This window comes from Lipophrys pholis (genome assembly GCF_963383615.2).
Source record: "Lipophrys pholis genome assembly, chromosome: 14".
Classification (NCBI taxonomy): Eukaryota; Metazoa; Chordata; class Actinopteri; order Blenniiformes; family Blenniidae; genus Lipophrys; species Lipophrys pholis.
In genome coordinates this window covers 29,514,917-29,587,005 of record NC_137633.1, presented here as the reverse complement: position 1 = coordinate 29,587,005, position 72,089 = coordinate 29,514,917, and the positions used below count along the sequence as shown (strand labels likewise).

Here is a 72,089-nt window from a genome sequence, read left to right as displayed (position 1 = left end):
TCAAAATGGATTCACCATGTTCAAGCAGTTTCAACTTGTTTATTCATTGGATTTACAGTAATATTGTCATTTTCATCATTTGTGGCCAGAAATGTGCTCCAGACGAGATGCTGAGTACAATTTTGGAAAAATGTTTATAATCACGAAAACACACTGGTACTTTCACTTTTCAACCACATACAATGTTGATTCACCATGTTCAAGCAGTTTCAACTTGTTTATTCATTGGATTTACAGTAATATTGTCATTTTCATCATTTGTGACCAAAAACGTGCTCCAGACGAGATACTGAGTTTGATTTTGGAAAAATGTTTATATTTCCCAAGACAAACTCGTACTTTCACTGAGGAACCACATTCAAAATGGATTCACCATGTTCAAGCAGTTTCAACTTGTTTATTCATTGGATTTACAGTAATATTGTCATTTTCATCATTTGTGGCCAGAAATGTGCTCCAGACGAGATGCTGAGTACAATTTTGGAAAAATGTTTATAATCACGAAAACACACTGGTACTTTCACTTTTCAACCACATATACAATGTTGATTCACCATATTCAAGCAGTTTCAACCTTTTTTATTCATTGGATTTACAATAATAGTGTCATTTTTATCATTTTGGCCAAAAACGTGCTCCAGACGAGAAACCGAGCTTGATTTTGGAAAAATGTTTATATTTCCCAAGAACAAACTCGTACTTTGACTGATCAACCACATAAAATAATTATTCAGCATATTCAAGCAGTTTCAACTTGGATTTACAGTAATATTGTCATTTTCATTATTTCGGCCAGAAACGTGCTTCAGACGAGAAACCGAGCTTGATTTTGGAAAAAAGTTTATATTTCCCAAGAACTAACTCGTACTTTCACTGATCAACCACATACATTATGCAGTAGCATTTTCAAGCAGTTTCAAACTGCTTATTCATTGGATTTACTCGGCAATTGTCATTTTCATCATTTATGGCCAAAAACGTGCTCCAGACGAGATACTGAGGGTGATTTTGGAAAAATTTTCATATTTCACAAGACAAACTCGAACTTTCACTAATCAACCAAATACAACATGCAAGCAATTTCAACTTGTTTATTCATTGGATTTACAGTAATATTGTCATTTTCATCATTTATGGCCAAAAACGTGCTACAGACGAGATGCTGAGTTTGATTTTGGAAAAATGTTTATATTTCCCAAGAACTAACTCGTACTTTCACTGAGGAACCACATGCAAAATGGATTCACCATGTCCAAGCAGTTTCAACTTGTTTATTCATTGGATTTACTGTAATATTGTCATTTTTATCATTTTGGCCAAAAACGTGCTCCAGACGAGAAACCAAGCTTGATTTTGGAACAATGTTTATATTTCCCAAGAACAAACTCGTTCTTTCACTGATCAACCACATACAATATGCAGTAGCATGTTCAAGGAGTTTCAAACTGCTTATTCATTGGATTTACTCGGCAATTGTCATTTTCATCATTTTGGCCAAAAACGTGCTCCACACGAGATACTGAGCGTGATTTTAAAAAAATGTTTACAATCACGAAAACACACTGGTACTTTCACTTTTCAACCACATACAATGTTGATTCACCATATTCAAGCAGTTTCAACTTGTTTATTCATTGGATTTACAGTAATATTGTCATTTTCATCATTTGTGGCCAGAAATGTTCTCCACACGAGATGCTGAGTTTGATTTTAAAACAATGTTTATAATCACGAAAACACACTGGTACTTTGACTGATCAACCACATAAAATAATTATTCAGCATATTCAAGCAGTTTCAACTTGGATTTAAAGTAATATATTCATCTTCATCATTTTGGTTAAAAACGTGGTCCAGACGAGATGCTGAGTTTGATTTTGGAAAAAAGTTTATATTTCCCAAGAACTAACTCGTACTTTCACTGATCAAACCACATACAATATTGATTCAGCATATTCAAGCAGTTTCAACTTGGATTTACAGAAATATTGTCATTTTCATCATTTGTGACCAAAAACGTGCTCCAGACGAGATACTGAGTTTGATTTTGGAAAAATGTTTATAATCACGAAAACACACTGGTACTTTCACTTTTCAACAACATACAATGTTGATTCACCATATTCAAGCAGTTTCAACCTTTTTTATTCATTGGATTTACAGTAATATTGTCATATTCATCAATTGTGGCCAGAAATGTGCTCCAGACCCGACACTGAGCTTGATTTTGGAAAAATGTTTATATCTCCCAAGAACAAACTCGTACTTTCACTGATCAACCACATACAATAATGATTCAGCATATTCAAGCAGTTTCAACTTGTTTATTCATTGGATTTACAGTAATATTGTCATTTTCATCATTTTGGCCAGAAATGTGCTCCAGACCAGACACTGAGCTTGATTTTGGAAAAATGTTTATATCTCCCAAGAACAAACTCGTACTTTCACTGATCAACCACATACAATAATGATTCAGCATATTCAAGCAGTTTCAACTTGTTTATTCATTGGATTTACAGTAATATTGTCATTTTCATCATTTTGGCCAGAAATGTGCTCCAGACCAGACACTGAGCTTGATTTTGGAAAAATGTTTATATCTCCCAAGAACAAACTCGTACTTTCACTGATCAACCACATACAATAATGATTCAGCATATTCAAGCAGTTTCAACTTGATTATTCATTGGATTTACAGTAATATTGTCATTTTCATCATTTTGGCCAAAAACGTGTTTCAGACGAGAAACCGAGCTTGATTTTGGAAAAATGTTTATATTTCACAAGACAAACTCGTACTTTCACTGATCAACCACAAACAATGTTGATTCAGCATATTCAAGCAGTTTCAAATTGTTTATTCATTGGATTTACAGTAATATTGTCATATTCATCAATTGTGGCCAGAAATGTGCTCCAGACCAGACACTGAGCTTGATTTTGGAAAAATGTTTATATCTCCCAAGAACAAACTCGTACTTTCACTGATCAACCACATACATTAATGATTCAGCATATTCAAGCAGTTTCAACTTGTTTATTCATTGGATTTACAGTAATATTGTCATTTTCATCATTTTGGCCAAAAACGTGTTTCAGACGAGAAACCAAGCTTGATTTTGGAAAAATGTTTATATTTCACAAGACAAACTCGTACTTTCACTGAGGAACCACATTCAAAATGGATTCACCATGTTCAAGCAGTTTCAACTTGTTTATTCATTGGATTTACAGTAATATTGTCATATTCATCAATTGTGGCCAGAAATGTGCTCCAGACCAGACACTGAGCTTGATTTTGGAAAAATGTTTATATCTCCCAAGAACAAACTCGTACTTTCACTGATCAACCACATACATTAATGATTCAGCATATTCAAGCAGTTTCAACTTGTTTATTCATTGGATTTACAGTAATATTGTCATTTTCATCATTTTGGCCAAAAACGTGTTTCAGACGAGAAACCGAGCTTGATTTTGGAAAAATGTTTATATTTCACAAGACAAACTCGTACTTTCACTGAGGAACCACATTCAAAATGGATTCACCATGTTCAAGCAGTTTCAACTTGTTTATTCATTGGATTTACAGTAATATTGTCATATTCATCAATTGTGGCCAGAAATGTGCTCCAGACCAGACAATGAGCTTGATTTTGGAAAAATGTTTATATCTCCCAAGAACAAACTCGTACTTTCACTGATCAACCACATACAATATGCAGTAGCATGTTCAAGCAGTTTCAAACTGCTTTATTCATTGGATTTACTCGGCAATTGTCATTTTCATCATTTTGGCCAAAAACGTGCTCCACACGAGATACTGAGCGTGATTTTAAAAAAATGTTTACAATCACGAAGACACACTGGTACTTTCACTTTTCAACCACATACAATGTTGATTCACCATATTCAAGCAGTTTCAACTTGTTTATTCATTGGATTTACAGTAATATTGTCATTTTCATCATTTGGGACCAAAAACGTGCTCCAGACGAGATACTGAGCGTGATTTTGGAAAAATGTTTATAATCACGAAAACACACTAGTACTTTCACTGAGGAACCACATTCAAAATGGATTCACCATGTTCAAGCAGTTTCAACTTGTTTATTCATTGGATTTACAGTAATATTGTCATATTCATCAATTGTGGCCAGAAATGTGCTCCAGACCAGACACTGAGCTTGATTTTGGAAAAATGTTTATATCTCCCAAGAACAAACTCGTACTTTCACTGATCAACCACATACATTAATGATTCAGCATATTAAAGCAGTTTCAACTTGTTTATTTATTGGATTTACAGTAATATTGTCATTTTTATCATTTTGGCCAAAAACGTGCTCCAGACGAGAAACCGAGCTTGATTTTGGAAGCATTTTTATAATCACGAAAACACACTGGTACTTTCACTTTTCAACCACAAACAATGTTGATTCAGCATATTCAAGCAGTTTCAAATTGTTTATTCATTGGATTTACAGTAATATTGTCATATTCATCATTTTGGCCAAAAACGTGTTTCAGACGAGAAACCGAGCTTGATTTTGGAAAAATGTTTATATTTCACAAGACAAACTCGTACTTTCACTGAGGAACCACATTCAAAATGGATTCACCATGTTCAAGCACTTTCAACTTGTTTATTCATTGGATTTACAGTAATATTGTCATATTCATCAATTGTGGCCAGAAATGTGCTCCAGACTGAGCTTGATTTTGGAAAAATGTTTATATCTCCCAAGAACAAACTTTCATTTTGGCCAAAAACGTGTTTCAGACGAGAAACCGAGCTTGATTTTGGAAAAATGTTTATATTTCACAAGAATTAACTCGTACTTTCACTGATCAACCACATACAATATTGATTCAGCGTATTAGAGCAGTTTCAACTTGTTTATTCATTGGATTTAGAGTAATATTGTCATTTTCATCATTTGTGGCCAAAAATGTGCTCCAGACGAGAAACCGACCTCAATTTTGGAAGAAAGTTTATTTTTCACAAGAACTAACTCGTACTTTCACTGATCAACCACATACAATATTTATTCAGCATATTAGAGCAGTTTCAACTTGTTTATTCATTGGATTTAGAGTAATATTATCATTTTCATCATTTGTGGCCAAAAACGTGCTCAAGACGAGAAACTGAGTTTAATTTTGGAAAAAAGTTTATATTTCACAAGAACTAACTCGTACTTTCACTGATCAACCACATACAATATTGATTCAGCATATTAGAGCAGTTTCAACTTTTTTATTCATTGGATTTAGAGTAATATTGTCATTTTCATCATTTGTGACCAAAAACGTGCTCCAGACGAGAAACCGACCTAAATTTTGGAAGAATGTTTATATTTCACAAGAACTAACTCGTACTTTCACTGATCAACCACATACAATATTGATTCAGCATATTCAAGCAGTTTCAACTTGATTATTCATTGGATTTACAGTAATATTGTCATTTTCATCATTTTGGCCATAAACGTCCTCCAGACGAGAAACCGAGCTAGATTTTGGAAAAAAAAGTTTATATTTCACAAAAACGAACTCGTATTTTCACTGATCAACCACATACAATATGTAGTAGCATGTTAAACGAGTTTCAAACTGCTAATTCATTGGATTTACAGTAATATTGTCATTTTCATCATTTCGTCTATAAACGTGCTCCAGACGAGAAACAGAGCTTGAGTTTGGAAAAAAGTATATTTTTCACAAGAACTAACTCGTACTTTCACTGATCAACCACATACAATATTGATTCAGCATATTCAAGCATTTTCAACTTGATTATTCATTGGATTTACAGTAATATTGTCATTTTCATCATTTGTGGCCAAAAACGTGCTCCAGATGAGAAACCGACCTCAATTTTGGAAGAAAGTTTATTTTTCACAAGAACTAACTCGTACTTTCACTGATCAACCACATACAATATTGATTCAGCATATTAGAGCAGTTTCAACTTGTTTATTCATTGGATTTAGAGTAATATTGTCATTTTCATCATTTGTGGCCAAAAACGTGCTCCAGACGAGAAACTGAGTTTAATTTTGGAAAAAAGTTTATATTTCACAAGAACTAACTCGTACTTTCACTGATCAACCACATACAATATTGATTCAGCATATTCAAGGAGTTTCAACTTGATTATTCATTGGATTTACAGTAATATTGTCATTTTCATCATTTTGGCCATAAACGTGCTCCAGACGAGAAACCGAGCTTGATTTTGGAAAAATGTTTATAATTCACAAGAACAAACTCGTACTTTAAATGATCAAACCACATACAACATTGATTTAGCATATTCAAGCAGTTTCAACTTGGATTTACAGTAATATTGTCATATTCATCATTTGGGACCAAAAACGTGCTCCAGACGAGATACTGAGCGTGATTTTGGAAAAATGTTTATAATCACGAAAACACACTGGTACTTTCACTTTTCAACCACATACAATGTTGATTCACCATATTCAAGCAGTTTCAACTTGTTTATTCATTGGATTTACAGTAATATTGTCATATTCATCAATTGTGGCCAGAAATGTGCTCCAGACCAGACACTGAGCTTGATTTTGGAAAAATGTTTATATCTCCCAAGAACAAACTCGTACTTTCACTGATCAACCACATACATTAATGATTCAGCATATTCAAGCAGTTTCAACTTGTTTATTCATTGGATTTACAGTAATATTGTCATTTTCATCATTTTGGCCAAAAACGTGTTTCAGACGAGAAACCGAGCTTGATTTTGGAAAAATGTTTATATTTCACAAGACAAACTCGTACTTTCACTGAGGAACCACATTCAAAATGGATTCACCATGTTCAAGCAGTTTCAACTTGTTTATTCATTGGATTTACAGTAATATTGTCATATTCATCAATTGTGGCCAGAAATGTGCTCCAGACCAGACAATGAGCTTGATTTTGGAAAAATGTTTATATCTCCCAAGAACAAACTCGTACTTTCACTGATCAACCACATACAATATGCAGTAGCATGTTCAAGCAGTTTCAAACTGCTTTATTCATTGGATTTACTCGGCAATTGTCATTTTCATCATTTTGGCCAAAAACGTGCTCCACACGAGATACTGAGCGTGATTTTAAAAAAATGTTTACAATCACGAAGACACACTGGTACTTTCACTTTTCAACCACATACAATGTTGATTCACCATATTCAAGCAGTTTCAACTTGTTTATTCATTGGATTTACAGTAATATTGTCATTTTCATCATTTGGGACCAAAAACGTGCTCCAGACGAGATACTGAGCGTGATTTTGGAAAAATGTTTATAATCACGAAAACACACTAGTACTTTCACTGAGGAACCACATTCAAAATGGATTCACCATGTTCAAGCAGTTTCAACTTGTTTATTCATTGGATTTACAGTAATATTGTCATATTCATCATTTTTGGCCAGAAATGTGCTCCAGACGAGAAACCGAGCTTGATTTTGGAAAAATGTTTATATTTCACAAGACAAACTCGTACTTTCACTGAGGAACCACATTCAAAATGGATTCACCATGTTCAAGCAGTTTCAACTTGTTTATTAATTGGATTTACAGAAATATTGTCATTTTCATCATTTGTTACCAAAAACGTGCTCCAGACGAGATACTGAGTTTGATTTTGGAAAAATGTTTATATTTCCCAAGAACAAACTCGTACTTTGACTGATCAACCACATAAAATAATTATTCAGCATATTCAAGCAGTTTCAACTTGGATTTACAGTAATATTGTCATTTTCATTATTTCGGCCAAAAACGTGCTCCAGACGAGAAACCGAGCTTGATTTTGGAAAAATGTTTATATTTCACAAGAACTAACTCGTACTTTCACTGATCAACCACTTACAAAATGGATTCCCCATGTTCAAGCAGTTTCAAACTGCTTATTCATTGGATTTACTCGGCAATTGTCATTTTCATCATTTGTGGCCAGAAACGCGCTCCAGAAGAGATGCTGAGTATGATTTTGGAAAAATGTTTATATTTCACAAGACAAACTCGTACTTTCACTGAGGAACCACATTCAAAATGGATTCACCATGTTCAAGCAGTTTCAACTTGTTTATTCATTGGATTTACAGTAATATTGTCATTTTCATCATTTGTGGCCAGAAATGTGCTCCAGACGAGATGCTGAGTACAATTTTGGAAAAATGTTTATAATCACGAAAACACACTGGTACTTTCACTTTTCAACCACATACAATGTTGATTCACCATGTTCAAGCAGTTTCAACTTGTTTATTCATTGGATTTACAGTAATATTGTCATTTTCATCATTTGTGACCAAAAACGTGCTCCAGACGAGATACTGAGTTTGATTTTGGAAAAATGTTTATATTTCCCAAGACAAACTCGTACTTTCACTGAGGAACCACATTCAAAATGGATTCACCATGTTCAAGCAGTTTCAACTTGTTTATTCATTGGATTTACAGTAATATTGTCATTTTCATCATTTGTGGCCAGAAATGTGCTCCAGACGAGATGCTGAGTACAATTTTGGAAAAATGTTTATAATCACGAAAACACACTGGTACTTTCACTTTTCAACCACATACAATGTTGATTCACCATGTTCAAGCAGTTTCAACTTGTTTATTCATTGGATTTACAGTAATATTGTCATTTTCATCATTTGTGACCAAAAACGTGCTCCAGACGAGATACAGAGTTTGATTTTGGAAAAATGTTTATAATCACGAAAACACACTGGTACTTTCACTTTTCAACCACATACAATGTTGATTCACCATATTCAAGCAGTTTCAACCTTTTTTATTCATTGGATTTACAATAATAGTGTCATTTTTATCATTTTGGCCAAAAACGTGCTCCAGACGAGAAACCGAGCTTGATTTTGGAAAAATGTTTATATTTCCCAAGAACAAACTCGTACTTTGACTGATCAACCACATAAAATAATTATTCAGCATATTCAAGCAGTTTCAACTTGGATTTACAGTAATATTGTCATTTTCATTATTTCGGCCAAAAACGTGCTTCAGACGAGAAACCGAGCTTGATTTTGGAAAAATGTTTATATTTCACAAGAACTAACTCGTACTTTCACTGATCAACCACTTACAAAATGGATTCACCATGTTCAAGCAGTTTCAAACTGCTTATTCATTGGATTTACTCGGCAATTGTCATTTTCATCATTTATGGCCAAAAACGTGCTCCAGACGAGATACTGAGGGTGATTTTGGAAAAATTTTCATATTTCACAAGAAAAACTCGAACTTTCACTAATCAAACAAATACAACATGCAAGCAATTTCAACTTGTTTATTCATTGGATTTACAGTAATATTGTCATCTTCATCATTTATGGCCAAAAACGTGCTACAGACGAGATGCTGAGTTTGATTTTGGAAAAATGTTTATATGTCCCAAGAACAAACTCGTACTTTCACTGAGGAACCACATGCAAAATGGATTCACCATGTCCAAGCAGTTTCAACTTGTTTATTCATTGGATTTACTGTAATATTGTCATTTTTATCATTTTGGCCAAAAACGTGCTCCAGACGAGAAACCAAGCTTGATTTTGGAACAATGTTTATATTTCCCAAGAACAAACTCGTTCTTTCACTGATCAACCACATACAATATGCAGTAGCATGTTCAAGGAGTTTCAAACTGCTTATTCATTGGATTTACTCGGCAATTGTCATTTTCATCATTTTGGCCAAAAACGTGCTCCACACGAGATACTGAGCGTGATTTTAAAAAAATGTTTACAATCACGAAGACACACTGGTACTTTCACTTTTCAACCACATACAATGTTGATTCACCATATTCAAGCAGTTTCAACTTGTTTATTCATTGGATTTACAGTAATATTGTCATTTTCATCATTTGTGGCCAGAAATGTTCTCCACACGAGATGCTGAGTTTGATTTTAAAACAATGTTTATAATCACGAAAACACACTGGTACTTTGACTGATCAACCACATAAAATAATTATTCAGCATATTCAAGCAGTTTCAACTTGGATTTAAAGTAATATATTCATCTTCATCATTTTGGTTAAAAACGTGGTCCAGACGAGATGCTGAGTTTGATTTTGGAAAAAAGTTTATATTTCCCAAGAACTAACTCGTACTTTCACTGATCAAACCACATACAATATTGATTCAGCATATTCAAGCAGTTTCAACTTGGATTTACAGAAATATTGTCATTTTCATCATTTGTGACCAAAAACGTGCTCCAGACGAGATACTGAGCTTGATTTTGGAAAAATGTTTATATCTCCCAAGAACAAACTCGTACTTTCACTGATCAACCACATACAATAATGATTCAGCATATTCAAGCAGTTTCAACTTGATTATTCATTGGATTTACAGTAATATTGTCATTTTCATCATTTTGGCCAAAAACGTGTTTCAGACGAGAAACCGAGCTTGATTTTGGAAAAATGTTTATATTTCACAAGACAAACTCGTACTTTCACTGATCAACCACAAACAATGTGTATTCAGCATATTCAAGCAGTTTCAAATTGTTTATTCATTGGATTTACAGTAATATTGTCATATTCATCAATTGTGGCCAGAAATGTGCTCCAGACCAGACACTGAGCTTGATTTTGGAAAAATGTTTATATCTCCCAAGAACAAACTCGTACTTTCACTGATCAACCACATACATTAATGATTCAGCATATTCAAGCAGTTTCAACTTGTTTACTCATTGGATTTACAGTAATATTGTCATTTTCATCATTTTGGCCAAAAACGTGTTTCAGACGAGAAACCAAGCTTGATTTTGGAAAAATGTTTATATTTCACAAGACAAACTCGTACTTTCACTGAGGAACCACATTCAAAATGGATTCACCATGTTCAAGCAGTTTCAACTTGTTTATTCATTGGATTTACAGTAATATTGTCATATTCATCAATTGTGGCCAGAAATGTGCTCCAGACCAGACACTGAGCTTGATTTTGGAAAAATGTTTATATCTCCCAAGAACAAACTCGTACTTTCACTGATCAACCACATACATTAATGATTCAGCATATTCAAGCAGTTTCAACTTGTTTATTCATTGGATTTACAGTAATATTGTCATTTTCATCATTTTGGCCAAAAACGTGTTTCAGACGAGAAACCGAGCTTGATTTTGGAAAAATGTTTATATTTCACAAGACAAACTCGTACTTTCACTGAGGAACCACATTCAAAATGGATTCACCATGTTCAAGCAGTTTCAACTTGTTTATTCATTGGATTTACAGTAATATTGTCATATTCATCAATTGTGGCCAGAAATGTGCTCCAGACCAGACACTGAGCTTGATTTTGGAAAAATGTTTATATCTCCCAAGAACAAACTCGTACTTTCACTGATCAACCACATACAATATGCAGTAGCATGTTCAAGCAGTTTCAAACTGCTTTATTCATTGGATTTACTCGGCAATTGTCATTTTCATCATTTTGGCCAAAAACGTGCTCCACACGAGATACTGAGCGTGATTTTAAAAAAATGTTTACAATCACGAAGACACACTGGTACTTTCACTTTTCAACCACATACAATGTTGATTCACCATATTCAAGCAGTTTCAACTTGTTTATTCATTGGATTTACAGTAATATTGTCATTTTCATCATTTGGGACCAAAAACGTGCTCCAGACGAGATACTGAGCGTGATTTTGGAAAAATGTTTATAATCACGAAAACACACTAGTACTTTCACTGAGGAACCACATTCAAAATGGATTCACCATGTTCAAGCAGTTTCAACTTGTTTATTCATTGGATTTACAGTAATATTGTCATATTCATCAATTGTGGCCAGAAATGTGCTCCAGACCAGACACTGAGCTTGATTTTGGAAAAATGTTTATATCTCCCAAGAACAAACTCGTACTTTCACTGATCAACCACATACATTAATGATTCAGCATATTAAAGCAGTTTCAACTTGTTTATTTATTGGATTTACAGTAATATTGTCATTTTTATCATTTTGGCCAAAAACGTGCTCCAGACGAGAAACCGAGCATGATTTTGGAAGCATTTTTATAATCACGAAAACACACTGGTACTTTCACTTTTCAACCACAAACAATGTTGATTCAGCATATTCAAGCAGTTTCAAATTGTTTATTCATTGGATTTACAGTAATATTGTTATATTCATCATTTGTGGCCAGAAACGCGCTCCAGAAGAGATACTGAGTTTGATTTTGGAAAAATGTTTATATTTCCCAAGAACAAACTCGTACTTTAACTGATCAAACCACATACATTAATGATTCAGCATATTAAAGCAGTTTCAACTTGTTTATTCATTGGATTTACAGTAATATTGTCATTTTCATCATTTTGGCCAAAAACGTGTTTCAGACGAGAAACCGAGCTTGATTTTGGAAAAATGTTTATATTTCACAAGACAAACTCGTACTTTCACTGAGGAACCACATTCAAAATGGATTCACCATGTTCAAGCACTTTCAACTTGTTTATTCATTGGATTTACAGTAATATTGTCATATTCATCAATTGTGGCCAGAAATGTGCTCCAGACTGAGCTTGATTTTGGAAAAATGTTTATATCTCCCAAGAACAAACTTTCATTTTGGCCAAAAACGTGTTTCAGACGAGAAACCGAGCTTGATTTTGGAAAAATGTTTATATTTCACAAGAATTAACTCGTACTTTCACTGATCAACCACATACAATATTGATTCAGCGTATTAGAGCAGTTTCAACTTGTTTATTCATTGGATTTAGAGTAATATTGTCATTTTCATCATTTGTGGCCAAAAATGTGCTCCAGACGAGAAACCGACCTCAATTTTGGAAGAAAGTTTATTTTTCACAAGAACTAACTCGTACTTTCACTGATCAACCACATACAATATTTATTCAGCATATTAGAGCAGTTTCAACTTGTTTATTCATTGGATTTAGAGTAATATTATCATTTTCATCATTTGTGGCCAAAAACGTGCTCAAGACGAGAAACTGAGTTTAATTTTGGAAAAAAGTTTATATTTCACAAGAACTAACTCGTACTTTCACTGATCAACCACATACAATATTGATTCAGCATATTAGAGCAGTTTCAACTTTTTTATTCATTGGATTTAGAGTAATATTGTCATTTTCATCATTTGTGACCAAAAACGTGCTCCAGACGAGAAACCGACCTAAATTTTGGAAGAATGTTTATATTTCACAAGAACTAACTCGTACTTTCACTGATCAACCACATACAATATTGATTCAGCATATTCAAGCAGTTTCAACTTGATTATTCATTGGATTTACAGTAATATTGTCATTTTCATCATTTTGGCCATAAACGTCCTCCAGACGAGAAACCGAGCTAGATTTTGGAAAAAAAAGTTTATATTTCACAAAAACTAACTCGTATTTTCACTGATCAACCACATACAATATGTAGTAGCATGTTAAAAGAGTTTCAAACTGCTAATTCATTGGATTTACAGTAATATTGTCATTTTCATCATTTCGTCTATAAACGTGCTCCAGACGAGAAACAGAGCTTGAGTTTGGAAAAAAGTATATTTTTCACAAGAACTAACTCGTACTTTCACTGATCAACCACATACAATATTGATTCAGCATATTCAAGCATTTTCAACTTGATTATTCATTGGATTTACAGTAATATTGTCATTTTCATCATTTGTGGCCAAAAACGTGCTCCAGATGAGAAACCGACCTCAATTTTGGAAGAAAGTTTATTTTTCACAAGAACTAACTCGTACTTTCACTGATCAACCACATACAATATTGATTCAGCATATTAGAGCAGTTTCAACTTGTTTATTCATTGGATTTAGAGTAATATTGTCATTTTCATCATTTGTGGCCAAAAACGTGCTCCAGACGAGAAACTGAGTTTAATTTTGGAAAAAAGTTTATATTTCACAAGAACTAACTCGTACTTTCACTGATCAACCACATACAATATTGATTCAGCATATTCAAGGAGTTTCAACTTGATTATTCATTGGATTTACAGTAATATTGTCATTTTCATCATTTTGGCCATAAACGTGCTCCAGACGAGAAACCGAGCTTGATTTTGGAAAAATGTTTATAATTCACAAGAACTAACTCGTAGTTTCACTGATCAACCACATAGAATATTGATTCAGCATATTAGAGCAGTTTCAACTTTTTTATTCATTGGATTTAGAGTAATATTGTCATTTTCATCATTTGTGGCCAAAAACGTGCTCCAGACGAGAAACCGACCTCAATTTTGGAAGAAAGTTTATATTTCACAAGAACTAACTCGTACTTTCACTGATCAACCACATACAATATTTATTAGGCATATTAAAGCAGTTTCAACTTGATTATTCATTGGATTTACAGTAATATTGTCATTTTCATCATTTTGGCCATAAACGTGCTCCAGACGAGAAACCGAGCTTGATTTTGGAAAAATGTTTATATTTCACAAGAATTAACTCGTACTTTCACTGATCAACCACATACAATATTTATTCAGCGTATTAGAGCAGTTTCAACTTGTTTATTCATTGGATTTACTCGGCAATTGTCATTTTCATCATTTGTGGCCAAAAACGTGCTCCAGACGAGATACTGAGTTCGATTTTGGAAAAAAGTTTATATTTCCCAAGAACAAAATCCTACTTTCACTGATCAACCACATACAATAATTTAATCAGCATATTCAAGCAGTTTCAACTTGTTTATTCATTGGATTTAGAGTAATGTCATTTTCATCATTTGTGGCCAAAAACGTGCTCCAGACGAGAAACCGACCTCAATTTTGGAAAAAAGTTTATATTTCCCAAGAACGAAATTGTACTTTCACTGATCAACCACACACAATATTGATTCAGCATATTAGAGCAGTTTCAACTTGTTTATTCATTGGATTTACAGTAATATTGTCATTTTCATCATTTTGGCCATAAACGTGCTCCAGACGAGAAACCGAGCTTGATATTGGAAAAAAGTTTATATTTCCCAAGAACTAACTCGTACTTTCACTGATCAACCACATACAATATTTAATCAGCATATTCAAGCAGTTTCAACTTGTTTATTCATTGGGTTTACAGTAATATTGTCATTTTCATCATTTGTGGCCAGAAACGTGCTCCAGACGAGAAACCGACCTCAATCTTGGAAAAAAGTTTATATTTCCCAAGAACAAAATCATACTTTCACTGATCAACCACATACAATATTGATTCAGCATATTAGAACAGTTTCAACTTGTTTATTCATTGGGTTTACAGTAATATTGTTATTTTCATCATTTGTGGCCAGAAACTTGCTCCAGACGAGAAACCGACCTCGATTTTGAAAAAAAAAGTTTATATTTCACAAAAACTAACTCGTACTTTCACTGATCAACCTCATACAATATGTAGTAGCATGTTAATACAGTTTCAAACTGCTTATTCATTGGATTTACAGTAATATTGTCATTTTCATCATTTGTGGCCAAAAACGTGCTCCAGACGAGATACTGAGTTCGATTTTGGAAAAAAGTTTATATTTCCCAAGAACAAAATCCTACTTTCACTGATCAACCACATACAATATTTAATCAGCATATTCAAGCAGTTTCAACTTGTTTATTCATTGGATTTAGAGTAATGTCATTTTCATCATTTGTGGCCAAAAACGTGCTCCAGACGAGAAACCGACCTCAATTTTGGAAAAAAGTTTATATTTCCCAAGAACGAAATTGTACTTTCACTGATCAACCACACACAATATTGATTCAGCATATTAGAGCAGTTTCAACTTGTTTATTCATTGGATTTACAGTAATATTGTCATTTTCATCATTTTGGCCATAAACGTGCTCCAGACGAGAAACCGAGCTTGATATTGGAAAAAAGTTTATATTTCCAAAGAACTAACTCGTACTTTCACTGATCAACCACATACAATATTTAATCAGCATATTCAAGCAGTTTCAACTTGTTTATTCATTGGGTTTACAGTAATATTGTCATTTTCATCATTTGTGGCCAGAAACGTGCTCCAGACGAGAAACCGACCTCGATTTTGAAAAAAAAAGTTTATATTTCACAAAAACTAACTCGTACTTTCACTGATCAACCTCATACAATATGTAGTAGCATGTTAAAACAGTTTCAAACTGCTTATTCATTGGATTTACAGTAATATTGTCATTTTCATCATTTTGGCTATAAACGTGCTCCAGACGAGAAACCGAGCTTGATTTTGGAAAAAAGTTTATATTTCCCAAGAACGAAATTGTACTTTCAGTGATCAACCACACACAATATTGATTCAGCATATTCAAGCAGTTTCAACTTGTTTATTCGTTGGATTTACAGTAATATTGTCATTTTCATCATTTTGGCCAAAAACGTTCTCCAGACGAGAAACCGACCTCAATTTTGGAAAAAAGTTTATATTTCACAAGAACTAACTCGAACTTTAACTAATCAACCACATACAACATGCAGTGGCATGTTCAAGGAGTTTCAACCTGCTTATTCATTGGATTTACAGTAATATTGTCATTTTCATCATTTGTGGCCAAAAACGTGCTCCAGACGAGATACTGAGTTCGATTTTGGAAAAAAGTTTATATTTCCCAAGAACAAAATCCTACTTTCACTGATCAACCACATACAATAATTTAATCAGCATATTCAAGCAGTTTCAACTTGTTTATTCATTGGATTTAGAGTAATGTCATTTTCATCATTTGTGGCCAAAAACGTGCTCCATTTGTGGCCAAAAACGTGCTCCTTTCCTTAACACCTTTCCTTAACACCTTTAGGAAGCCTCATGACACCTTTCACTAACTCCTTGAGGAAGCCTCCTAACACCTTTCCTTAACTCCTTTAGGAAGCCTCCTAACACCTTTCATTAACTCCTTCAGGAAGCCTCCTAACACCTTTCACTAACTCCTTGAGAAAAGCCTCCTAACACCTTTCCTTAACTCCTTTAGGAAGCCTCCTAACACCTTTCACTAACTCCTGGAGGAAGCCTCCTAACACCTTTCCTTAACTCCTTTAGGAAGCCTCCTAACACTTTTCATTAACTCCTTTAGGAAGCCTCCTAACACCTTTAACTAACTCCTTGAGGAAGCCTCCTAACACCTTTCACTAACTCCTGTAGGAATTCTCCTAACACCTTTCCTTAACTCCTTTAGGAAGCCTCCTAACACCTTTCCTAACACCTTTAGGAAGCCTCCTAACACCTTTCACTAACTCCTTTGGGAAGCCTCCTAACACCTTTCATTAACTCGTTTAGGAAGCCTCCTAACACCTTTCCTTAACACCTTCAGGAAGCCTCTTAACACCTTTCACTAACTCCTTTAAGAAGCCTCCTAACACCTTTCACTAACTCCTTTAGGAAGCCTCCTAACACCTTTCCTTAACACCTTCAGGAAGCCTCCTAACACCTTTCACTAACTCCTTTAAGAAGCCTCCTAACACCTTTCACTAACTCCTTTAGGAAGCCTCCTAACACCTTTCCTTAACACCTTTAGGAAGCCTCCTGACACCTTTCACTAACTCCTTTAGGAAGCCTCCTAACACCTTTCCTTAACACCTTCAGGAAGCCTCCTAACACCTTTCACTAACTCCTGTAGGAATTCTCCTAACACCTTTCCTTAACTCCTTCAGGAAGCCTCCTAACACCTTTCACTATCTCCTTTAGGAAGCCTCCTAACACCTTTCACTAACTCCTTTGGGAAGCCTCCTAACACCTTTCCTCAACACCTTTAGGAAGCCTCATAACACCTTTCACTATCTCCTTTAGGAAGCCTACTAACACCTTTCCTTAACTCCTTGAGGAAGCCTCCTAACACCTTTCCTTAACTCCTTTAGGAAGCCTCCTAACACCTTTCCTAACACCTTTAGGAAGCCTCATAACACCTTTCACTATCTCCTTTAGGAAGCCTAATAACACCTTTCCTTAACTCCTTGAGGAAGCCTCCTAACACCATTCCTTTACTCCTTTAGTCAGCCTCCTGACACCTTTCCTCAACACCTTTTGGAAGCGTCCTAACACCTTTCACTAACTCCTTTAGGAAGTCTAACACCTTTCCTTAACTCCTTTAGGAAGCCTCCTAACACCTTTCATTAACTCGTTTAGGAAGCCTCCTAACACCTTTCCTTAACTCCTTTAGGAAGCCTCCTGACACCTTTCCTCAACACCTTTAGGAAGCCTCCTAACAGCTTTACTTAACTCATTTAGGAAGCCTCATAACACCTTTCACTATCTCCTTTAGGAAGCCTCCTAACACCTTTCATTAACTCGTTTAGGAAGCCTCCTAACACCTTTCACTAACTCCTTCAGGAAGCCTCCTAACACTTTTCACTAACACCTTTAGGAAGCCTCCTAACACCTTTCCTTAACTCCTTTAGGAAGCCTTCTAACACCTTTCCTTAACACATTTAGGAAGCCTCCTAACACCTTTCACTAACTCCTTTGGGGAGCCTCCTAACACCTTTCACTAACTCCTTTAGGAAGCCTCCTAACACCTTTAACTAACTCCTTTAGGAAGTCTCCTAACACTTTTCACTAACTCCTTCAGGAAGCCTCCTAACACTTTTCACTAACACCTTTAGGAAGCCTCCTAACACCTTTCCTTAACTCCTTTAGGAAGCCTTCTAACACCTTTCCTTAACACATTTAGGAAGCCTCCTAACACCTTTCACTAACACCTTTAGGAAGCCTCCTAACACCTTTCCTTAACTCCTTAAGGAAGCCTCCTGACACCTTTCCTCAACACCTTTAGGAAGCCTCATAACACCTTTCACTATCTCCTTTAGGAAGCCTCCTAACACCTTTCACTAACTCCTTCAGGAAGCCTCCTAACACCTTTCCTAACACCTTTAGGAAGCCTCCTAACACCTTTCCTTAACTCCTTTGGGAAGCCTCCTAACACCTTTCCTTAACTCCTTTAGGAAGCCTCCCAACACATTTCACTAACTTGCACCACCTAATTTGCAAGTGCGACTGCCACACCACCGTGACTGCCTTTCAATAACTCCTTTAGGAAGCCTCCTGACACTTTTCCTTTACTGCTTTAGGAAGCCTCCTAACACCTTTCACTAACTCCTTTGAGGATCCTCCTAACACATTTCATTATCTCCTTTAGGAAGCCTCCTAACACATTTCATTATCTCCTTTAAGAAGCCTCCCAACCCCTTTCACTAACTCCTTTAGGAAGCCTCCTAACACCTTTCCTTAACTCCTTTAGGAAGCCTCCTAACACCTTTCATTAACTCCTTTAGGAAGCCTCCTAACACCTTTCTTTAACTCCTTTAGGAAGCCTCCTAACACCTTTCCCTAACTCCTTTAGGAAGCCTCCTAACACCTTTCTTTAACTCCTTTAGGAAGCCTCCTAACACCTTTCACTAACTCCTTTAGGAAGTATCCTAACACCTTTCACTAACTCCTTAACCCTGTGACGTCATCCGGTTGTTCAAAACTCGGTTATCGTTTAACCAGATGTTAAATCCATGTAACCGACCGTTAACTTTAACAGAACTGTTATCTTGTTCAAAACTGGTTTAACTTTAACCAGGCGTTATCTTGATGTTAAAGTTACCGCAGTCTCTGGACCTCCACTAACTTTTTAACAGTGTGGTTAACTCTCACCATGGCGTTCCCTGGCAGCGCTGCGTTCATGATACCAGTTTAACAAAGGAAAGATAGGCTGGAGCGCGAATTTAACTCTGATATAAGTCAACACTGAAATGAAGAGTTACGCTTTTATGGAGCCCCAGAGAAACCCTGAAGCTGGAGTCACGACACCTCCAGGAGAGAAAGGTTCCAGGGTAGGAACATTATTGACCTGCAGTGGCAGGGGTTCCTGGGAAATAAAAGAAAGAACTTTAGAACTTTTAAAAACAATGTAATATTTCTATTTACATAATGTTTCTAACTTGTGTTTTTACTGTTGTAGGTTCTGCTGAAGTTTATTAAATAAGTTTCCTTTATCTTCTGCTTGATATCTTTCTTTACTCGACAGTGTAAGCTATGTGTGTATTTATGCATTTACTCCCACACAGTGCAAGCCATGTGTGTATTTATGTATTTACTCTTTAATTGATGCTATCTAGGGCACACCTTTAGTCACAATACTTTTGAGTGATTCCATTTATATCAAAAGAGTGATTCCATTTATATTCAAATTTAAAGAGAATCTTTTTTGTAATTGAAGTGGGAGGAGAAGGGATTCGTTGGGGGTTTTCTCTGTTAAAAGCACCCAGAAATGACTGTGTTGTATTTGGTACTATATAAATAAAGTTGAATTGAATTCAATTAATTAAGCCTTTTCCTCTTTATGGCTTTATGATGTCATGTTTGGTGAACAAAGAATATGATGTCCCAATTGTATATCAAAGACAACCTTTGATCTTTAGTTCCTTTAAATGCTCAGTTCACCTGCCAGCGGTTGTGAGACTCGTCTGACCCATCGAGAGAGAGAGCATTTGACCGAGAGAGAGAGCATTTGACCGAGAGACAGAGCATTTGACCGAGAGAGAGCATTTGACCGAGAGACAGATCTTTTCACAGAGACTGTATCCACCATCAGATTGCTTCCAGAGAACTTTATTTAGTCACATCAATACTGTGAGTAGAATGAAAAACAATACATTTGGAGAACTTACATGACTCATGAAAGGCAGTGCTTATTCATTCAGTTTTTTAAAGAAGATTAATCCATGTTTATTTTTTCAAATGTAGAGTTTGGTGTAATATTGAAGTTTATAAATACTAACATTTCCTTCTCAAGCAAAGTTTCCATTCAACTGAAGTTTAAGGTTGAACATTTTTCCTATAAATGTAGTATTTAGTTTCAAAGTGACAAACGTCCCATTCAGAGCGTCTGGGAGAGGAACCTCATGGAGGAGTTTTGCTCTTTTCCACTTCTTTCATGAGCTTTTAGAACTTCACTATAACATCCCCAAACAGAGTTAGCAGATCCAACCACTTGGGCCTTTCAGTTAGAATCAGCCAGGTTCAGCTGTGACAGTCACATCTACATTTCCTCCTGGATGCAAACCTCTAGTTTGACTTGATTTCAGATTGACAGTCAGTTCACCTGCCAGTGGTGGTGAGACTCCATCCCCGCTGAGATTGTTCTCAAGGGATTCCTCCCAGGCTCCATTGATTCACCTCAACAATGTGAGTAGAATGAAAATAAAGTACATTTGGTGAACTTGATGACTCGTGAAAAGCAATTTTTTGGGGATAAAAAAAGATCATTATCAGTGCAGAATTGCTATGAGTGTGTTGGTGATTTTCTGTGAAAAGTTGACAATATATTATTAAAAATATTTGCTGCAGATTGTAGTGACCAAATGGAAACTTGGTCGATTCCAAGTCCTGATTTGTTCGCTCCGTCTGGCCATTAGTTTGTGGATGGTAACCTGAGGACAAACTAGCAGAGACACCCAGAGTCAGACAAAACGCCTTCCAGACACGGGAGGAAAACTGGGGACCACGATCCGAAACTATATCCTGTGGGATTCCATGGAGGCGAAAAACATGATGAGTCAGTAGAGAAGCAGGTTCCAGAGCCGAGGGTAGCTTAGGCAAGGGGACAAAGTGTGCAGACTTGGAGAATCTGTCCACAATCGTGAGGATCACTGTGTTACCGTCTGATGGCGGGAGCCGGTCACAAAATCCACTGCGATGTGGGACCAGGGGCGATGCGGGACTGGTAGGGGTCGGAGGTGACCTGCTGGAGCTTTGTGGCTGGCCTTACTTCGGGCGCAAACCGAGCAGGCAGCGACGTAGGCTCTGGTATCAGCGGAGATGGAGGGCCACCAGAATCGCTGACGCAGGAGGGCCAGGGTCCGGTGGAACCCAGGGTGGCAGGCCAGCTTGGAATCATGCCCCCACTGTAGAACTTGTGTCCTAAGAGCCGGGGAAACAAATAGGCATTCCACAGGACAACCTTCAGGGGTACCTGTGGTGGGTTGAGCCTCCTGGACCAGCTTCTCAATCTCCAACTGGGCAACGGCCACAACTCAGGAGGGGGGAAGAATGGCCTGGGGGGCGGACGACTCCTCCGAAGGGGCAAACTGTCGAGATAGTGCATCCGCCTTAATATTCCTGGAGCCAGGGCGATAGGTGATGGTGAACCGAAATCTTCCCAAGAAGAGTGCCCAGCGGGCCTGATGGGAGTTGAGTCTGCGGGCAGAGTGAAGGTAAGCAATGTTCTTATGGTCTGTCCATACTAGAAATGGGTGTGTGGAGCCCTCCAACCAGTGCCTCCACTCCTGAAGTGCCAAAACCACCGCCAACAGCTCTCGGTTGCCCACATCATAGTTCCTCTCTGCCGGTGATAGTCGCCGGGAGAAGACGGCACATGGGTGGAGTTTTTCATCTGGAGCAGTGCGTTGGGAGAGAACCGCCCCCACCCCAGTGTCTGAAGCGTCCACCTCCAGGACGAACGGACGGTCTGGGTCAGGATGCGACAGTACCGGGGCAGTGCAAAAGAGAGTTTTTAACCGGTCAAAGGCACCTTGTGCATCCACAGTCCAGGAAAAGGGTACTTTCACGGATGTCAGCATTAGTAAAGGGCTGGCTACCTCGCTGTAGTCCCTAATAAACCTCCTGTAAAAGTTCGCAAACCCCAAAAACTGTTGTAACTGCCTTCTAGTAGAGGGGACAGGGCACTCCGCCACAGCTGAATCTTGGCCGGGTCAGCACGCAGTTGCCCCCTCTCAATCGCAAAGCCCAGGAATGACACTGAGGTGGTATGGAACTGGCACTTCTCTGCTTTCACGAATAACCGGTTCTCTTATAGCCTCTGGAGAACAAGCTCCACATGCTGCACATGTTCCTGGAGAGTCTGAGAAAAAATTTAAATATCGTCCAGATAAACAAAAACAAATTGATTTAACATGTCTCTGAGTACATCGTTCATTAGTGCTTGAAAAACCACTGGGGCATTCATGAGTCCAAACGGCATCACCAAATACTCGAAGTGTCCTGTGGGGGTGTTGAACGCAGTCTTCCACTCATCATTCTCCTTGATACGCACCAGGTGATATGCATTGCGTAGGTCCAGCTTGGAGAAGATGGTTACCTTGTGGAGAGGGCCAAAAGCAGAGTCAATGAGAGGCAGGGGGTAACTATAACGAACAGTTATCTCATTCAGACCCCGATAGTCTATGCACGGCTGCAGGGACTTGTCCTTCTTGTCCACGAAGAAAAACCCAGCCCCCACCGGGGAGGATGACGGGCGAATAATACCTGCTGCCAGGGACTCGGAGAGGTAGGATTCCATGGCCTCCCTCTCAGGCTTGGATAACTTGTACAGCTTGCTGGTGGGTAACTTGGCCTCGGGAAGCAAATCAATGGCACAGTCATAAGGTCTGTGAGGCGGGAGGGAAAGGGCTCGGTCCTTACTAAAGACCTCCGCCAACCCATGATACTCAGGAGGGACGGGGCAGAGATCAACAGGCTCAGGGGTCGGAGGACTCAAAGTGGCACAGGGGTTCGCAGAGTGAAGACAGTGAGTGTGACAGAAAAGACTCCAGTTCGTGATGGAAAAGGTGGACCAGTCAATTTGAGGATTATGTAATTTTAACCAAGGGAGGCCCAAAACTAACGGCAACGAGGGGGAGGGGATAACGTAGAGAGAAAGGAGTTCCCAATGGTTGCCTGAAAGTATTAAGGACATGGGGGTAGTGCGATGGGTTACCTGGGCTAGTAATCTGCCATCCAGAGCAGAAATCCTCTTGGGGACAGGAAGAGGTTCAACGGGAATCTTGTTACGGTTCACAAAATCAAAGTCAATAAAACTTTCATCAGCACCAGAGTCTACTAACGCCAGGACAGGGTGACAGGCTCCGGAGTGGTTCACAGTACCTTTTAGGGTGAGACGCTCACAGGGGAGGTCCGATACGGATGTCTGGCTCATCAGCGCCCCCCTGTGGGCGGCGCTGTCGACAGCAGCGAGAGGTGCAGCGGCAGGTGCGGCAGTGATATCATCAGAGCCAATGGCGTAGGTTTTATTCTCTCCGCAAAACATAAAGCGAGCCAAAGAACGGCTGAAAAAACCAAAAACAGGAGCGCAAGCAGCAAGCGTCGGAGACGAGACGGGAGGCGACACCAGGACCACTCAGGACGATCGACAATAATCCGTCAGCGCCCTTCGATCAGCTGCCGGCTTAAGTACCACGCTGATCATGAACAGCCTCAGGTGTGTGTGCAGCACTAAGAGAAGGGGAGAGAGAGAGGAGAGGTGCACCACACAGGAAACACAGAACATCACAGAAACATAATTCACTTCAAATCCAAAATACACGTAAAAGCCCACGTGTGTCAAAATCACTTCCCAAAATATTTATAAGGAATTTATAAATTGTGCAAAATATTTTTAATAGGCTTCATTTTTTTTTTATCTCACTCTTCCCCACTTCCCGCGGGCGCCGGTGGCGCACGGCGGGTTACTTTTAAAGTTAACTTTAGCTATTTTTCATGCTATTTCTCATATCATATGATACACACTTGAAATATATAAATGTATTAAACATAAAAACATTAAAAAATGTATATATAGTTTTAGTCTTTTCTGTGAAGGCTGGCATCGGATTTCTGAAGCAGGCGTTCATTCAGTCTCTGTTTGTCAGCGACGCTGGGGGTGGAGTGTCCTGGCTTCAAGATGGTGTGACGGTGCTGATGGGGAATGATTTGGCAGGAGGCAGAGTGCTGGTTACAGCCAGGTTAAACCTGCCCCTGCCGTCTGTAAAAGTCTTGATAAGCTCACAAGGGTTTATCCAAAGGTTGTCACCTTCTTGTTCCACTGTGCGCTCAGCAGCACGCAGGAAGGGTTTTGAAGGTTGAGGCTGCGTATGGAAAGCTGTTTGAGCATTTATTTGATTTCCTTGATCTCAAGCTTAAAGTCCATGTACTAGTAAGCTCTTTCTCCTCACTAGTAAGACAATTTTGCACACTAGTAGAACCACTAGGGCACACTCGTAGAACAACTGCATCTTACTAGTATTGGTTTTTCCAATACTAGTGCCCCTTTTGGCCTACTAGTGCACAATCAAACCTTACTACTGTGCTGCACTAGTAACACTACTAGGCCCAACTAGTCGGCATGTGTAGCCTCCTAGACTCTACTAGTAGCACCAAAATGCCCACTAGTAGCACTAATAAGGCTTTTTTTTTTTATCTCACTAGTACTACAAGTGAATGCCAAAATGTCCATGAGTAGTACTAGTAGGGTGTGTTTTATCTTATTAGTACTACTAGTGAGTTCCAAAATGTCCACTAGGTGAACCAATCTCAGTCTGGAGTTTAAGGGCCGTGCCGTTGCGGTGGGGTCCCGGTGCTGTGGGGGGGTCGGGTAGTAGGACTGTGGTAACTCCACTCTGGGAGTCTTGGGTCTGATCCCCTGGATCCTGCTCCCCTCCTGTCAGGATCTGGTGGCTCCAGTAATGTTGTTACACAGAGAGAAAGAAAGAAAGACAAGAAACAGAAGCTCCAAATGTAGAGTTCCTCCCTTTAACGGGAGAAAGGAAATCCCCTCAGCAGTCTAGGCCTAGAGCAGCTCAACTTAGTGCTCCTATTTTATTCCTAATGAGAAGCTCTATCAAAGAGGAAGCTTTTTAGTCTCCTCTTAAATAAACTAATGGTGTGGGCCCTTCGGACCGAGGCTGCTAGTTGATTCCAGAGTAAAGGAGCCATATGGCTGAAACTCCTGCCTCCTCTTTTACTTTGAAGGACTTTAGGGATTACCAACAGTCCTGCATCCTCAGAGCCAAGGGCTCGTGGAGGGTGAGACACTTCTAGAAGTTTCTCCATATAGGACGGAGCCTGGTGATGAAGAGTTTTAGATGTGATCAGAAGGATGTTGAATTCTATTCTAGATTTGATGTGAAGCCAGTGTAAGGATGCTAAGACTGGGGAGATGTGCTCTCTTCTTCCAGTTCTGGTTAGTAAACCTGCAGCAGCGTTCTGCTCTAGCTGGAAGATCCTAACAGAGGAGTTTGGACATCCTGACATTAGGGAGTTACAATCATCTCATCTTGAAGTCACAAAGGCAGGAAGCATTTGTTCTGCATCTTTGAAGGACAAGAAGTTTCTCATTTTTGCAATATTCCTTAGATGGAAGAAGGCTGTCCTGGAGACATGTTTAACATGGGACATAAAGGACAGATCCTGATCAACAATAACACCCAGGTTCCTAATATCACTGTTAGAGGTTAAGGTAATATTATCTAAGGTAATCAGACTATCTGAAAAGTAATCCCTGAGCTTTTTAGGACCTAGGATTAGAACCTCAGTCTTGGATGTGTTGAGCATTAAGAAGTTGATAGACATCCAGGACTTAACGTCCCTGAGGCAGGACTCTAGTTTAACAAGTTGGTCGGCCTGATTGGCTTTAACTGATAAATAGAGCTGAGTATCATCTGCATAACAATGAAAGTTAATGTTGTGTTTCCTAATAATATTTCCGAGTGGTAACATCTAGAGATTAAACAATATGGGTCCGAGGACGGAGCCTTGTGGTACTCCACACAGGACCCGTTCATGTATTGAAGATTTGTTCCTCTGTTATGGGGCTAACGGACGGTAGGGTTTGATGGATGTTATCCCTAAGCCTTGTCATTTTATTTTGAAAGAACTTCATGAAGTCCTCACTACATATATTGATAGGAATGGTGGGCTCAACACTATTTTGGTTCTTGGTCAGTTTGGCTACAGTACTGAAAAGAAACCGGGGGTTGTTTTTGTTTTCCTCTATTAAGGATGAGTAGTAATTAGTTCTACTTCTACTCAGAGCTTTCTTATAAGTTTTGAAGCTATCCTTCCAGGCTATATAATCTAGCTCTGTTTTTGTTGAACGCCAAGTTCTTTCTAATCTACGGGAGCGTTGTTTAAGCTGGCGGGTTGATGAGTTAAACCATGGGGAGGACTTTTCCTGTTTTTTCAGTTTCATTTTTTGAGGAGCTATGTCGTCTAGCGTTGTTTTTAGCATATCTGTCAGACTGTTTGTTAGGTATTCAATGTCTGAGCTAGCAACAGTATACGGGTCAGGAAGATCCACTACTGATTCTATAGCAGAGGGAATTCTTTCCTTGAATTTAGTTACTATGTTATCAGAGAGAGACCTGGTTAACACGGCTTTAACCGGAGGGTTAGAACTATTTAGAACAAAGTCAAAGGTTATTAAGAAGTGATCTGACAGGAAATCATAGTGAGGAGAGATGGTCAGATGCTCTATATTCAAACCATAAGTTAGAATAAGGTCTAGGGTGTGGAGATGTTTATGGGTAGGCCCGTCTACTACCTGAGAGAAACCTAGAGAGTCAAGTGTAGATCTAAAGCTGCACTGAAACTATCATTTTCTAGGTCAACATGAACATTGAAGTCTCCTACCATGATAACCTTATCTTTAGTCAGGGCTACATCTGACAACAATTCAGAGAATTCAGTTAGAAAAGTTGAAGAAGGTCCAGGAGGACGATAAATGATTACAGATTCTACAGAATTTACTATTTTATTTGACGGGTGTGGCATGGTCATGCTCAGACTCTCAAAAGAACTAAAGTTGGGTTTTGGGTTAATATTAATTAGTAAGTGAGAGTTCTAGATGGCTGCCTCCACCCTCCTCCACCACCTCCACCAGCTATTTGAGTGTTAGTATGACTTGGAGGGGAGGCTTCATTTAGACTAACATACTCATCTTTACGTAGCAGGTTTCTGTTCATCCAAAGAGATCAATGTTGTGTTCACTTATCAGATCATTGACTAGAAGAGCTTTGGATGATAAAGATCTCATGTTTAGGAAACCACATCTCATTTGTTTGTCTTGATTTTGTCTAGTTTCACACTTGATACGGATGAAGTTTTTGTAGTCATTAGAAGTAGTTTTCCTAGGTTTAGATAGTTTTATACTTGTGGTGGTCCGAGGGATAGACACAGTCTCTATGGGATGTTTAACTAAGTTAGCTATGGTTGGTGACTGCCCAGAGGGAAACTCAGAGAGGCGTGTAGGACTGCCACTCTGTTGCCTGGTCCCCACTCTGCTACGTCAGGATGGAGGAGCTAAGCTTTTAACTCTGTTTCTAGATAAGAGGTACGCTCCATCCAACGTGGGATGGATGCCGTCCCTCCTGATGAGACCAGGCTTGCCCCAGAAGGACTTCCAGTTATTAATGAAGCCTACCGAGTTACTGGGACACCACCCTGACAGCCAGCGGTTAAAAGATGAGGCTAAACATCTGGTCCCTGATGAGGTTTGGGGGGGGGCCAGAGAAAACTACTTCGTCTGAAATGGTCCGCGCGTATGTGCACACTGACTCTACGTTAGCTTTGAGGACCTCAGACTTCTTCAGGCGAACGTCGTTTCCACCGCAGTGGATTATAATCCCTTTAAATCTCCGTTTACTCTTGGTCATTAGCTTTAGCTGGGACTCTATGTCGCCTGCTCTGGCCCCAGGCAGGCAGCTAACTGTGGCCGCTGGTTGTCCTAGGTTAACGTGTCTCACTATAGAGGAGCCAATAACCAGCGTGTCCTTCTCAACCAGCGTGCTGCTGAGTGGGGCAAACATATTGGAGACACTGACGGAGGCCTGCGGGGTGTAGCGGGGGTGTCCGGTAGACTTCTTGCTGCTACGTTTACCCCTGGCAGTCACCCAACCGCCCTGTTCCCCCGGCTGCTCGGGGGCCACTGAGGGGGGGCCACTGAGGGGGGGCTAAAGTTAGCAGCTACCTGCGCTGCTAAGCTAGAACGCTCCGCTCCAGCTAAACCTGGCGGCTGCCTACTAGCTACAGGGCTAGCCCTAAGCTGGACAGAGAGGAGACGTTCCTCAAGCTGACTCAGCCTCGCCTCAAGTGCTACAATAAAGCTCCAGGTCACAGGTCCCTGAGTCAGTAACTGAGGTGGAGGTGGAGCTGAACATCTGACATTTGGAGCAGGAAGAAATAGGAGGAGAGGAGGGGGAAGCCATGACGAGACAGGTGCTAATAGGAGCTAAAACAGAGCACAAACAGAGAGAAACTGGAAGGCAATCACCTTTTCGGTTTAGGAATCCGGTTCTTTCCGTCCGGTTCTTTTCGTCCAGTAGTTGGGTTTAGCCGCTCACCTGCTCTGAGTACCGCTCAGCACCCGTTAAGATCGCCTAGTGGCACACAAAAGAAACGGGGTTATACAATTATAGTGCGTATAATTGGTATACCCTATGGTAACGGGCTTAAACCGGCCTGGAGAAAACCGGTATAGAAAGAGCTTGCCCTATGTACAATTATGGGAATGTTTATAATTGCTTGCAGAACGTTTGTTGTATATTTACTTAAATTGTGTAAAAAACCCTGTAATAGATAGTTGGTTTGCCCGAGGGAGGGGCTTATAGTATAAAGGAGAGCTCTGCTCACGTAAACGGGGCTGTCGCTGAGCCTAGGAGTATGGTGGGTTGTCGAGCTGTGAATAAGAAAGTCAATGTCCTCTCCAGAATTATTTGTTTGTTTTGTTTGTTTGTTTTGTTCTAGTTTAAATCCTGCACTGTAAATATGAGCACTTTGGTGTAAATAAAAACCACCCCAAACTGCAGTTTGCCAACTGGCCATCATTTTTGCATCGTGTTCTCTTTTTGAAAACTGGACCCGTGACAGTCTGGATATACAGTCTAAATATAGTGAAAATACAGACTGGTTATACAGTCTGAATCTGGTCTGAATACAGTCTGGATATACAGTCAGGGGACATCCAACATGGATGAAGAAAAAGACCCTGGGGTTGGGGCCCGCATGCGAGCGTCTGGTGGTCTGGCGTCTGGTCCTTTGCCCACGGGGCCCGGCCGGGCCCAGTGTGAATGGATGAAGCGGGTCCCTCCTCTTCCTCCTGTGAGAGGCAACCGGAGGGGTCGGGTGCAATGTGGATTGGGTGGCAGTTGACAGCAGGGGCCTCGTCGACCTGATCCCCGGACACGGAGTCTGGCTTTTGGGACATGGAATGTGACCTCGCTGGGGGGGAAGGAGCCTGAGCTTTGTGCAGGGGGTAGAGAGATACCGTCTAGATATAGTCGGGCTCACCTCCACCCACAGCTTGGACTCTGGAACCCAGCTCCTTGACAGGGGCTGGACACTCCACTTCTCTGGAGCTGCCTGTGGTGAGAGGCGGCGGGCTGACGTGGGCTTGCTTATTACCCCACAGCTCAGCCGCCATGTGTTGGAGTTTACCCAGGTGAACGAGAGGGTCGCGTCCCTACGCCTTCGGGTAGGGGACAGGTCTGTGACTGTTATCTCGGCCTACGGGTCGAACAGCAGTACAGAGTACCCGACCTTCTTGGAGGATAGTGCTCCAACTGGGGACTCCGTTGTACTACTGGGGGACTTTAATGCCCACGTGGGCAACGACAGTGAGACTTGTGTAGCAGAATAGTCCTGTCTGGGACTGGACTATACTAGACGGTTTTAGTCTCTGGTTAACATGGAGGCGTAAACCAATCAGGACAGCCCACCCTCCAATAAAGCGGGGGGGTCGTCTCCGTGTGTGCCCTCTCTCTCTCCAAGGCTGAGGGCACGCCCCTCCCGGTCGCTTCGCGCCACACTTCCGTAAACATCGTGGCTCTCAGGGCTGGTTGAACACCTCCGCATCACGTTGTGGATTGCTGCTGGTAGGTCACGCTTTCTGTCCAGTTATAGCCTCTCAAGGCACGGAGGTTAACCGCATGTTAAAGCTTGCTAATGTTGTAGGAAGCTACGGGTGGCTACAACGCTCAGACGTGCTTTCCCTCCCAGGTGTGTGGCACACCGCGTCCCTAAGGTATGTAGCCTAAATGGTGCTAGTCAGTTTATAATGTGTTTTGCTCTCGATGTGAGCTTCCCGTGTGATTCCTTTTGACATTTAGTGGCTGCATTGGAGAGCTGCGGCTGCTCGCGGCGAGGCCGGTGCTCCTCGCCGCTGCTTTGCCTCCTGGCTGTTCCGCCTCACTACGGCCTCACCGGACTTCCAGCCCGGCTCCTAGCAGTGTAACCCCAGCCTCATCTCGGCTGCCGGGCCGGCCACGGCTGGGCCGGGTTCTGTCAGTTTGGGTTTTAACCTTTTGTATCGAACCACTGCCTTTTAAGTTGAGCTTCAGCCTCTTTTTAAAGTGTGCACCTATCATATTGTCCTTTCTTTTCTTTTCCTGTGTTGAGTGTTCCCTATTCATTATATCCCTCCATTTCAGACGCTGAGCCCCTACGGTGGTGGAGGTACCCCTCTTCCTGTGTGCTGTGCGAGTCCCGGGCCCTCTTTTGGTTTCTTCCCGTCACGTGTGTGTGTGTGTGTGGGGGGGGGGAAGAGATGCTGTACCGGCATTTTGAAATCTACGGTGAACACGGAGCCCCAGAGTGGCTATAGAGTAAATATTGATAATAATAAGAATATGTGGGAACAAGATATGAAGTCGCTCCCTCTAGAGAATAATGCGAGGGAACGAGATAATTTAATCTGCGATCGTGGAGCCGTGGCTCTCGAACTAATGTGCTGCAGAGCTCCTGCGCTATCACTCGGTCCACTACGTCGGATATATAATTTAGTATATAGTCAGAGCAGCAGGTTGAAGGTTCTTGGTGTCGGAACATCTGGTGAAAATGTCCAGAAAAAACCTAGAACAAGTCCCAGCTTAGGAACTGTCACTGATAAAAAGAAAATGATTTGTGAAACATGGCAAAAGTTTCTGTAGAAAGAGTAGTTTGTTAGTCCCCAAGAGAACTCACACACGTGAGAAGCCGTATTCCTGTGGAACATGTGGGAAAAGTTTCCGTCAACATTGTAATTCGCTGTTCCACGTGAAAACTCACAAAGAGTTTGTTCAGTGTTTGTTTAATATTGAACTTGAATGAATCTTAGCTTAACTTTTCAATTCTTTTTAACATTACATTGAAAAAAATAGTTTTTGCTTCCATGATCATAACAATACATTTTATTTGTAGTTTACTTTACATTTGTGGATCTCAAAGTGCTAAAAACAAGAATATAAAATACTTAAAACTGCATAAAAATCAATGAAGAAGTGCAGAACAAAGACGGTCTGTGGTGACTTCAAATGGTCTGGAAGTAAAGTCCACAGGTGGGGGGCAGAAAGTCCGGTCCCCCATGGGGCTGAGGTTGGTCCTGGGGATATGAAGGTGTGATGAGTTATTGGAGTGGAGGGAGGTGTTGTGGTGAGTGGGGGGAGCAGCTCCTTGAGGGGCGAGGGGAGTGACCGTGGATGCTTTTGTGGTGCACCTAAAAATATGTGACTACATTGTTTTTAGTTTCATTTGGAGGTAAAATAACATTTTTATTTTTGGTTACATTTATTCAGATTTGGATATCTATAATGTGGTGCTTTCCTGAATTTAGGAGCGGTAAGAGGGAACTTGAGTCAAGAAGTGGAACCTTGTGTGTGACGCGTTGCCGCCAGGTTGGGTTTGCTGTTCACCTTTCTGTGTCTCCTCAAACGCAATCCGACCATCAACGGCAGCTCTCGGTGTTCATTTCAGTGTCCATTGTCTGTCTTTTTCCAGGTCAGTACACGGTTGAATGAAACCAAAATAACAATTGTAAGGTCCTTACACATAACTCATCAGTCAGTATGACGTATCAGGTGATATACAGTATAATCACAGCCGTTGTGTTTGTGTCTCGTGCGGTGGTGAAGCTAAGTGTTAGCCACGAGGGCGTCAAGCTAAGTGCTAAAAGTACAGTTTGCCCTTGTGCCTAAATTAGCATATTGAGATTGAGGTATCTTTTATGTGGAGTTTGTCCTTGTTGCTAATGCGGTATGTAGTTTCTGAATGTTTTTGATTAGTAAGAAACAGTGTTAACTGAGTGTAAGCCCTTTACACTCAGTTAACACTCTTTAACACTCACACAGGCAAATGTGAGGTACAGTGACAAATTAAATGTTTGTGTCACATGTTTTTAGGAACACGTTGCTGCCTTCTCTGGCACTGGACACAAAGCCTTTTATAGTCTCTTTAAACACATACATGGTGGTTCTTATTAGTGAAATAATTCAGTGTATTACATGTGACTCTGTTATGGGCTTGTAAAAGATCATGTAAACCTACAGACAGACTTACTTTCAACCACATTTTGTCTCAGAAGTGTGGCAGCCTGCCTGATAGACTTCCAATAATCAGGACATTGATCTGATCAAATATAACCTAAATTATAAACATGCACTGAACAGACTAAAGATGATCTCTCTCTCTCTCTCTCTCTCTCTCTCTCTCTCTCTCTCTCTCTCTCTCTCTCTCTCTCTCTCTCTCTCTCTCTCTCTCTCTCTGTGTGTGTGTGTGCGCTACAATGTAATGACATTAGTCAAGAACATCATGGTAAAACTAAGTAACATATTGTTTTTGGACCAGGTGAGGTGGAGGGGCCGAAACCAGGAAGGTGCTGGAAATACCATCAGAGAGGAGGTGGAACAAGTCAATAGCGTCCTCTCAAGGGCAGTGCTGACTACAAAATATATGACCAAGTCAGGTACAGCATCACTTTACCAAATAGAGTTCAATATGATTGGTTGTTAATAACATTTAATACCATGACTGTGCTTTGCTTTTGTTTTCTTCTTAACAGGCCGAACAGACATGAGAACTGTGCTTGCCATGGCATGGAACCTTCGGAAGGTGGAGATTCTCCACAGGACACTGGCTCAGAGATTTGTCAAAGTTAGTAATCTACAGTGTGAATATTTATATTCACACTGTAGATTTCACACATGTTGCGTAATGAAATAAAATCAGTAAATATTTAATTCCAACGGTAGATGTATGCAGAGGAAATTCTTCTTCTTAATGTCATCTCAATGCCATTGTGCTATAAAAATGGGACACTGATTTGATTGGCAGTATTATTTCTTTTTCGAAATGGACTACACAGCGATCTGAAGTAGAAACAGCAAATCTTAACAGAAATCAGCAACATTTTAACTACATTTAGTCACGCAGGCCCGGCTAGTTCATGTCCCACGCCGGGCGCCACCTTCCCGTGGACCTCCAGCCCGGGATGAGCTCCCAGGGGGTTGGCGGGCTTTGTCCCCGGGATTGGAGGGGCTCTCGGCCCGGGGGACCCTGCTCCGGCCAATCTCGGCTTGGCGGCTGGGGTCGTGGCTCTGCACCCTGCGCCCTTTGTCCTTCTCTTGTGGGCTCCTCTATGGGTGGTGAGCCCACAGGAAGTAGCTGAAAATATGCTACTGTTAAAGTATAACGTGTGCCGTATGAAATAAGTGTAAAAAAGTATATCATATTGTGGTATGCTGTAAGGGCAGAAACGTATTTTAAGTCCTACTCAAAACAGGTGCTCTTATCCATAGAACAACCTTAATGTCGTCCCCCGGCTAGCTCATTTGGTAGAGCATGAGACTCACAATCTCAGGGTAGAGGGTTCGTGTCCCATGCTGGCGCCACCTTCCTGTGGGCTCACCACCTGCAGGAAGGTTCTTAATCAGGTGCAATGTGATCTGGGTGACGGTGCTCAGGCTGTCACCCCCGCGACCCAGAAACGTATAAGCCGAAGAAAATGGATGGAACCTTAATGTCTTAATTATTTAGTTAATTCTTTATTCAATTCGAATTTCACTGTGGCACTGAAATAGAAACAAATAATTCATTATTAATGGCATAAAAATTCTGAAATGGAAATAAAGAAGAACCATTACATTACAGTCAGTACTTTGTTATTTGGTGTTTCTGGTATTGACCTCCACATAAGTGGTACAGTTACTCCCAAATCAGCCAATGCTGTGTGAATGGGTGAATGGGATTAATAGTGTTCAAGAGATGCAAAATTGCTAAATAAGTGAAATCCAATGTCGGTGCACACAAACATAATCAAATGCATAAAATGGAAGGAAAGCTGGGAGAAAAAGTTTAGGACACTTTTTATTCACAATCACAAAAAAATTTAATAAAATAAAAACAAAATAACAATAACACAAAGAAACAACTAACTGACTAATTAATTAAAGAAAGAAAGAAAGAAAGAAAGAAAGAAAGAAAGAAAGAAAGAAAGAAAATAACACAGCAACTGTCTTCAATACAATCATTAGTGACAGGCTTTACTGAACTCAGAACTTAACCTCAGACACTGATTTAAAATACCACCAAGAACAGCGTAACAGAGCAGTCTGGCTTGAGAACAAGTATTTTACATGTGAACAATAACAGTTTATGTGGAGAAAAGAAGGGGAGAAAGAAAGATTGAACAGTGAGTAGTTGACAGCAGCAATTGGCTGGTCTCCTCAGTCACCGATGATGATTGCCTGTAAAAAAAAATTTAAATTAGCAACACAACGTCTGGAAAAATATGAAAGACTAAAGAAAGGAGAGAACGAAACATAAAAGTGAGGGGAGAGAGCAGTTTAAATGTGCAGACTTGCTTATATGATTAAGCAAAGTTGATTTTTTTCCTTCTTCATTTTCAAAGATTGAGAAAGACAGACATTACTACAATGGAGTACATAATGAAATGTGTTTGATATGTTTTTAATGTTACAAATGGCAGGAACACACTTACACACCTTGCTTCTCCACCTGGTTCTCACGAGACTAGCGATTGTAGGTCCTCACCCTCACTCACTCGCTTTGGAAAATCTTCCAGTTCCTTCCCGTCTGTGGTTGCACAGTCAACTACCCACTGAGCAACAGTGGTCCAGATGACGTCTTTAAGACGTCATTTCCTTCTATCTTTAAGACGTCTTCAGGGAAGCCAGAATAAAAGTTTTTTGTATGTCTTTCCTGGACATCGAATGGACATCCTGTCTGGACGTCGTGTAACTGTCCAAACATGACCTCTGGATGATGGGACGCAATTGGAAAAAAAAAGAAGAAGAAAGTGACACCACCTGGGATTAAACCCAAACCTCATCCATGACAGGTACGTTTCCTACCCTCCAGACCAACTGTGCACTTGTGTGGACAATAACTCTGTCACTTATGTCACTTACAGTATATATGACAAGCTTCGAGTCTTATGAATCGATGGTTTCTAGGGCACATGTTTAGTCACAATACTTCTTCGAGTCCGTCACATATAAGTGACATGCTTACAAATTTATTGTCAGCACAGTTGGTCTAGTAGTTAGGAATCGGACCTGTCATGAACGCAGTATGGGTTTGATCCCGGGTGGTGTTAGTTTGCGTTTTTTTTCCATTGCGTCATTCCATCCAGAGGTCTTGTTTGGACGTTTATACGACATCCAGACAGGACGTCCATGCGATATCCAGGAAAGACGTACAAAAAACTTTCATTCTGGCCTCCCTGAAGATGTCTTAGAGACGGAAGGAAATGACGTCATTTGGAGCACTGTTGCTCAGTGTGTAACCACAAGTTAACACTGGTTAGTTATATCTTCACAAAATTGGTGATTAACTGTAATAACAGAACAATCTCTAAGATGTTTATTTAAATAAATGCTTGTTATCTATGGCCTAATGGGGTAACACAGTCGTGAAAGCCCATACTTTTGCAGTGATTGTGCTGTCAACACAGATCAGGTGAAACTAATGAACTGGCGGCTCAGCGCTCTGAAAGGCCAGGTAGAAGATGTGTGCCTGTCAGGTGTGCAGGAACTCAATGGCAGAGCTCACCTTGCAGCAAAAACTTGTTCTTCTCCTGATTGTGACGGTTCTGTGGCGAGCAAACCTGGATGAACAGCTGTTTTTTTTACCTAAAGTACCTTCACCTGCTGTTTCAAGAAAGAAAAAATAAAAAGAGTTTGAAGGTCTGGTTCTTAGAGTAAAGTCCAGTTTGAAAACGTCCTGTGAAGAGAAGCTCTTTTCAAGTCAAGAGCAGCACAACAAATAAACGGATTTGACGGTGATACAGTGATTATTATTACAAACTGGATGTATCTGGTGACTTTCCTGGGACTTTTTCAAAGACCTACCCCAGGAGAGGTTGGTCCATCAAAGAGGGTAGACAAATATTAATGCTGCAGACCGACATGTGAAGGTAGCTGGCTTGAGGCCTACTGTCTTTTTCTGGTCTATTTGGGTTTAGCCAACTGCTGAGCCACTGTAACACCACAACTCTCACCACAGAGAATGAAACTGACATAACAGAGATTATCTTCTTTAGTGCCTTTTGTTGCTGACTTCAAATGAGTAAAAAGGATGCCCTACCTTATTTACACAAGTATTTACTGAAAGACTGGAAAACTAGTGTGCAATGAAATTAAATCAATATATGATAAGATAAGATAATGACACATACATTATCCAATAAAGAACACTTTATGAAAGTCAGCCACACCTAAGGCTAATTGAGCTCAAGCTAGCAACATAGCTTGATTCACTTAGTCGAGGGGTCTCCAACCCTGGTCCTCGAGGACCCCTGTCCTTCATGTTTTAGTTCTCTCCCTGCTTCAGCTTACCTGAATCTAATGATGATGTCATCACCAAGGTTGTGAAAAAGCCCAATAACGAGCCCCTCATTGCAATCAGGTGTGTTGCAACTGGGAGGAGCTAAACCCTGCAGGACAGGGGACCTGGAGGACCAGGGTTGGACACCCCTGATAACCCTATTTAGCAGCCTGAACAAATGAAACAGTCTTCATGAAACATCTGAAATGTCAACAGTTCAATAACCGTGCAGACAAAACAACACTGGACACGACCAGCTTCAGGAGATAAGCATAACTTTCCTTTACCTGCTCTGTTGAAGTCCACATGGACATTTCTGGCTGGATTGATATGATGGAGCTGTGCTTTCCAAAGTCAAGTTCAGGAATAGCCAGTTAGGTTGTATATTGTCACTTAAAAAATTAGTTTGATCACTAAAGAAGAGCTATCATCAAAATAGAAACATAAGCTTGCCATAATCTGAAAGACGCTGATAGATAATGTCCTGGACTTGAGAAGTGACGTTAGCAATGTTAGTGATGTTAAACAAAATATTATTTCGTGCTGTTTAATTACAGTTAGCAAATGTTATTGTGAAATGACTGATTTAACAGTTCATTTACATTTGGGGACGAATATTTAACAATATTTTACAATTATTATAAATATACAGTAGGATATTGTAAATCCACCGTAAATTTACAGCTTGGGATGTCCTGATGAGATCGGTAGATCTCGGATCGAGGCCGATATTGGTGATTTGTGAGTGATCGGGAATCGGCAAATCCAGCCGATCACCCTGCCGATCTAAAAAAACCCCAAAACAAACCTTTTTCACGTCAGCTGCCGTAAAGCGAGCCCCGTTTGCGAGCTGCCGTAAACTGAGGTTAGCAGCCTAAAGCCATTAGGCTGCTGAGAGGATGAAATGTCAGCAGTGTGGAGGGATTTTAAGGTTGACAACCAAACCAGTCCAGCGGCCAGTTGTACTATTTGCTTCACCACAGTCTTGAGAGGTGGAGCACCAGAGCTTCACCACAGTCCTGAGAGGTGGAGAACCAGAGCTTCGTTCAACACAACTAATTTGATAAGACATCTAAAAAGTAAACATGCGGTGGAGTACGCTCAGCAAAGACCATCATCCGTGGAAAAAGGATGACGTAATGGCCCCCCTCCGCTACGTCACCTAATAACCACAACAATCAGGGACTAGAAGCTCCGGTCGAGCTGCAGAAGCTAGAAGCAGGCGGAGCGGGGCCATAGACCTATAAACCTAGAGTTATATATGGTGGATTATGTGTTTATGTGCAGGAGTCTACTTCTAAATTTCTATGTGGTCTGTCTTCTTCTGCGTTCTTGTTGTGTTTGGTGAGTCACAGCGCCCCTACAGGCAATTGGGAACTGGGTTCTTCTGATTGGTTTTACTGAATACTGTTTATGTTGTAGTTTTTTATAGTTTATATGTTAGTCAAACTGATTCACTGGGTTTCATTTTAAAAAAAATTGTATTTGCCACAAAATGCAGGTGAAGTAGTTTAAGTTAAGATAAATAAGAGAAACAAGACTGCAGAGTGTAACTGGGTTTTTGTTGTTCTGACTGAATAAAGTTTAAATAAGTTCTTAAGTCATTCTGAGAAGAATTTTGATTCAATAAGTGAGTTTTACAATAATTTCTAGGTAAACAAAGCTTCTGCCAATAGTGCTTTTAACTCCAGACGTCTTAGTTGCTCAAAAAATACACTATTGAGTAAGTATCGGATCGGGAAAGTATCGGTATCGGCCGATACTCAATTCTGAAAAATCAGATCGGTATCAGGGCCAAAAACTGTGATCGGGACGTCCCTATTTACAGCAATTTGTTACAGTGTATATAAATACAGTATAACACAAAGAACATTCACACTCATGCCCTCCTTTAACTGGATGAGTTACACACCACTGTCCAGAAGCTTCAGTCCAAACACATCCTGTCATTAGAGCACAAAGAATTCCAGAGGTCGTATAAAGATATACAGTGAAACATTTGATCACATTGTTACGAATTAAGATTAAATATCACCAATATTAAAAAAAACCTTTGGGTGCAAAGGTGAACATTTTAGTTTACCTTAAAATTGTTATGCTAAAATAATCCCTGCATGTTTCTGTTGCTAAAATAATCCCTGCATGTTTCTGTCCTTACCATCAAGAAGACCTTGGTAAAGGTTCTTAATGGTCTTAAGAGCATTCTTCCCATCCTGCGTGTTGATTTCCCATGGACACATGCACTCCGCAGTAAAGCCTCCTGCGCTTCTCCTGGCCGGGAGGAGGACGGGATGCCGCTCCAAAAGGTGCCATTTATGCAGCTAAAACAAAGTTGACACACATTTAGGAACATAAATAGAAGTTGAATTTCTAGTATTGTCAACAGTTTATGAACAACAATGTTTATAAATGTTTAGTTTTTGCTTTTTAACTATGATTTATAGTAACCTTCATAATTACACACTTTGTATATGCCTTAAGAAAACATAATGTGGTAAAACTTCTATACCAATTCTATGTTAATTGTCAATATATGTTATTGTGAATACTATTGTTTTTCAGCCATTACTTTTCTGTGGTCCACCTCTAACCAGTATTTCAAACAGCCAACCTGTATTACAGAAAGGGGTGAGAATGTATGTGTACACTTCTACCTGTCCATCTTTGTTCTTATTGCTCTTTTTGTAGTGGTTTGGTTTCTATTTTCTCATATATATTTTAAACAATCTTCAAACTATTAATCTGTGCTCAAAGAGCCAGGAGAGTAGCATGGCAGCTGTTCAACAGTGCATTTTTCTGCACTGTTCAAGAAGTGATTCACATCCTAGGTCTTTTATAAGCACTTGCAAACGGTCTAATCTATTAATCTATGGAATTAGGATCATGTGTCTTGTTGGATAACTAGTTCAGCAGCAGTGACATGGGGGTATTACAACAAAACAATAAAATACTTAAACATAAATTTTGCTCGCCTCTCCTTCAGGCCAGCAAATGTTTAAATCACTTTAGGATTGAAGTCTGTCATTTCCCAAACAAGTCTCTTTTCCATGGAGAGCATGGCCAGAGCATGACGCCTCTCCTGGGTCATGGTGTTTCTGAGAAAGGTTTTTACTCTCTTCAAGGTTGGGAAGCACCTCTCAGCTTCTACTGTGGTCATGGGTGTGGTGATGATGATGTTTAAAAGAGTTACAGTTTCTGAAAAGACCTCTTCAATATTGTTCTCCACGAAGAGCTGGAATAGGTGCACAGCACCACAACAGGCTCTGAACTCTTCTTTGCTGTAGATGAGACCAAGTTCTGTCTTCAGCTTGCTTCCATTCAGCATTGGGTAGGCCTTCAAAGTGCTATGCAGGGCAGCTTCAGGAAGTGACCTGTGATGTTCCTCAAACCTGTCCCCCTACAACAAGGTTGCAATGGTGTTGCAGACCTCCACAGAGAATGAATACAAAAATACATAGAGTTGAATGAGATCCTCTCTGTGCTCAAACACAGAGTTGATGGCTCGGCTGTGAAAATGCCATCTGACATTGCTGGATGTTGGCTGTCTATGGGCCACTATTTATCAAGAACAGCTGTACACTTGGGTGATCTAGAAAATAAGCTGGCAAATCCACTGAGGTCAGAAAAAAAGATTCTCACCTTGGAAATGTGAGAGGTGGCCTGCTGCATGATCAGGTTGAGTTGATGTGCATAACAGTGAATATAGTAAGCATTTGGGTACACATCTTTGATTTTTCTCTGAACACCTGCAGTGGCACCCCTCATCACACTGGCTCCATCATACACCTGGCAGATGAGCTTACTTTTCCAATCCTCGGGAATGATGGCAGTGAGACACTCTCTTAATGCAGTAGCAATGGACTCAGATGCAGCTGACTGCAGAGGAATGAACTGTTGGGCTGAAGATTCCATTGAACTCCTCCAGAAGTTTCTCCCCCAGAGGAGAAACACCAGGGACAATGAACAGGCCATAAAACAGCAGGGAGCAGGCCAAAGACCCCAGGACGTTTCCAACCCCCAGGTTGGCAACCAATGATAATGGTCGAACCCGACCCGGACACCACAGGGGTCCGAAATTCAAGCTTGGTGAAGCTTTTCCTACCAACTCTCTCGGCTTCTCAATCTGACCTCCGAGAGGGACACACGTCTCTGCTGCCTCGGGACGGTAAAGAGAGCACCAAGTAGGTCCAAGAGACAGAACCCATGCCAGCCTGCTGGACGAGCAGGACACAGTTTGGACTACTTCCACTATTTTCCTTTTTCCTTTTTTGGGGGGATTCTTGAGACCCGAGCCAGCGTCTCCTCTCCTCCTTCAGCTGCCTCGCTGTCCACTGCTGCAAGGTTTATCAGTTTCACCACCCAGGGACCAACAACATCAAAAATGTTTAAGAGCAGTGGAGTAGGAACAATGTCCACTGGGCTCGATGATGGTTTAATTTTTCCCACTAAATCCTGAACAGTAGGTTGACAGGAGTGAAGGAGGACCATGAGCACACAGGAGCTGATGTTGTGCACAAGTCAGTCAAAGGAGGAGAGATACTGGCCCTAATGTTTTCTACTTTGTTAACAAAGAACTTAAAAAACTTGTTACAGTCATGCTGAGTGTGCACCGGTGCGTGAGACGGTGGGGGTGCAACAAGGTTTTCGATAGTATCGAACAAGACTTTGGGGTTTTTCTCATTACGTAAAACAAGATTTGAGAAATATGCAGAGTGAGCGTGTTTTATTTTTTCATTTAGCTCCATTATCTTGTCTTTAAGATGGAGTCTGTGCAATGTTTAAGAACATACATACACACTCATTTGGCTGGTGCCCCTCACCATTGGAACGTACAGTATGTATTTAGGTCCACACAAATAAACAACCCCAAATAAAATCAGTATGGAATGTTAACGCTGAAAAATCAAAAGTCAGGCACATTTTAGGAGTGAACAGATGTGACAATACCTTTTACTACGTAATTTATGTTTACTGTGTCTATACATTTTTCCTGCAATTTTGATGGGGGCGGCGCCCGAGCGCCCCCTATTAACAAGCCGCTACTGGTTTCAGCCTTTCTTTATGGGGCTACTTGCAACCACAGTGCTGGCACTTCTTTGAAGCCAGACCTTGAACACTGAACACAGGATTTTTCAGTTGGCATCTGCAGAAAGAAACATGAAGGACTAAAACACTGCAGTGTCATACATTTTCTCACCCATGTGTCAACACAGGAAATCTGTATGAGAGGCTTTTAGAGAATGACAAAAAAAACGTATTTTTATCAAGCACAATTCTCGAACCTTGCTTGTTTTCCTCCCCCCACCCCGTACCCCGCCTCCTTCCGCCGACCCTAAACCGTGCCCTCCACCCCGACCCCCCTCAATACGTGCTCAGACCACAATGCGTTGTGCTCCACTGTTCCTCCGGTCACCGTCGGGGGAGCTGCAAACACTCTCTGAAAAGTCATATCTTGGTGCTTGAAAAAATGACCAATGTCATCAGAGGAAATCTGTAGCGTTTAGAGAATGACAAAAAACGTATTTTTTATCAAGCATAATAAAGCATAATAAATGCTTAAGTCTCGGACCTTGCTTGTTGTAAAGGCTTCAGGTGTAGCAGCAGGTTGTCAGTCAAAGTAAATGAATTTTCTTCTGAGACTTTATTTGGATTAGATCCTCTTACCTCACCAAGAGGAGACTTTGGAAACTCAAAATTTCTTACCTGAAGTAAAAGACACTCCGATTTTACTGGATCAACTATTCAACCTTTCTTTCCTTTAAATTTAACATTTTAACCTACAGCTGGGAGAAATGTCATTCAGAATGATATAAAATCAAAATATTTCCATATAATTTTGTGAAAGCAGCAGGGAGCATGCACAGAAGGCCAGGTAGTCCCCAGTGGCTGTAGGTGGATACTGAGATACCCCATGGTGACCCCCCCCCCCAAACACACATAGTCCCCCTCTACTCCCCTGTTTCCCTCCGTCAGATGCAAAACTGTAAAGAATCCCACGGTCCGTGAACGCACCGCTGCCTGCTGCATACGCGCCGTGCTGGAGAACGAAGATGGCGGAGAATAATGTGGAAGCGGAGCACGAATGGAGCGACTGGGCCCTGGACACGGCCGAAGACACCCTGGTGGCCATGGAAACCCTGCTGGCCACACTGAGAGCTTTCGAAGACGTTCTCAGACAACAGGACGTGTCCACAGCTTCTTCTACGGAGTACTGCGACAACTTCTGTCAGGTAATGTGTACAAGCAGCTCCGCGGCTCGGCTAGCTCCGTTAGCTCGTCCCGATACTCTGTCCCCTGTCCCCTGTCCCGGCCTCTAAACGGGTCCAATCCGCGGTGTCTGCCGGTTGGCCGCCTCTCTCCAGCACCGCTTTAACTGCGCCCTGCTCCTGCACACGTTGAGCATTCTCTCCAGATCCACGTCCTGACAAGCCAGTGTGGCGGTGCTAATTGCACAGTCAGCTGCTGGAAGTTCACAGCGAGCTGGACTCACTCATCACCAAGTTCATTTGTAAATGTGATTTACATGTTCAGGACATTCACACATCTGGTTATTAACACACCTGGGCGGGGCGGAGGTACATGCTAAATGTGTGTGTTGGGTTCGGTACAGTCTATGATAGTCATCTCACGATGTTTGTCTGGTTTATCTCTAACCGACTGTCACAACCTGCCAACCATTTCTAGGCAAGAGCTTTAGTTTCATTGCACACACTCACATACAGTGTAGATACAATGAAGACAATTATTTACATATGTTTTTACCATGTCTGGATGTTTGTGACTGGCCACAGAGGAGCTTAATTCAATAATTAATGGCTCACACTCAGGTAACAGACAGGAGGGGCCAGGGGCCCATTTACGAAACAATATGTAGGACCCATACTCAGGCCGCATTTATTAGTACCCGGGTTTTTACAAAAAACCCTCTATATTTGAAAAAAAATCTTCATTTACACACGATAATTTACAAAACACTCTTCATTTACACGGACTGCATATAAACCTACTACCATAAGCAGCTAAACTTGGAGTGGGCAGTGTATCAAGAAGCATGAAGCCATACTCGCCAATCAGAGTCATGAATCGCGTGGGTTATTTCCTGTTCAGCGATTATGGCACGTTTTGTTTATTTGGACCAATAAAGAAGCGGAAGTCCTCTGAAATGTGGTAGCAAAATATAATGTAAAATGTAAAAACAAACGTCTGTCTCTGGATCCATTTCCATCATAGCAGTCAAACTGTAAACACGGTCACACACAGACAACGCCATTGAAGCTTCCGTCGCATATTGTGATGTAAATCTCCATCTGCCCTTTTCAGATCCAAATAGAGACAGACGTTTTCTAAGGGGCCGTCCACACGAGAACGCCGGTTCACGTAAACCAGCTGTTTTTGGCCAATCATCCCACAAGGCCGCATTTTAGAAGCGGGAAAATGTTGTGTTTTTTTTTACACAGGTCCTAGAGTAGGGAAATTCTAAAACCCTGGCGTGTGCCGTCCACGTGGAAAAGTGATGACATGATCGTTCCCCTCCATGGTGGTCCGCGATGTCATCAAGTAACCACAACAATCATGTACTACAAGCTCCTGTCGAGCTGCAGAAGCTACTGATACTAGCAGCAGGAGGAGCAGGGCCATAGACCTGTAGAACTCAGAGTTATATTGAAGTTTATGAGCAGGGGTCGACTCCTTAATGTCTATGTGCTCTGTCGTCTGCGTTTTTTGGTGATTCATAACATCCCTAAAGGCCTGCTATATGTACTACATGCCCTGAAGCCACGTGTTGAGCCATGTTCATAGTGAAGTGTGGATGGAATTGTTTTTGAGAACCCCGGGGAGAAAAAAGATAATTTTGGCTTGTGTGGATGTGGCTTAAATCTCCACTGTAGCTGGAGTTTTCAGAAATTATCGTTTGTGGTGACTTGTAGCTGCGTTTATGTGTAAATAAAAGAAACTCAGAGAAATGGTAAGGTTTTTGGAAATATCTGGGTATGTGTAAACGTGGCCTAAAACTGTACGTGCACCAAAAAGCTGAAACTGGTGTGTGCCAAAAAAAATTGGGATTTGTAAAACCGTGCCTACGCACACCTGCACACACTTTCCCTTAATAGATCCCAGTCCACCTGGAAGGTTGAACATTTCATATCCCTCCTCTACACACAGATTCTACAATAAATGGTCACTCTAAAGTACCTCAGGAATATTTTTGCATCTCAAAAGGCCTGAAGATCGCTGGCATTTTACACTAAATCATGGGAGAAAAGACGAGGTAAATTAATTTCAAGGAGTGCGAAATACTCGAGGTGGGGGTCTGGAAAATATTATTTTTTGCTCACAGTAGTAGCTTCACTATGACAAGTGATCGACAGCAAGTTGTCGCCGCTGTAAACAGTGTGAGAGCCATAGAGAAGGTGGTGAAAAGGTCTGAGAAGAATGTGCGCACCGGTATGGCAACTTTTATGCTTGTGCACACACACTTTAGAAATAGGAGAAACTGGCGGTGCAGATGGTGAGGCGGTGAATTGAACCAGATTGATCTCATACATTAAATGTCATCACATATCAGACTTATTGATCCACGGAATCCGATACGGCCAAGCTGCAATGTTCTAAATGTTCCTTGAGGAGACTGAATTAGCAACGTTCATGTCATCCTTCATCTTCAAATGATACAGAGCAGTGGATAGAACTGATTGATTATGGAGTGGTGGATAGCACTGATTAATTATTAATGATACAGAGCAGTGGATAGCACTGATTAATAATCAGTTGTGACAATGTGTGTAGCAATCAGTCTATTTGCTGAGTCAGCATAGGAATAGCGAGGTAACAGCCGTGCATAACACTGCACCGCCATGCGATCGGGACGCTCTGCTGCTGGAGACAGACGACCTCCACCCACCGCTTCCAACTCTAGAGTGACTGAGGACACAACGCACAAGTCTATCTGATATGGATCCTAGGCTTACGACCAACACCTTGGCCGTCCATGAACCTTGCACCATGTGCGACTGGTTCGAGCCGCGACCACAGATTTCACTAACGATTCTCCCACGATCCAGTCTTTCATCTCCCACTGCCCAAAATTGCACTGTGTTTGTGCTTTGAGACTTAAAAGATCTAAATTGTAAGTATAGCAATGGTATAAATACAATTACAATGCATCTTGTGTGTCAAACACATTTATATAATAACTGTGTGACACATCTTTTTTGTTTCCTCTGTGTATGTATTTGATTTACAAATGAAGCTTCCTGTGAAATTTGTTTATGCTCAATCTTTGTCCAGCTCCTCCTGCTTGTTCTGGACTCGGATGTTGTTAAATGTTTCTGTTTGTCTTAACACGCGTGATGAATCTAAACTATCTGCTGTGTCACAGACAAATTATAGAGTTATAATCATAATCATACAACTGGATTCTCTCATTTTGCTATTTGAGGTTTGTAGAGCAGAGCGTTTCCGACTGTAGTGGATAAAAGAAATCCCCAGTCAGCCAGTCTGGAGAAGACAAATGCCTCAACACACCTGCATTTAGGACTGCTTAAATATTTGATATTGCTCTAGCTTTTCCCGCTCAAAGTAATGGCACTCTTTGTTTTAGGTTAATACCAAATAAATGCAAACAAGAGTGTGCTCCAATCCTTTCGGAAGTAGTCCAGATGCAATTAGTACACTGATGTAGTTCCCCGGGGGTCAGCACTCTATTCTCAGCTCCCTTCCACAGCTTTGGTATATTTAGGCAGAGGGGAATTAATTTAGTGTCTCTGTGGACATGAGCACCACCTTGTAAGACTCCAGCTGTTTGCTAAATGAGACTCCTGGGCCATTCTCCGGGCTGTGATGATTTTCTATCCTACGTTTACTAGCATCATGTGTGATGGTGTGTTGTAGCCTGTGATACCTGGACACAGGTGAGCACGACTAAAACATCCAGTCATTCACTAATACATGCAAACATTTTAATCAGAAAAGAGTGTACTGTTATATATCCGTCCTTTGGGTCCTCCTGGGGCTCCAGTGCAGGTTTGGGTGATCAGATGCTCCATAGTCCCCTCTGGCCCAATCAGGTGTACCTCACACTGTAGTGTCAGCTGGGATCACTCAGGTAGACCTGTCACCTCCCCAAGGTGGGAAACTCCTCTTTGTTTGATCATTTCCTCCCACCTGATGTAAGTTTTTGTTAACGCATGTTTTCTCCTTGTGTTTAATGCCAGTCTGTGTTCCTGTTTGCAGGCTCTGATGCACTATGCTGGGAGCAGGAACTCCATGGAGCATGGTCTGCCTCTTCTGGAGGTCTACTGTCTGTCCATAAACTGCTTCGCTGCAGCCCGCTCGCACCTCACTGCAGAGTCCGACAGAGTGGCCCTGGTTCTGAAAAGACTGGCTTTGTGAGTAATGGGGAAATGTTTTGTTAAATGCACCATAATAAACTGGGGTTTGTGGTGTGCCTTGCAGCACTGTACAGATCCAAACATGAAGACTGCATGGCAGACCTGTTCAAGATTATTTCACATTCAGTTAGCTTTTAGGGCTCAACAAAATTACAACAAACACTAATGTACCTACTTTAGTTTTGATTCAAACAATACCTGCAAGCTGATGAAATTATACAAAAGAACATGCAGTGAGCTCATAGTTGTCAAAATGCTTTTAAGTGGTCAGAATAACCTGCATAGGCAACTCTTTATCTCCAACCACAGACCAATGAACTCTTCTGGCCTGAATCCTTATCTCTACTCTGCAAATGTGTGCTGCTTCAATCCTCTGTCGTCTCTGTGAGCCTCGCTCACCAGTTTAAACACACATCTGCTACCAAATGTGGTTCTACAGTTGGGTCCATAAATATTTGGACACAGACATTATTTTTTAAATTTTGGTTCTGTACAGTACTAAAATGACTTTTAAATTAAACAATTCAGATGCAGTTGAAGTGCAGACTTTCAGCTTTTATTCAGTGGGTTGAACAAAAAAATTGCATAAAAATTTGAGGAACTAAAACACAAACCTTTTTTTTCATGGGCTCAAAAGTGATTGGACATACTGAATAACTTAAGATAAAATGTTCTTTTCTAATACTTTGTTGAAAACCCTTTGTTGCCAATGACTGCCTGAAGTCTTGAACTCATGGACATCACCAGACGCTGGGTTTCCTCCTTTTTAATGGTCTGCCAGGAGTTCAGTCTTTAACAGGTGAAATGCATGCTCAATTGGGTGAGTGACTTGGCCATTCAAGAATATTCCACTTTGCTTTAATAAAGTCCTGGGTTGCTTTGGCTGTATGTTTTGGGTCATTGTCCATCTGTTTTATGAAACGCCGCCCAATCAATTTGGCTGGATTTGAGCAGACAGTGTCTCAAAATTCATCCGACTGGTTTAGTCTTGTGTCACATCATCAATAAATACCAGTGACCCAGTGCCATTAGCAGCCATGCAAGCCCAAGCCATCACACTGCCTCCCCCATGTTTTACAGACGATGTGGTACGCTTTGGATCACGAACTGTACCATGCCTCCTCCATACTTATTTCTTGCCATCACTCTGGTAGAGGTTGATCTTAGTTTCATCTGTCCAAAGAATGTTGTTCCAGAACTGTGCTGGCTTTTTTAGATGTTTTTTTTGCAAAGTCCAATCGAGCCTTTCTATTCTTGAGGCTTATGAGTGGCTTGCACCGTGCAGTGAACCCTCTGTATTTACTCTCATGCAGTCTTCTCTTTATGGTAGACTTAGACAATGACATACCTACCTCTTGGAGAGTGTTTTCAACTTGATTAGCTGTTGCAAAGGTCATTCTCTTCACCATGGAAATGATTCTGCGATCATCCACCACTGTTGTCTTCCGTGGACGTCTAGGTCTTTTTGCGTTGCCAAGTTCACCAGTGCTTTCTTTCTTTCTCAGGATGTACCAAACTGTAGATTTTGACACTCCTAATATTGTAGCAATTTCACGGATGGATTTCTTCTGTTTTCGTAGCTTGAGAATGGCTTGTTTCACCTGCATGGAGAGCTCCTTTGACCGCATGTTGTCTTCAGAGCAAAATCTTCCAAAAGCAAGCACCACACCTGCAATCAACTCCAGGCCTTTTATTTGTTTCCTTGGTGATGACATATCGAAGCAATTGCCCACATCTGCCCATGCAAAGGCTTTTGAGTCAATTGTCCAATTACAGTTATGCTCATAAGTTTACATACCCTGGGAGAATTTATGATTTCTTGGCCATTCTTCAGAGAATATGAATAATAACACAAAAACCTTTCTTCCACTCATGGTTAATTGTTGGGTGAAGCTATTTATTGGCAAACAACTGTGTTTACTCTTTTTAAATCAAAATGACAAAAGAAAGTACCCAAATGACCCTGATCAAAAGTTTACATACCCCAGTGACTTTGACCTAATAACATGCACAAAAGTTGACACAAACAGGTTAGAATGGCTAATCAAGGTTCCCATCCTGACCTGTGACCTGTTTGTTTGTAATTAGTGTGTGTGTATAAAAAACTTTTGATCAGGGTCATTTGGGTACTTTCTTTTGTCATTTTGATTTAAAAAGAGTAAACACAGTTGTTTGCCAATAAATAGCTTCACCCAACCATTAACCATGAGTGGAAGAAAGGTTTTTGTGTTATCATTCATATTCTCTGAAGAATGGCCAAGAAATCATGAATTCTCCCAGGGTATGTAAACTTATGAGCACAACTGTACTTTTAGTCCCTTTTAAAACAGGGGAGCACATGTTAAGGAGCTGAAACTCCTAAACCCTTCATTCAATCTGAATGTGGATACCATCAAATGAAAGCTGACAGTCTGCACTTTGTCGGTTATGTAACTATAATTGGAATATGTTACATTAAACAAGTTAAAAGAAAATAGTTGTGTCAGTGTCCAAATATGTATGGACCTAACTATACATCTCCTTTAGTTACTCTACATTTCCTCTAGTGACTCTTCTTTCCACTGCAGATCTCGGCATTTCTTCTCTTTGTGTCAGACTGTTGATTTAATTTTAAACTTATGTTTTTTGTCTTGTGTTACATGTTTAGTCACTTGTTTAAAGTGCTCATGATGCCATATTTCATGTTAATTTTGTTATTTTTGCTGTGAAATATAACAGTGAATGGTATATTTGCCTCGGTTAGACGTGTGCTCAATTTCTTGACATATTTACCCTGTCTAGAATTTTGTGCCATTGAAACACTCCAGGAGGTCGGAGATTGGAGAAGGAGGGAGGGATTTCATGGCCAGAACACTTTCCCTCTGGATCACACATGGAAAGCTGCGTTTTTAATATGTTGTGGTGTATATTTTGTGAATTTTCTGTTTTTATTTATTTTTTTATATTATGCCAGCTCATTGTGTGGTAGGCTTTTACTCAAACACCGAAGCAAATGGAGTTCATATTTCCTAATGATACCATTCAATTCAGTTTAAAAAAATGTATGTGCCGATGTCGTATTACACTAAAGGTAGGTACGATGAGATCCACTTTTGATTCAAGGCAGGCCTTGAGCGTATTGTAGTGGCTCATTCAGTATACCGTTTTAAATGAGTGAATTAGTGTGGCAGAGCAGGGAGCACGCGTTTGTTATGTGCAAAAGGAGTGAGACTATTTTTATCTTTATTTTCTATTGAAGCAAAGACAAGTCATGCTAAAAATAGACCGTTTTTAAAACCGTATTTCTGAAGTGACACTGTAATCTGCCAACGCAAACATTGGTAAGAGGAATCATTCTGCAAGCATCATTGTTTCTCAATCGCGACTTGAATAGGTTGTGTGTTATTGCAGAAATGATTTTCAAGCTGAAGCTGTAATTAAAACCTGTAACATTTCAAACATAAGCCAACGCTGTGAAAGAGGGAAACAGACTGACAGTAAGCGGCGGTGACTCATGATGGACTTTCGGAGGTTTCGGGTCATCCTGCAGATGACAGCCTGTCTGAAGAAGTTCACCACACCTTATCCGGGCCTCTTTATTCACTGCTGAGCCTTCAAACTGGAGTCACCCAGAGATTTCTTCTGATCTCAGGTGGATTATTTCTGTGGTTTCAGATCAATTAATAGTAAATTATATTGCTGTCAGATAGTAATATCATCTCTGTCACCAGTGTTCTCATTACAGAAACCAAAAGGTCCAAAACAAGTAATGATATGAAACTTTTTAAATTCTGCAACGCCTCGACTAAAGGCTGCACAATATATCACAAATGTGTCATTGTGAAATCAATATGAGCAACATACAATTACACCTACATACAGTATCTCACAAAAGTGAGTACACTCCTGATATTTCTGCAAATGTTTAATTATATCTTTTCATGGGACAACACTGGAAAAAATGACACTTTAGTACAACATAGTTGGTGTCCAGTGTACATGCCTGAGACTTTGCAGCACTATTGAATCTATCGACACTGGGGAGGGACATTTTCACTTAGCGGTGTGCTCCCTTTTTTTGCAAGTGGTTCAGGCATCACTGGCTGTGTGTTAAGGTATTTTGAAGGGACAGTAAATTTCAATTGTCTTAGTGATGTACTGATCTACATTTTTTTCACTTCCGTGTTGTCCCATGAAAAGATAGAAATCAATATTTGCACAAATGTGAGGGGGTGTCCTCAATTCTGTGAGATATTGTATGTCTGATATTTTCTCTGTGCCCATCTGAGCAGGCAAACTGAAGCGTTCTGAAATGTGTGCAAAAAGATGGACTACACTGACAGCACAACAGGATTCCCAGTCATATTCCTACAGACGGCTTTTCCGTTATTCATTCGAGCTATGCTGAGTTTACAGAGCGAAAAAAACTACGGTCCTGCAACTTTACTTATCAAACTAATACTCAGCTGGAGGAAACTGAAGACGCATGTAATCAGAATTAAAGCAAAAGAAGGTTCAATCACAGCTTTTTTTCATTAGGGAAAGAGAAAGAGCACTGTTAGAAAAACAAACCTTAAAGCACTGAGACATCAAATCATCTACTGAAGTGTTTGTCACAGGTCATCATCTTGATTATAATCAGATGTTGGTGTGACATTGTGCTGCCTTACTTCTTCTTGATGTATGTTTGACAAATGTATTGTTTGGAGGTTTGATGAGCTTTTTTCCTACTTCTTTTTCTCCAGGAGCTGTTTTGAACTGTTGCTGTCAGTGCCTGAGAATGAAATCCCGTATGAAGCCTGGGTTCAGTTCCATCATTCAGTTCAGGTACACTCCGCTTGTGCGCCGCCCAGGTGGCCACCCCGGTGGCTTGCACGTTCACATCACAGTGCAGATAAACAGAATGAATGCAGTTTTAGTTTGCTTCATATCTATGGAATCACAGGAGTGCCAAAATTAAAAGGAAATAAATGTGGAAATATAAAGAGAATCAATGATGCAAAAAATATACAAAGGTAGTCACATTCTTTTTGTATCTTGTCTTTGCTTATTCCATTTTGTCAATGCTTCTCCTGTTTTGTCTTTGTCTTTCCATTCGCCTTTTCTAATTGCATTTACTGGACGAGTCAAGCCGTCTGGAAAAGACAAAAGCATGGTGTGATCAGGTATGAACTAGTCCCCCTGAACAGAAAGACCCCCCACAGCCCTCGCTGATTTGCATTGTATTGCTTTTGTCTTTTCCAGATGGCTTGACTCATCGTATAAATGCAATGACAAAAAGCAAATGGAAAAGACAAAGACAAAATAGAAGCATTGACAAAATGGAATAAGCAAAGACAAGATACAAAAAGAATGTGACTACCTTTGTATATTTTTTGTATGGATTCAGTTAGTACTTAAAATAATTACAATCAACATAAATAAAATTTTAATGAAACATTCTGGTGCAAAATACAATGAAATATATAACCACCTTGCTTGGTGAAACCAGATTGGAGCCTCTTGGTCGGTTTTGGCCCACGGGCCTTATGTTCTCTGCTGTAAAGGGAAAGTCAAACTTTTGTGTGCGCAGAGTATGCGTGATGTCAAAATCGTCATCCACCCGGTGAGCTGCGGTCGACCGCGCAGCCCAAATTTTCTTGAGTTAATTTTTTCTAATGAATTGGATTGATTTCTTGTATATTATATTTCAGATATTTTTATTGAATTTTCAGTTTTATAATTGTGAAGTTCAAGCATCACAAATGCAAATTTTACATTACATGTACAACCCCAAAAGAGAACAAAAAACAAACCGAAAGAACAAACAATAAAAAAACAAAACAAAAATAAAACTTATTACTAATAGAGATGTATGAGAATGGGGGGGGGGTGTTAACGGTTGAAGGAAAAACAGTCATTAATGTGTTCTTTTGTTGATGAGGCAACAAGAGTGGAATTAATCACACAGTTTCACACCTTAAGCAGAATACATGGAATAAAAGCGAGATCTCGGGCTCAAGCTCCAGTCTGACCGGGAGGATCAGGCTTCTTTGGAACAAAAACTTTGGTTTATAAGCATTTCTTTCACCCCTCTCTGCACATATGGTGTGGATATCACATGTTGTCTTTATCAAAACTGACTATATCTCGTGTTCTGCCCCGAGAAGTTTTTGATATCACAATCGTACTTTCTTCAGACAAGCAGGATGTCAGGTCGACATATGTTGCAAACTGGTGTGTTTGTAGTTGCATCCTCCCATATATGGTCATGTTATTAACAGTTCTGAGCAGAAGTGATACAAGCGGATTATACTGGTATGCAAGCTCGTGCGTTGATAACTCATAACATCTATTTCTTCCTTTAATCCCCCTTTTGACATCTGGTAAGACCTGATGTCAAACATACCACGCTACAAGACGGGGAGGAGCACTCCTCTCTCCCTTGGGTTGGAGGGGAGGTCTTTCACCTTTTCCCTCTTTCTTCGGAGTCGGGCGGGTCAGGGTAGACGGCCAGGGGTGACTCAGGCATTATTCTGCCCTGTGGTTGAGAGTCCCCCTTTTAGGAGTCACGCACAGGTGCACAGGAAGACAGGTGGAACCACGTGTTCCCTTTTCCGGCCAGACGCACGGCGTGAGACGTTCTTTCAACGACTCGCAACGGTCCCGTCCACCTTGGTTCCGTCCACTTTTTTTTGATGGCTTTCAGCCAGAGCTGCGTGGTTTGTTGGACGTCTGCCTGGTCTCCTGGCTGAGTCTGCTGGTGTCCGATCTGTCTGGTGAACCTGGAGTGCATACACCTACAAGTTTATAGCATTGTCGATGGGCGATCTTACCTGTAGGTTGTAGATGCGGTGGGGTGCTTGCAGGTCCAGGAAACAGTCTTCCTGTTTGTAACGCAAGGCTTCTTCATCCACTTCACTTAGAAGTGGCACTAAGTTACCAGAAGAGGCTTTGTAATATTCAATGGGGCAGCCGTCTGGGCCAGGTGACTTCCCGGATTTGGATGTTTTAATGGTCCTTTCAATTTCTGCATGTGTAAGTGGCACCTCAATTGCGCCTACGTATTCCTGGTCTAAGGACGTTATCTTTAAATCATTGAAAAACTCTGTAATTAATGCATCGTCGCCTGCTGTGATAAATATATTTTTATATAATTCTTGAAATTGTTTATTGATACTCTTTTGTTCCGTGGTACTGCTTCTGTTATCTAATCCGATTTCAGTAATGAAGCTTGTCGCTGCTGACTGTCTAAGTTGATGACTGAAGAGTTTGCCAGCTCTTTCTCCAGATTCATAATAGTTCGAACTTGACTTTCGGTGGAGATCCTAGGCACGGTCTGTCATAATATCATATTCTGTTTGTAGTTAAATTCTTTCCCGACAAAGGTTTTCAGAAGGTGTCAATGACTATTCCTGATCAATAGTGTGGATCCTTTTCTCTATTTCTGAGAGACGTTTTGTATTCTTTTTGTTAGCACTGGCAGTGTAGGAGATTATCATTCCTCTTAAATAGGCTTTTAGTCTTTCCCATAGACAACCTTTACTTGTTTGTGGTTTTGGTTGGTTTCCATAAATATACCAATGTGACTAGATATGTCGTCCACAAAATCCTGGTTAGATAGGAGGCGAGGATTAAAACGCCATGTTCGCTGAGGGGAAAGCCAATACCCATCACCAGCGGGCAATGATCTGAGATGACCATAGTTTCATATTCAGTTGACTTTAGTAGGGCAACCAGCTGTTCATCTAAAAGAAAAGAATCTATTCTTGAGTATGAATGGTGGGCCAACGAGAAAACGGAGTATTTACGGGATGTAGGATTTTTAAACCTCCAGATGTCTGATATCTTATACGACTGTAAAAAGGAGTTGATGTAGCGTGCAGACCTTTTCAATGTACCTGCTGTTTGTTTGGAGCGATCTAGGTTGACATTTAAGACACGGTTGAGGTCGCCACCTAAAATTATCCATCCCAGCCATCCATTTTCTCCCGCTTATCCGTTTCCAGGTCACGGGGGTGTCAGTCTGAGCACCGTCACCCAGATCACATAGCACCCATTAAGAACCTTCCTGCAAGTGGTGAGCCCACAGGAAGGTGGCGCCCGGCGTGAGACATGAACCCTCTACCTTGAGATTGTGAGTCTCATGCTCTACCTACTAAGCTCGCCGGCGTTCACCTAGAATTAATTTATGTGAATTTAGGTCTGGAAGAAATGAAAAAAGAGCAGTGAAAAATTTTACATTGTCCCAATTCGGGGCATAAATGTTGACATACACCACGGGTATACCGTACAGTTTTCCTTGCACAATAATATAGCGGCCGTTTTTTATCACTAATGACATGAGATTTAACAAGTAGGTCTCCTGGAGAAAAAATATTTCGGACTTCAGTTTTGACAAGTGAGAGAAAACTTTGTTGCGTTTTATTGGATTAAGACCACTGAAATTCCAGCTGGTCATCCTTGTGATGGCAACCTCTCTACCTTTAATGTTAGATGCTACCATGTATCAGTGGGTCACAAAGAAAAATTACTTATGTGGTGTTTTAGGATCACCAGGGCTTAATATATGAGATGCACATGTTATGTGTCTTGCTGCACAGTCCAAGATAGTGGGGTAAGAGGTGGGGAGAAAGGGGGGTATACATACACATAGACAAACCTAACACTATAGAATAAAAAGTTCAAACATCTAACTGAACAGCAAACAAATGCAGAACGATAAAAGAATGTCTGAACACAGGTTCTATTCTTTTCACGATTAACTTCCAAACTATACTAACTAGCTTACCATGTCTGTCAGAGCTATAACCAGAACTATTTATGAACATGTATTGTAACTCTTTCAAGAAACTGCATAAAGTAGGGCTTTGCGTACATGTTGCAACCGATATAAAATAGCCTTCATAAAAACACAGCAAATTTTACACTATGTAACAACAGACTTCTTCACTGTGCAATGTTCATAAATCCATCTATTCATCCATCCATCCATCCATCCATCCATCCATCCATCTATCTTCTCCCTCTTATCCGTTTCCCGGTGGTGGTGGTGTCAGTCTGAGCACCGTCACCCAGATCACATTGCACCATTAAGAACCTTCCTGCAGGTGGTGAGCCCACGGGAAGGTGGCGCCCGGCGGGGGACATGAACCCTCTACCTGGAGATTGAGCGTCTCATGCTCTACCTACTGAGCTCGCCAGGGGCTTCATAAATCCAATTATTCAATATATATTGGTTTACTTCTTTTAGTATTTATTTAGAAAATGAAGGTCATCCCTCATCATGAATTTCTTCAGTCCCATGATAAGGTATAATTCAATATTTTCTGAAATGTGAGCGGTGTGTTCACTTTTGTGAGATACTGTATATGTATATTTTGGGCACGATAATTTGTCTAAAAATGTGTGAATTATATTGTTTCCCAAACAGTTTTGAGCTATAAAATGGCACATCTTGAAAATAGCATTGCGCTGTATATCAACTGTTGAAAATCTGTGTCTCAAACTTAGGGAGGTGGTTGGCGTCTATAATCAAGGTTTTGGTATTGGCAATCATTTGGGATCTGAAACAAAGTTTGTCAATATAAAAATGAGCCCATTTGACATTGTGTTTTGTTTACCAGTACTTGGCGTTCTTCAATATCTATTTCATTTGTGTCACGCTAACTGATCCATCAGTCCTTGATATTCTGTGGTCTTAACAAGATCAGCTTCCAGGCCTTTGTGCCAACGGTTGAGGATAAACTATAGAATTACCTTCAGCACTGAAAGTAGAGGTGAAGGGTATGTTTTTGTCAGCGTGTAGTTATTTATTTATTAGTTTGTAAATATGTATTTCACTAACTTTTCGCAAAAACTATTAACCCAAATTGCATGAATGGTTCAATCCAGGAGATTTCGAGAGCGAACAGATCCTGAAGAGGGAAGATATTTACTCTATTGTAGACACACTGGAGCTCCGCTGTGAGCCGCCACTCAGGGCTGACGGTGCCGTTAGCACACTGCTAACTCCACTCCCTGCCCACCTTCTCCACTTTCAGCCAATCACATGCCAACTTACTCTAACGGTTCAAGTCACACAAAAGAATGTGAACCGAACATCATTTAACCTTAAAATTGCAACAACATGAAGCAATTTAAATGACCATGACAAATGATGGAATGGTGTGGTGAACCAAATAACCTTGTAATCCATTGGTTTCCATGGTGACAAATCTGGTGTTGGCAAAAATATGCCCTTTCTAGTTTCTACATCTAGTTGTGCGAAAAATTTATGCTCAACTGGTTGTAAAGTGTTCTTGTGGTGAACACTGATTGTGCATAAATAATATATGTGAAAGACTAGAATAAATTTTTCATGAAAAATAAATATGTAAACTATAAAACTTTATTATATTTTTTCATATAATACAATTTTTTTTTATTTTACAACGATCTATGTTATTACTGTTGTCATTATTGGGTTCAATCTTAAAAAAAATGGATCAGCTCCTGTTACGCAACTCTCATACTCTTCAAAAAAACTCAACTACCAAAAAACAGTCAGAAAACACAAAACATTTGTCTTTTTTTTTGCTTTCTGTGCGTCCACGGCCGTTTTGATGAGTCTGGTTGTCGCTGAGTGTTCTCGCTGTGACGTCACAGCCAAGATGGCAGCGGTTCAGAAAGCGAGCTTGGCGTCGCTCAAGAATCACAAATTAATTTCACTTGTTTTACGTAGTTGTTTACTAGTGGATGACAGCAGTATGACAAACGTGGATACTTTTATTTTGTTATTGCTTTTTTCAATGTTCTTTGGGTGTCATAAGCACTTTCTTTGACAATCCCAAAGCACAGACAGAAACAACTTAAATGTTTATCACGTCATGGCATGTTTAACTAATGCCGTGCAGCTAATTGGTTTTTATCTCAACCTGCTTTGAAACACTGTGATAAATTGAAGTTGTTGTGTTTCATATGTTTGAATTCAATTAAAGAATTCCTGTTTGTCATTTTAATAAGGAAAAAAAACTTGAAGTCAAACATGTGGCCTGTGGGCGAGATTGGGTCCAGAAGAGGGTCTAGTCTGGCCTACAGGATGCCTGTGCAATGTAAAAATAACAAATATCACATTAAGTACAAATATTCAAAGTTCTTAATGTGTCGTAACTTCAGACTGAGAGTCAGACCTGCACACCAACCCAGCCAAATTCATATAAGTGAACAAAATGCCACAGTTTTTATTCTTTATTCTGCTAAAAGATTACAATTCCAATCGTTTTCATACAAAAAGTACAGAGAAAAATAAGTTGAATATGTCACTGTAACCATATGATTTACTGTATTTCATTAATATCTGCTTTTACACTGTAGAAGAACTTATGGCTCAGTCCTCACAGGAGTCCTTAATTCATTCATTCATTGTGCCCCTTTTGAAAATTGTTTTTCTGTTTTTTTTAATAATTGAGCAAAAAATTGCTTTTAAATGTAAACTTTTTCAGAATGTTTTTTTTTTCCTGCTGAAGTAAATGGAAAACTTTTCAGTTTTTATTTGTGACTGCTTCATTTTGAGCTGCTGAGTGTGAGTGATTCAGTGTGAGTCCTGAGCTGATTCAAAATGGTTGTATTTGATTGCAGTCAGTTACTTCAGAAGTCCTGATGTTTTCAGATATTTGAGAACTGTGTGGAGAAAACTGCTGCGCTGTCTCTGGCAGTAATTCACCTGAATTCATGACGTTTTTGAGTGCTGAGCTGTTTCATTGGTTTTTAATCTGCTATTTCTGATGATCCATGCAGATTGCCCATGATACCTTGCTACGGTATGGAAGCACAGACCTCCAGGCTTTACTGCAGATTACAGGAGAAGGAGGTGCATGGAGCAACCCAGTCCTCACTTCCCTCCTCACCGGACAGACCACCAACCCAGAGGAAGGTTCGAACTGACTTCCTGTCCCACTTAAAATTTGATTTTCATTTTGCTCTCAATGCCAAGATGTCACGTGTTGCTTGAATTGTGTCTTTAGTTAATACATACATCAGCTTGGAGGGCGAGGGCTTCATGGAGATGAGGGTGAAACATCTGGAGAAGATGGGTGAAGTTGCCAAAGCTGTGGTTTTGGCCAAAGCGTGCACGGAGTGCAGTTTCATCTCCAACCAGGCCATGTTTCGTCAGACGTACATCTCACTGCTCTGCCACCTGCTGCCCAATGAAGAAGCCATACTGGAGGTAAATCAACTGGAGTCTAACGTTTGAACATGAGGCTCAGTGGTTTTACGAGTGTGAAATCATCTGCAGCTTTCTCAGGCTCACATTAGGTCAAAGTAGATACAGACATTATGAAGGTGCTCATTATTGTAACTCTTAAGGCCCCTGCATACTCCCATAAGAACAAGAAGAAAAGTTCGGCTCTGACATCAGCCAGCTGCCGATGAAAAAACTTTTTCGGCAGTAGAGTTCATACTGCATGAAGAAGATGTCGAACTCGTAGGCCACGCCCCCTCACGGCAGCCACACGTCTGTGAAGCAGTGTTTTAACTATTCAATGGCACAGCTCATTTCGTGCTTCTAATGTTTTCAGAAATACATTTCACTGAACGGTTTCAGTAATAAAAGCGAGTTTGTTTAACCGCAGGAGCTGAGTGATGTGTTCAGGTGCATCACGTCAGTCCGCCCTCCGACATTTTAACGAGCTGCGGTGCTCATACAGTAGCGAGGTTACAAACTATATATGATTAAAATATGACTGACAGTCATTAGCGAGCTGGAATACGTAGTGCCGTACATAGCTAGGCCAGGACGCTTGGCGCAGCCGAAACAAATTTCTTGACGTCGTTTTGTTTGGCAGGACCCCGCAGTGCCAAACTTTTTTTCTTGTTCTTACGGAGTACGAATCGGACTTTAGTTTCTTTCATTTTTGGTTTGGATGCTTTAGATCCTTGAAATAAAAAATACTGAGAGACAAAATGAGATTAAAAAATGTCAGCCAATTATTTAAAAAACAAAGGAATTTAACAGTTCAGAACCTAAAAACATGAAGATGAACCCACATAAGTTTTGTATTGCACAGGAGCCACCACTATCACCTCTGTTCTTTTTACTTGTTAAAAATTAAAAAGTTCAAGGTCATCCAGGCTTTAATGTCATTGAGACATAGCAACAGAGGTGAGAAGGCATCTTTCTTCGTCAGCGGGACATATATCTGGCTGTTGTCCATGTAGCAGTGAAACAAACCAACTCCCGCCCACACAAACTCAAATGACATCAAATGAAAATCCATACGGTTTGTAAGCCAGATATATTTACCGAACAGACAAATTTATAGCCATGAATATAGGTACACAGTCTCCCCGTCTTATACCCCCCCCCCCCCCCCCCCCCCACACACACACACACACACACACCATTCTCCCACTCTGCTACAAATGTCCTGAGTTCAGCTTCATGCTTTGGTTTGACCACGCGTTTCTTCCCTGACATTTGTTTGTTGTGCAATACCACAACTGTATTCCTCCTGAACTTGCGTCCTCTCACCTCATGCAGCACTTCTGTCTGTATCGCTCGCTCCACTTCTGTCTGTTACATGTTACACACACTCTTAACAGAAAGGTAAAAAACCGTCACTCCTCCATCTCTAACTTCATATCGGCAGAATGAATTCAGGTACTTTCTGTAAAAACTGTAATTTGAACAGAGTGACACAGTGACAACAGCCTTGTAAGAAACCCAGTAATCTTTTGTGCACTTGTAGTATAGCGATAGTGTCTGCGATTTTGATGTAGGAGGATGAGGGTTCTACCCCGGCCAAGACTTTCTTTTTCTTTCTTTTTTTGATCGGCTGTGAATGGATCGAAGAGCCGCACACTGACAGGCAAAGAGCCACATGCAGCTCACGAGCCACGGGTCGGCCACCCCTGCCCTAAAATATTGTGTTCCTCCAAGTAAAGCTTTAGCTGCGAGTAGACAACCTTTTCCAAGATTTTAGAAATAAAAGGCTGCTTGGAGATGGGCCTTAAATCAACCATAATAGTCTGATGAAGTCCAGGTTTTAAGAAGCGGTTGTAGAACCACAGGTTTAAAATGTGCAGAGAAGACACCAGAAGACAGACTGCTGTTAGTAATAGCAAGGACAAGTTGCCTGATACTGATGAAGATGTCTTTTAAAAGTTGAGGACGAATAGCATCCTGTGTTGAACTGAAGGCTAAATATGCAAAAACACATCCCCTAAAAGTGACAGAGTGGACTGCCGGGCTGACTCCAACATGGCAGCAGCATAAAACGGCAGCTCCACAAAATTGGCATTTAATTGATTATAATACCACACACATCCCACTAGTGGCCTGACAAATAAACTACAGCATTCGCTTCGCCGCTTCTCGACTTAGTTTTGTTCGTTATCCATTACAATGTAGTACCACTGCTGCGCGGGCGGAGTCATCGGAGCCTCTCCCCTGTCGCACACGTGATGTTATGTTTATAGAAAATAATTAAACGTTTTTCTTGCTTGTGTGGTGACTTGTCTTTACCGAGATTGTAGAAAACACCCTGATTTTCTTAGATTCACCTTTAATGTGAAATAAATGCAATAACATGAGTTTGGTTTTCAGGAGCTAAAGGAAGAACTCAGCGGGTAGTTTGTAACATTAGATTTCCTGTCTGATAGATATCCAGACTGGACTGTAAAGATGTGCTGGAGATCACAAGTAACCTGGAGACGGAGGGAGAGGAGAACACGGCCTTCATCCTGTGCACAACATTCCTCACACAGCAGCTACAGCAGCAGAGTCTGTACAGCTCCTGGTGAGTTTCTCTGTTTGTGCTAAGGGGCATTTCCAACAGACTGGATGTGCTGATGCGATGTCTCTCCTCTTGATGACAGGGAGCTGACTCTTCAGTGGAGTAAACTTCAGAGGAGACTCGACCCCTCGCTGGTGTCTCTCTTGGAAAGATGCCTTCAGCTTGGAGCCATCGCCAAAACAGTCCATCATTTACTCTGCCTGGTTCGTGTCATTCAGACAGAGGTCAGTGTGATAAGTCTGCTGTACACTGTAATAGATTACAAAATTATTATTTTAGTATATAGACAACCTTATAGGTTCACAACCTGCAACACTGTGCAATGCCAGTTTTCAAAACTTTTGTATGGTGGTTGCTTTTACTGCTCGATCGCTCCACTGAATAAAATGTTAGCGCTGACTTCAGTCTCTAGGAATAAAAACCTCTCCAAACCTCTCTTCAAAATGTTACGACAGCTCAAATGGTAGAAGCCAAATTTTGACAAAACTGTCAAAACAGATTAACCAGATATCTTCTGTTCTAAATCTTAGTTATGAAACCTCAGAAATGCACAAGATACAGTTTTTGTGTAATTATCAAAACAATATTACACCTTTACGAGCTGTGATCTCTTACTTTTTGAGATTAGCCAGCTCAAGATGAATTTTATTTGTTAACGATGGTTTCAGACCTCTGGACAAGAAGCATCTTTGTGCAAAGAAAAAGCTGAGTCTAGAAGCAGAATCCACTTTTTGCAGCTTTTCTTCGGGAGTCTGATGTCCTTTTTGGAGCTGGTGTTTTTTGACGTTTGGTTGTTAGCAGCTGTTGCTTGTATCAATACACATGGAAAGTTAAGAGACTCAGAAGATGATCTCAAGTTTTTGTGCTTGCCATCATAATGACCACCTGCCAATCTCTCTCTTCCCTACGTTCCACTGATTTAAAGCTAAAGCTTTCTTGTCAGTGTGCTTGTGCCTCCTCATGCAACTGCATACAGCCCAAAACACAAGACTCCTTGTTACTATTATTGGCCAACAGAGATTTTTAGTTTTAACTGATTTTGAATCTTATCTTTCATTGGATAAGACGGTAAAGATGTAAAGTAAACTATGGCTCCTTTTTTTTCTTCCAGGCGGAGGAACTTGGAACGCCTGCCTCAGTTGAACTCTGTGTTAAAGCTCTACAACTTCCAAAAGGAGATGACTCAGAAACAAGAATCTCTGTCTGTAAGACCATGTCATGCCTTCTCAAGGGCGACCTTGAAGTGTCACGAGCCTGCCAGCTCACAGAATTTCTCCTCGGCCCCTCTCACGAGTCCTTCAGATGTCTGGAGGAGCTCTACCTGCGCCCAGACCAGAAATATGACCAGGAAAGCGGGACAATTCCCAACTCGCTGCGCTGCGAGTTGCTTTTAGCAATGAAAGCTTACTGGCCTTTTGACCCTGAATTCTGGGACTGGAAAACTCTGAAGTATCACTGCATATCTCTTCTGGGGTTGAAGCCCGAGTCAGACAAAGAGGAGGAAGAGGCAGCAGACAGACATGAGTGCGTGAAACCACAGGAACCACATGCTGCCACAGTGAAAGTAGAATCCAATCAGTACTATGCAATTAATGGAGTGCATGGTGATCATGAGAAGCATAAAAAGCAGATTAATGAGCAGAAAGAAACCAGAGGAGAATCTGAGGCTAAAAAAATCAAGCTGTGCTGTCAGATCTGTAGGAGGTCTGTGTCTGACTCTCAAATCATCCATCACTCAAAAAGACATGCTGAGGAAAAGCACCACCCATGTCCTGTCTGCAAGGACAACTTCAAGAGCAGGAAAGAGCTGGTTCCTCACTTAAAAAAACACATTCAGAGGGAGATGCATGTTGACGTGATCAACGTGAAAAAAGAGGAGGCACCGAAACGTGTGGATGACGACGATGATGTTGAACCAGGTGAGATCACTGTCGATCCATCTTTAGTGTTGTATTACGAATCCACACATGACCCCGACGTGCTGCACCACATCGTGGAACAAGCCAGCACTGTGAAGGAGAAGCATGTGGACGATGACGAGTACGTCACGTTTGAGTACATCGATCGACACTTTAAACTGCAGAATAGAGACGAGTATCCATGTCCAGGAACTGGATGTACTCGAGTATTTAAACACTCAAAGTACTTATATGTGCACTTAAAATCCGAGCACAGCATTGACAATAATGTAAAATACTTTCATCAAATGAGGGACAAGAGGGAGAAGTGTGTCTTCTGCAGACGTCACTTTGTCTCAGCGTATCATCACCGCAAACACAGGAGAGTTCACTATGGTGATCGACCGTACACGTGTGTGGTGATAGGCTGCGGCGCTCAGTTTAGCACCTCCAACGAGCTGGTCACACACAAACAGACCCATGGTTATCACCTAAACTACCAGTGTGAGCTCAAAGGCTGCTACATCACATACTCTGACCTGGGCCAGATCTATCACCATGAAGCACAGCATTTTAGAGACGCAGCCTTTACCTGCAGCAGCTCTGAGTGCAACCAGTACCACTTCTCTAAGAAGGACTTCATAAGGCACTTGGCCTCACACAACATCACTTTCTCGGAGGCTGACTTTGAAGCTCAGCGCAGGGCAAAGCGGAAACTCTTCAAGATGGTTCCTGAAGCTGCGCCCCGCCTCAGGTCTTTAGATTCCGAGGGACTTATGAATGGAGAGGACTTCCACTCGGGGAGTTGTGACACGACACTGCAGTCTGAGGCCGCAGAACCCAAAGCGACAATGACCCTGGTGGCTGTGTGTTTCGATGGGAGCAAGTTCACCTGTGGTTTTGAGAAGTGTGGCATGACTTTTTCCAGAGCCAGAGATGTCCAGCGACATCTTAAATGTGCTCACCCAGATCATCTAAAACTGGAGAACAAAGAACACAAACATGACAAAGAGCATGGCTCCAAGTCCAAAGCCATAAAGACTGAACCCTTGCTGGACTCAGAAAAAAATCAGCTCTCGGCTCCTTTAGAAGCAAACAAAGAAAGAAAAGTGTCCACTCAGCCCAAAATCACTGAAACAACAAAAGATGACCCGCTGAAAGAAATTCTGATCGGTCTCGGTAGTCTGAATCTCAATTCTACAGCATCACACAATTTACCTAAAGAGTCTTTAAAGTCTGACATCTACTCAAATTCATCTCAGGTGGCTCTCCATCAGGCTATCATGGCCAAGCCTCCAGTCGTGCTGCTTCAGAAGAGACCACATCTGTCTGCAGGTACAGTTTCAGTCAAAGAAGAAGACAGCCTGGAGCTGTTGGCAAATGCCAAGCCGTATGTCTGTCAGGTGAAGAGCTGTGGATTCAGGACGGCTCAGAGTTACAGTTTACAGCGTCACTACAACACCAGACACGGCCGCACCTTAGAACAGGCCAAAAGACTGACTTCTCTGAAGACCACCTCCTTTAAGCCTTACGTGTGCCAGCTTTGTTCCAAAAGTCACAGACAGAAAAATGTGCTGCGCTCTCATTACATTCAGGTTCATAAGCTCAGTCCCACCTCCGTGGAGTCCATGATTTGTACGTCCATACGACATGAGGGTAACAAAGGAGCCACATCTCAAAAAACACAAACATCACACCACAGCCTGAAAGTGAAGAAGGAGATCAGTAAGGCACAGCGCCAACACCGGACAAAGAACTCCACGGCCATAAATGAGAATGGACAAAAGTTTGATGCTCCTCCGTCTGGCGAGGACGGGGAGAGCAGACCTGAAGACGACGAGCAGGGGGGGAAAAAGGGTGACGGAACCACACAGGTGAGGACGAGACGTTTGGTAGCCAAAAGTAATCTATGCTATATTCTGGATAAATTCAGTAAACCCTTCCACTGCGTGGCAAAAAACTGTGATGCAGCATTCTCCACGCAAGGAGGCCTGGTCCGCCACCTACAGTTGATCCATCATTACAACCGCTCTCAGCTCCTGTTGGAGAAAGACATCGACGTGCAGGGCACCTCTGAAGTCAGGAAAGAACCGGCAAAAAAAAGACCTCCAAACTCAGACGAGCCTCAGCCCCAGTTCAAATGCCACTTCGCAAACTGCAGCGCTTCCTATCATTTGAAGAGCAGCCTGGTGCGTCACACTCGGGATTATCACTCCCAACCACCCGGACTCATTCGCTGCACATTTGACGGCTGCACACGAGTGTTCAGCCACAACGAAGCTCTAAAGAAACACACACTGTACAGTCACTACGAGTGCTACGACTCTCTGGTAGTACGTCTGCAGAGCACTCACAAAAAGTCAATTTCTGGCTGCCAAAAGAAGCTCATCGTCCCACCTGAGAATGAAGACCTCGCCTCACCCCCCACACAGCCCGAGCAGTCCGGTCAAACTGCTGAAGTGCCGGCACAGGAAACAAGCAGCGAAAAGGTGAAAAAGGTAAGGAAAGCTGATAGAAACTCCTTCAGCTTTTTTGTGTTTCGATCTCATGAAGAAGCGCTGCAGATGTGTCAGGATCGTTGCCTGCGAGTGGCTTTTCCCTGCATGGTTCAGGACTGTGACTCTGTCGTCACCTATACGCACAGCCTGAACCGCCACTACCTGAGGGTGCACCGCATGCACCGTGAGGATCTGGTCAGGAACCAAGAAAACCTGGTTTTTAATGCCGAGCAACTGGAGGAACTCATTCAGAGAAAGTCAGCCCGGCCAGCCGTGACGGGAGCAGCTGTCCCTAATGGGGTCCGCAAACCGGAGTACCAGGTGGAGCCAGAAAACACAGGCCAGCCGGCCCCCACGAGCCTCCACTCTCTAAAGCTCAGCACAGTGGAGGAGGAGGAGGATTGCAGTGCTCTGGGGTTCCCAGAGGAACAGGAGGAGAAGCTGCCCCCTGTGGAGAGGAACAGGGTCCTTGTGGGAGCAGATGAAGTGCTTTATGGTGAGGCCAGCGCAGCAGGGCACACTGAGACAGGGAGCCAGAGCACTCCGAAACAGGAGGAGCGCTTAAGTTTAGATAAAATCACACCACTGCTTCGGCCGCTCACCGTGGACCTGTCGCCGCCATGTTCTTTACGCTTCATTGCTGAAGAGGGCTTCCAAGACCCATCCAGCAACAGAGAGGGCAGTAAAATGCTGAACAGGTCGCTCTCCTTTGCCACGCTGCCTCTCCGTCAGCCGCTAAAACGGAAAAATGAACTCTCTGAACCGCCTTCCAACCTCAAAGACCTTCAGGCTGGCAGCCCGTCTCCACGCCCTTTTGACATCGCCGCCTACAAACCCATCGGCTTCGAGTCCTCGTTTTTGAAGTTCATTCAAGACACAACCCCGAAAGATAAGAGCTCCATGCCAGCCAAGCGGCGAGACGCCTTCAGACGCAGCTGTTCAGTCAAGGAGAACAACCAGCTCGGAATCTCTCACACCCGCAGTAGACGCACTCACTCCCCCCTGCTGAAGCCCCTCGCCATGACGAGGGACCTGACATCAGTCCACAACTTGAAGTCCATCCTGGACAAGGCCCTAGCCGGGTGTGGAGACCTGGCCATCAAGCAGCTGCAGTACCTTAGGCCCGTGGTGGTGTTAGGACGACCTGTGAGCACCACCACGCCGCCCCATCTCTTTCCATCTGACATCAGCAGCAGCAAACTGCTTCTGGGAAGTTAAATTCGGCACCTGACAAATTATGAAGGCCCAATTTCTGGAGATATCAGTATTTTTCTTTTCTTCCAACATTTATGATGATGCTTTTTGCAGGGGGTTTTTCTCCCAAGTTGCCAAACTTAAGAGTTGTAGGAATTAGTTTTAGGATTAAATAAAGTTGAAGCGCTGCAAAAATGTCAATTTTAACTCACACGTGTATATATTGTAGTTCTCAAAGATACAGTTGAAGTACAGCTTTTCAGTTTGTTGGAAGTTGTCAGTAGCGAATCAAATCACTTCAGTAAAATTGTGACTCGGTATATTTCTTACTGACGAAGTTCTCCACGAGTTTGTTTGGTTCTTTTTCACTTCCGTTTCTATTCAGTCTGTTGGGTTGCAGTGGACTGATACCAGATGTGTATGTAACACTTTATAAATAAATCATGTAAATTATTTCAGAGCCTGTCTGAACTGTCATTTCCTGTTTCCAATGTGTTTCACTCACTTAGACAGCAGATTTACATATTGTTTTGTTTACAGAACAAATTGACATATTTGGTCAATTCAGCATTTCCTGCAGTAGTTTTCCTAAATTTCAGATGTAAAATGAACAACATTTAAATAATGCAAGATGAGATAGGCACAATATACCCTGAGATCGGTGCTACTGTCTTGTTTGACCTTTTTTCTTCAGTGAATCATCTTTCAGTGAGAGCACCTCGGTGAAGAAGAAAGCTGTGCACGGCTTAGAAATATATAAAGGTTACTTGACTGCAAGTCTGTATGGAGAAAGAATTTACTAAAATAATTAAATGTCTAATTTATTAAGATTGAATTTAAATATATAAATGTTATTGTCATTAATTCTTTTTTTTTTTTTTTTCTTTTTGCCGTACACGACCGGGGGGGAACGCACAAAGAGAGAGAGAAGAGAAAAGAGAGAAGAAAGTTTGAGGGGGGAGGGTGATAACATACAATATCCTTGTTGTGCTACATATATTATTTGCAGTTATCACACTGATCCAAATACTTTCCAACTGTTTTTTGATTAAACCAGCCTGAGCAGCTCTATCGAGACAGTAAAATGATTTCTTAGATTAACCAGCCTGAGCTGCTCTATCTAGACAGTAACATGATTTCTTAGATTAACCAGCCTGAGCAGCTCTAGACAGTAACATGAAGCAGGAACATGAATTAATAAAGAAGCAACAACAAAAGAGCAAATGATGGCAGAGAACAAGCAACTTCAGAAGCACCTTTTGTGAGGAGTGGAAGTGTGTGTGTGTGTGTGTGTGTGTGTGTGTGTGTGTGTGTGGCTTGTCCACTGGGTGTGACCGGAACTGTTGTGGGGGGACCCATGACGACACCCCGGGGTCCGAGGCCATCGGGCCTGGACACCGCCACCCCGGCAGACGGGGTTTATTCTTTAAAATACCAATTCATTTTATGCAAAAAAACTAAATTATTTCACATAATTACTTCATGATCTAAATGTGCCTTGAATAAATAAATACACCGTTAAATAATTAAATGTCACTAATTCATTAAAATTGGAATTAAATATATTGTGGTGTGGGCGTGTTGGTGACGGGGAGGTGTGAAAAGAGGGAGTGACGCACAGGGAGAAATGTTTGACAGGTGAACTGTCAGGCTGCTGGAGGCCATAAAGAAAACCCGACTCGACTCCTTCGTCCATCTCGTCTTTCCCAGCCTCCACATTGGTGACCCTGACATCTGAACATGTCTGTAGAAGGAGTTTTGGCAGCACGATCTGGAGCCGTGGTTCCAACACATCGAGGCTCAGTTCCATCTCCGAGGGGTAACGGTAGACGACACGAGATACTTCCATGTCGTCGCTGCGCTGGATTCTTCCACCACCCGCCGAGTAATGATTCTACTTCAGGACCCGCCGGCGCACGGAAAATACGCCGCGCTCAAAACTCAACTCCTCCAGCAGTTCCAGCTGTCTGATGCTGAGCGGGCGGAGCGCCTTCTGTCTCTCAACGGCTTGGAAGAGCTGATGGAGAACATGTTGGGAGACAGTAAACCCAGGAGCTGATGGAGAACATGTTGGGAGACAGTAAACCCAGGAGCTGATGGAGAACATGTTGGGAGACAGTAAACCCAGGAGCTGATGGAGAACTTGTAGGGAGACAGTAAACCCAGGATCTGATGGAGAACATGTTGGGAGACAGCAAACCCACGGAGCTGATGGAGAACATGTAGGGAGACAGCAAACCCACGGAGCTGATGGAGAACATGTTGGCACTGCGGGGATCTGGTGACGCTGAGTTCTTGTTCATCCAGCTGTTCCTGCGTCAACTACCTGCTCAGGTGCGCACCGCTCTGGCCAGCTCTCTGCCAGCGCGCACTAAAGACTATGGTGGGTTGGTGGAGGAGGCAGACAGGATCCTGCTGGCTTCTCGGCCATATGGAGTGCAAACAGTTCTGCCGGCGCAGCTTGGACACCAGCCGGAGGAGGAAGCGCAGGCTATGGTCGGGGCGGTTACGGATCGGCGCAAGAGTGACGGCCAGCTGTGTTTCTTCCACCGGCGTTTCTGGAGCAGAGCTCAGCGCTGCACGCCGCCCTGCTCCTTCTCTGTACAGGGAAACACCAGACCCGGCGCTCCATAGCAGCTGTGAGCACCGAGAACACCGGGAAGCTGCTGTTTATTAAAGACACTGTATCCGGGAGGCGCCTCCCAGATATATTGGATATCGGAGCGCAGCGGAGCATCATCCCCGCCTCCTTCACCGACGTTGCGAGCGGCGGGAAAGGGCCGCCTCTGGATGCCACTAACGGGACTCCCATCTGCACCTTTGGCACCAGGTTTCTGACTGTGGCATTCAATGGCCGTCAGTTTGGATGGGATTTTGTCATGGCTGCTGTTTCCGTGCCCATCCTGGGAGCAGATTTCCTGTGCGCTCATGGACTATTAGTGGACATGACGAATCACTGCCTGGTGGACGCTATCTCATTCTCCTAATACTCCTGCACATTGGGGAAGGGGGGGGGCGGGCGGGCGGTCCCTTACCAATATCTTAGCTTCAGGGGATGTGTAGCAGCAGCTTCAGGCTGAGTGTCCCTACTTTCTCAGCCTCCATCGTCAAACATGGAGCGGAACATTATATCCCCATGGCTGGGCCGCCGGTGTTTGCTTGCCCTCACCAGCTGGATGCAGCTAAGCTGGCAATAGCTAAAGAAAAGTTTGACATTATGGAACGGCTTGGGATTGTGCGTTGCTCTGACAGCCCGTGGGCCTCACCTTTGCACATGCTTCCAAAATCGGATGGAAGATGGAGGCCTTGTGGTGATTTCCAGCGCCTCAACAATATTGCCGCACATGATCGGTACCCCGTTCCACACATACAAGACTTTTCCGTCCACCTGACAGGAAAAGTGATTTTTTTTTTTCCCAGGTGGATTTGGTGAGAGGCTCCCACCAGGTACCTGTTCATCCGCAGCATGTGCCCAAAACTGCAGTGATCACGCCATTTAGACTTTGGACTAAAAGGTGCAGCACAAACATTCCAGCGCTTGATGGACTCCGTATTAAGGGTCCTGCCTTTTCTATTCTTATATCTGGATGACATCCTAGTGGCCAGCGCCTCACCTGAGGAGCACCTATTACACCTGCGGCAGCTCTTTGAGAGACTTAATGAGCATGGGCTGATCGTGAACCCAGCTCAGTGCGGTTCTGGACCATCAGCAATTGAGTTTCTGGGCTACCATGTATCCTCACAGGGAGTGGTGCCCTTACCGGATAAGGTGGAAGTGATCACTGCCTTTCCATGCCCGAAAACCATAAAGTCACTGCAGGAATTCCTGGGCATGGTGAACTTTTATAACCGCTTCTTCGCACACGCAGCTCCCCTGATGCGTCCCCTATATGAAGCTCTGAGGGGCAGGAAGGCCAAGCAGGATGTGGACTGGTCCCCAGAAAGGATCCTGGCCTTCGAGAAGGC

General features: G+C 41.5%; 1 protein-coding gene across 3 annotated transcripts; it reads left to right on the top strand.

The window, feature by feature from the left end:
* Positions 1-43,432: 43,432 nt before the first annotated feature.
* rlf (RLF zinc finger) lies at positions 43,433-68,583 on the top strand. Of its 3 annotated transcripts, none has more exons than XM_080480768.1 (8): positions 43,437-43,637; positions 47,641-47,795; positions 52,523-52,942; positions 59,535-59,670; positions 59,762-59,964; positions 62,400-62,536; positions 62,616-62,757; positions 63,645-68,583. In XM_080480768.1, the coding sequence occupies exons 5-8, from the start codon at positions 59,797-59,799 to the stop codon at positions 68,145-68,147; spliced, it is 4,950 nt and encodes a 1,649-aa protein (XP_080336894.1). In that variant the 5' UTR covers positions 43,437-43,637; positions 47,641-47,795; positions 52,523-52,942; positions 59,535-59,670; positions 59,762-59,796; the 3' UTR covers positions 68,148-68,583. The 3 variants fall into 3 exon arrangements, with proteins under 3 accessions (XP_080336893.1, XP_080336894.1, XP_080336892.1); XM_080480766.1 differs by having other exon boundaries at positions 43,439-43,637; positions 52,523-52,604; XM_080480767.1 differs by lacking the exon at positions 52,523-52,942 and having other exon boundaries at positions 43,433-43,637.
* Positions 68,584-72,089: the final 3,506 nt, after the last annotated feature.

Coding starts and splice junctions, on each gene's coding strand:
- rlf (XM_080480766.1), top strand. CDS start 43,458: ATGGCGGAGAATAATGTGGAAGCGGAGCACGAATGGAGCGACTGGGCC. Junction 47,796..52,522: donor GTTCTGAAAAGACTGGCTTT/GTGAGTAATGGG, acceptor CTTTTTCTCCAG/GAGCTGTTTTGAACTGTTGC. Junction 59,671..59,761: donor GACCACCAACCCAGAGGAAG/GTTCGAACTGAC, acceptor TTGTGTCTTTAG/TTAATACATACATCAGCTTG.